This window comes from Octopus sinensis, linkage group LG13 (assembly GCF_006345805.1).
Source record: "Octopus sinensis linkage group LG13, ASM634580v1, whole genome shotgun sequence".
Lineage (NCBI taxonomy): Eukaryota > Metazoa > Mollusca > Cephalopoda > Octopoda > Octopodidae > Octopus > Octopus sinensis.
The window spans coordinates 55,186,749-55,249,133 of NC_043009.1; the positions used below are offsets into that span (position 1 = coordinate 55,186,749).

The 62,385-nt window shown below is 33.9% G+C and overlaps 1 protein-coding gene across 3 annotated transcripts; it reads right to left on the minus strand.

Moving 5' to 3' along the window:
• Nucleotides 1-7,187: 7,187 nt before the first annotated feature.
• On the minus strand, nucleotides 7,188-42,444 carry LOC115218667. Of its 3 annotated transcripts, none has more exons than XM_036508383.1 (4): nucleotides 18,246-18,480; nucleotides 16,378-16,518; nucleotides 13,457-13,542; nucleotides 7,188-7,598 (listed from the first exon to the last, which is right to left on the minus strand). In XM_036508383.1, exons 1-4 carry the CDS (start codon nucleotides 18,345-18,347, stop codon nucleotides 7,523-7,525), a joined length of 405 nt encoding a protein of 134 aa, XP_036364276.1. In that variant the 5' UTR covers nucleotides 18,348-18,480; the 3' UTR covers nucleotides 7,188-7,522. The 3 variants fall into 3 exon arrangements, 1 of the variants encoding a protein (XP_036364276.1); XR_005001702.1 differs by lacking the exons at nucleotides 7,188-7,598; nucleotides 13,457-13,542 and adding exons at nucleotides 29,600-30,097; nucleotides 42,127-42,444 and having other exon boundaries at nucleotides 16,381-16,518; nucleotides 18,246-19,214; XR_005001703.1 differs by lacking the exons at nucleotides 7,188-7,598; nucleotides 13,457-13,542 and adding exons at nucleotides 29,600-30,097; nucleotides 41,111-41,248 and having other exon boundaries at nucleotides 16,381-16,518; nucleotides 18,246-19,214.
• Nucleotides 42,445-62,385: the final 19,941 nt, after the last annotated feature.

A 62,385-nucleotide genomic window follows, 5' to 3' on the forward strand; every position in this document is an offset into this window, starting at 1 on the left:
GGAATGTATTTGAAAGAAGTGACTTTATGCCAAGTGTTGAAGGTTAACGTATGATAGAGGGACAAGCACAGGTGTCTTACTAATAGAGGCTACCCCACATTATGTGAGGGTGGGTGAGACTAACTGGAAGGGAGACAGTGCTAGAGCATACCCTCAATGTACAAAAAAGCTGAGTATAAGGGAGAATATAGACTGGATCAGGAATGAAGAAAATGGTGGGTAATTTCATAAGTGTGTGGGAGGATAGTGACAGTTGGTTAGCGATTGAGCTAGAGGTGGATGTAGTGAGTCATAAAAAAGGTTGGTGTGGTTTTATTATATTAGCAAAAGCTGAAATATATTAGTAGTGAAGAGAATATAGTTGACTAAAGCAATACTATTTATCATATGTCTGGTACTTACTGTATTGCTAACACAGGGAATAAAAGCAATGTTGCCACTCTACTGGGATTGAACAGAAGAAATATGGTGGGAGACTAAGTTTTGTAAGCATTAAGTATGGCAATATATTGCTTCTGCAATAATGATTTTTCATATTGAAGCACCATCCGATTGTGGCCGTTGCCAGCCTCGTCTGGCACTTGTGCCGGTGGGACGTAAAAAGCACCCACTACACTCACGGAGTGGTTGTCGTTAGGAAGGGCATCCAGCTGTAGAAACACTGCCAGTTCAGACTGGGCCTGGTGCAGCCTTCTGGCTTCCCAGACCCCAGTTGAACCGTCCAACCCATGCTAGCATGGAAAATGGACGTTAAACGATGATGATGACACAAAGGTTTTTTTTTTTATCTTAGAGGAAATGTGCCATGAAAATGCACTTGGTACACTGTGAAGTGATTGGTATTAGGCGGCGAGCTGGCAGAAACGTTAGCACGGCGAGCGAAATGCTTAGTGGTATTTTGTCTGCGTTACGTTGTGAGTTCAAATTCCGCCGAGGTCGACTTTGCCTTTCATCCTTTCGGGGGTCGATAAATTAAGTACCAGTCACACACTGGGGTCGATGGAATCGACTTAATATCTATGTCTGTCCTTGTTTGTCCTCTCTATGTTTAAGCCCCTGTGGGTAATAAAGAAATAGGTATTAGGAAGAGTATTTAGTCATAGAAGTTATACCAAAGAAGATATCGGTGTGTGACACTAACCATCAAACCATCCAACTCATGATAGCATAGAAACTGGGTGTGGTATGATGAGGAAATCAGAGGAAGCCTTATTGATGTGCTGTGTTCATTAGTCAGTAGTAAAAAGCTACCCGATAGAAGACAATGACTTGGGGAGAAATGGCAAGGACAGGTTTCAGATTGAAGTATGTTGATATAATGATACAAGTAATATATTCAAATATTTTAATCACAATTTAGATTTGCATGGAAAACAAAGTTAATACTTGTTTGAAGCCAGTAAATGAATATTCTTTAAGCTGAAGAGAGCAAAAATGACCATCACAATGTCTCCACATAAAATACAAGAGTAAGGGATATAATGAAATCTTTTGTGAATTTCACCAGCTTTTTCATAAATTCATAAGATGAAAAAACATATTCACATTATTGTGCTTCCAAGTACTTGGATCAAACTTACAAAATGTCCAGGAGGAAGCGATAGCTTTGAATAATGCTTAGTGGTTGTTGTTCAGTCCTGATCAAGAACACAATATGATCAAATGTGTTCCAGCCTTTCCAGACTACCTTGTCTTTCTGTATATTCCTGGGTATGTCCAATCTAACCTTTTAAGACAGTAGGTGTAATTTGAGGTACATCTGACTGTTATTTCTAGTAGATTGAGAGACCACATAGAGGCTCCCTCATTGGCTTTATTCTTATAAGACTGATAAAAATGTTTTTTTATTTTTTTATAGTTGTTCCAGATTGCTTTCTTTAAATTATTTCAAACATTCAGCTTATTTTATTTTAGACATCAAGAGTCAGTTTCTAAGCAAGATCATTCTTTCAATGATAAATGACAATTGCAATTAGATTTCTATTTGACTGAAAGAATATTTATACAAGTCTAATAACTTAATACATGCTTCATTACAACTGACAGGCATAAGTTACTTCTTGTGAATTGACTTTGTGATCTGTCTAGATTTATTGATGTAATATAGTCAATGTTTGGAGGTTTATAGAGAGTGTCACAATTTTCTTTCTGCTTCTCATTTGCAACTGCTTGAAACCTTAATCTATATTGAGTTTCTAAAATTACCAAACAATTTTTTTTTCTTTATGAGACAATTTCCTTTAATGTTATACAGAAGTAAATTGCTTTTTCCACATTGACAGGGAGAATAATACCAGTATCCTGAAAATGTTAACATGTGATAGCATTGAATTTCTATGGCTAAGTTTTATCTTCAGATTTCAGCAAGACTTGCCAATGTAAAAGGAAAAAAAAAATACAAGTATAATATACAGAGTTAATTTAGAGTAAAGTAACTTAGTATTAACATGGAAAACAAACACTGTTTCTAAGGTGGCTTAAATTAAACTAGTCATACAAGTTCTTCACTAATGACCAGGTGTTGCAAACTAATGTGAACACCACTTGTTAGCCTAAGTGAACCAGGCCTGTTTTCATTATATATTGGAAAGTTTACCATACAGTTTGATTTTTTTTTTAAACAGCTTTCCAGCCTTTTTCAGGTATTCCATTAACCTTCTGCTGAATTTTGCACTCAATATTTATTGATGTAACTTGTATTCATAGCTAGTTAGGATAATGAGCCAGACACTTACCACATTGTATAGATTTAAGCAACAACTTGTTCATAAAATCTGAATGTCTTATAGAGGAAGAGGAGGCGGATAATGATGATGATGATGATGATTATAGCTATTGTAATTATCAAGCACAAATGGTTTGGGTTATTTTTCTTTCTTTCACTTTCTCATAATGACATGGCTTTAGAGATGTCAATTCTACATGTTTTTAGACAAACATTGAAGCAGTTATATATATATTTATATACTGCATGAAATCAAAATTAGATTCTGCTTTGACAATAAACATTTTGCTTCAGTCATGAATTAAAAGAAAGACGACACCTTCAATAAACCAATGCGATAAATTTTCAAAATAACACAAAAGGGACATTACTGACATAAACAGTTTGAAAAGCATTTTTGACATGAAAAACAAATCCAAACTTGTTTTGGTACTTTTAGCCCTTTCCAGATAGAAACATTTGAGACAACTTCAGCTGTGCACTAGTTTATAAAAACAATATAGGCCAAACACACTAATAATTTTAGTTCAAATATCTTAAATTTATTCAGTTGTACTTCCCTAGCTATGTTGTGACAGCTTTTCTTTTAGACTTGCTTTACAAAAGATCAATACTGTTATTAGCTTTTACTGTATGCAGCAATTCACAACAAAAGGACAAATGTATAGTCATTGTACTCATGAAAGTAATAAAAGAGGAAAAAGGAAGTTCTTGTCCATTAAGCTCTACTATATGCGCTCTTTAAACACACACAGATTTTATATTTTACCGAGTATTCATAAAGATAAAAATAATGCAAAAGAAATTATAAAAGATATGATCATGTTGGCACTATATATATATATATATATATATATACACACACACACACACACAAACTGATAAAGGTTGAGAGACTTCTTGATTATGTATAACAAATTATAGTGTTGGTATCATTATAAATGCACTCAATGCCCTTTTTAATGATCAAGACATGAAGGTAAAAAACATGTACATCTGCAAAATAATAGACCAAACATTTCAAGAACAATGATGACAATGAGGATGGTGGGGGTGTAATGTGTGGATGGGCATACTTCAGAACATCCTGAACTCAATATGGATAGCATATGCAGCATCAGTACCATGTAAGCACGAAAAACATCCCAAAGGGCAATATGGGAGCCTGCAGCAGTCAGACTTGCCAGAAAGGAATGTCATAATGCTGAACGGCAATACTAACTGCATAAATCAGATACAAATAGGAAAAAGCACAATAAATCATCCAACCATCTCAAGCAGGTGACAAAAAGGGCAGTACTTGAATTTGAGCATCACATAGTAACCAACCCTGACAGTAAGGTGTTCTGGAAATATGTACATTCAAAGCAGAGACTTCACTCTCCGGTTGGTTCTCTTTACAATTTCCACAAAAGCCAGATTACTGACGACCCTAAAGAATGTGCAGAACTCATTGCTGAATGCTAAGCAAGTATTTTTGCTATCGTAAACCAAAACATACCATCTTCACCACCTTCGACACCAAATTCCATAACTACAGAACTTACACCTGCAATGCTGCGTTGTCACCTCTCCTGGTCTTGGTGTTACGTACCTGCTTCTCAAATGTGTTGGGTTGGGTACTTTCTTCTGAACCAGCTTTCACTCTTTCAGTTCTGTCTTAAAAACAGTGCTACTCCAGAGCAGTGGAAAACTGCCAGTGTCATTTCTCTGTTCAGAAAGGGTGGTCGCATGTCACCTGTCAACTATCGTCCAGTCGATTTTACTAGCTGCATTGCCAAACTGATGGAATCCTGTGTCAGAGATACACTCTGGAACTTCTGGAATTCTCACAGCCTTATCTGGCCCTCACAATTTGGATTTATACTTAACTCCAGCTGCTGTGATCAACTTATCAAGTTTCTTGGAGAAATCACCCGTGTCACTGATGGCGATTTATGGGTGGATGTTGTTTACCTTGACTTTGCTAAAGCTTAAAATTCTGTGCCACACAAAAGACTTACGGCAAATCTCTTTGCAATGGGTGTGAAAGATGATTTTTTTAACAAGTACTTCATTCTCAGCCAAAAAAAGGTAGTCACAGTTCTAGGACAGCATTCTTCATCCTATGTCATCTAATGTACTGCAGGAATCCGTTCTTGGTCCCCTTTTGTTTATTGTATACATTAATGATAGAGATGCCAACTTAAAGAATGCCACAGTGCTGAAATATACAGATAACATCAAGCTGTACCTCGAGATAAAAAAGGACAGATCCTGAACACTCTAGATCTTTTCTGCAATCAGAGCTGGATACAATGCAACAATGGACTGACAACTCAAACTGGCTGTGGACAAGTGTACCACCATGCATAACACTAATATCAAGAATTCTTCTTGTGAACATGACCTGGGCATGACTGTCATCAGCAATTTGTGCTGGACAAAGCACGTCTCTAAAATAGTCAAGAATGCAGAGGGGGTTTTGATATCATTCAGAAAGACCTTTGTCAGCCACTCTCCAGCTATCCATTTAAGGCTATCCATTTAAGCCACACTTAGAATTTGCATCACCAGTCTGGAACCCCTATCTTGCTCAGGACATTGACCTGGGAACTGTTCAGAGATGTGCAACCAAGCAAATACCCTCCATCAGGCATCTACCATACTCTGAATGCCTTGCTTCTCTGGGCATAGACACATTGAAGCTCTGATGTCTAGCAACTAACTTGGTAAACACCCAAAGAATTATTAACCATTGTTCCAGCAACCACCTTGAGCACCTTTTTCAGCTCCATATGTCTAACACATGTGGACATGCCTACAAAGTCAGAAAACAGCACAGTTCCCATGACTTTTTGGAAACATTTTTTCACACTCAGAGTTGCTGAAGCTTGGAACAAACTACCTGCATCAGTTCTTGGTTGCCAAGACATTGCATCCTTTAAAACCTCCAGGCTTCCTGAAATTCACCAACACTACACCTGATATCCCCACCTCCATATGCATGCACACATACCATGACTCATACACTGTTAACATTCCTGACTTTTGTACATAATTCTATGTACTATGCATGCACATTTGCTGAGTTGTTGTGCACCTGAGCACTATACACAATAATTTCATTATTTTTATTATTTTATATTTTCAGCATACAAAAAAAAATGATTGAAAATGCTTGAAACATACTTGTGGGAAAAGAGTTGAGAGTTCATTATTATACATGTGCATCAATTAGGATTTCAATGCTCTACCTTGCTAGCTTGCCTCATTTGTATAGAAGAGATTACAATATCTAGTCCATATTCACTAAATATTCATTAACTGCTCACTAAGAACTACATTATCTTCTCTAAATAAATAGCTGTAAGTGTGAGTTAGTGTGTGAGAATGTGCATGTATGTGATTAATGTACAGAATTTCCTTTATGAATGTTGAGTTGGAGAAAAAACTGGGACATCCATTAATCAACTTAATGTTGAAGTATGAATATATTTCTTTAAATATTGTGCTTAATTATAACAGAAAGGCAAAGCATTAAGGACAGAAGAAGATTAACTGAGCTTTTGGTTTCACTTCTATCTATCTTCAGAGTTCTAGACTTGAGATGATGCTTATTTTAGTGTATTAAGGAATATATGATTGGTTGCCAAACCCAATTCTTACATACTTATTTTCTAATCATCATCACCATCACAAACACATATAAATAAAGCTTAGTAACTGTTATTTAGGCTAGGTCTTCCTTGACTGAAGAGAGACTGATGAGCAAAAACACGCTGCCTTTCCTTCCAACAATATATCATGGGCTACATTATGTAAGGTGTACTTTTTATTTAAAGATAAAAGAGTATAATTAGGGGGGGAGATTTAGCTACTATTTCTAGAATGTCAAATGCCCTTGTTGGTTTTGTAAGTTCAGTAGGTTTTATTAACAGTCCTGTTTTTTCACATTTCTGATAGAAAACCCATGATGTATTTTAAACCAACACGGATATTTTGCATGTGTGTCACAACAAATATGATCTGTGGGTAAATTACAGGCCCTAAGTTCATTTATCACGTTTTACTATCCGTAACTAATTTCTTCACCCTTTTGTTTTTTCTAAGGTCCTTTAAAATCAAATTTAAAATGACTGAGTATTTCCTTTGGCTCCATCTTTTAAATATTCAAATTAACCCTTTAGCATCAGATTACTCTGTCAAATGTAATATTTATTTATTCCCATTGTTTGGAATGAATCATACATTATCTCATAGCCTTGAAATTTTAATCATGCGATTGTTTATTTTTAGAATGACATTGTAAGGTAGGCATGAGAGGCGAGATCTGGCTGGTTTGAACATAAAACAATTAAAATATTTGGGCCAGATATGGTTAGTTTAACTGCTAAAGAGTTGAACTATTCAATGTGCAATTGAAACATGTTCTTAATAACCAAGGTGAATTTTAAATAACAACAACACTGAACATTTGAATTTTTTGGAAATGTTTTAAATAGCATGAACTGAACTTTGCAATAAAAATTGAAAACTGAACCTTTATTGAATATAAATGGTTTCTGAAGTCAATCAGAAGAACAGAAATAGACTTTAAAAATGAATTCTCTCATTCAATATCATGAGAAGTGATATTTGGTGGAGAAAGGTTTATGGAATATTCTAAAAATATATCAACTTTGAGAAAGAAAAGGAATTAACATGAAAATTAATAACAATATCTTTGAAATTTGATATTAAAAGAAGGGAAAACTTAAAAGCCAAGCAGGATAACAATAATGAGAATTAAATAATGAAATAATTTACTGTAACAATTTAACAAAATAGTGGTTCATCTTGAAAAATATCAAGTTGAGAAGGATTATCTTCCATTTTTGATGCTATCAAAATCCTAGAGAAAACAAAAAAAAAAAGAATAGAATAGGAGTAATAAATTAGTGTGCATACATTAACGACAGAAGAATTAATGATTAACCTTTTTGTTAACTTCTTTCTGTTGAAATACAGTTAATTTGTTACAGTTAATTTTGAAAACAATAAAAGAATTAGTGAAGTAACTTTCATCATCATCATCATTTAACATCCTCTTTCCATGCTAGCATGGGTTGGACAATTTGACTGAGGTCTGGCGAACCAGATGGCTGCACCAGACTCCAATCTGATTTGGCAGAGTTTCTACAGCTGGATGCCCTTCCTAATGCCAACCACTCCGGGTGTAGTGGGTGCTTTTACATGCCACTAGCACAAGGGCCAGTCAGGCGGTACTGGCAACAGCCATGCTCAAATGGTGCTTTTTATGTGCCAGCTGCACAGGAGCCAGTCCAGCAGCACTGGCAATGACCTCACTCGAATCTTTTTTCATGTGCCACCAGCACAAGTGCCAGTAAGGCAACGCAGGTAACAATCACACTCGTTGTTATTAAAGCTGATGTCAAGAACTTAAATTAATATGAAATTTGGATTGAAAGTTTTATTTAGAATCTTAATTTTAGATCATTTTAAAATGAGAAGCATGTATCATAGAACTAGGCACAGTTTCAGGTAGATTAGCATAAAAAGGTTTAAACTTCTTGAAACAGCGCAATTCAAATTTATGTAACAAGTACTCCTGCTTGGATAGATGCAATATGAATATTAATATCCCTCCTCAGCATGATTTCACTTCATTATGAGTTAAAGCAGAGACAACATCTTCCTTGGTGCTGGAAATCATTTGAGGGGCAAAGCAAGAGTGTTTAGTGTAGCAGGTAATAATGCATCTATATTCAAAGTACTGACTGATCCAACAGATTGCTTACTTGCACTTTGTCAACTGCAGACATTTGCAAATAAGAGAGAGAGAGAGGGTGTGTGTGTGTGTGTGTGTGTGTGTGTGTGTGTGTATATATATATAAATAAATGAAAGAATGGAGTCGAACAACGATTTAACAAAATTGGCATGTAGCTTCAACCGTGTTTTCTGACATGAATTTGCTACCCGGGTATCGGTTAACCGAATTATCCATACTAGGATAATTCATTCAACTACTTAATTATTCTTATATATATATATATATATATATATATATAATATATATATATATATATATATATATATATATATACTAAATTTGTGGGAAAAAGGTTAAAACAAAATCAGGGTTGGGTAGTCATCTGAGGTAAAGTTGGAAATGCTGAAGCATTTATCTGCAACGAGAGAGTGTACATAGGTATGTGGAAATGCTTAAGTCTAAAAAACTGATCCAAAAGTGTTAACATTGTTTTGTTTTGTTTTTAATTCATTTTATAAAATAACTGATTTGACATGACATATAGTAACAATAATACAAAGATAAAAACATGTATAAAATGCAAATATTCCAGAATATATAAAATATTCAGTTTGCAGCTTCAATTATGAAATCATGGCTGTTCACTGATAAAGCTAACCTTTTCAAACTAATTAAACTAATATAATCCACATATTTACAGGCGTTTTTACTAGAATATGGAAAAATATCAAAAAAGCTAATTGTAAATTTACTTTTTGTTTTAGTACTATTTTTGCCACACATTCAACCTCCGCCCATCCCCCAATAAACTAGAGGAAAGAGAGAAACACCATTAAATATAATATTCTAGGTACTTGGAGACTACTTTCTTGTGAGGAATACAGATTGTAACATCAACATGCAAATCTAATTAACAGCAGAAAGGGTTTGAGCAATTTACTTGAAGTAGAATTCCAATTATCAATATGCCTGAGGCTGTTCTACTCTTTCTCGTTGTGCACCGGCAACGAAAATAGACATTCATACCCTGTCATTCATTCTGTCTTTTTATGTTGCATTCTTCCCAATTACAGAGATGTCTGCTAGAATTGTCCGTTAATTTGGTGGTTGATATCTGTAACATTTGGTTATTACATTAAACTTTGTATGAACCAAAGTATAATACTCAAATCTAGATAAGTTACTTGCACTTTGTCAACAGCATACATTTGCAAATTAGAGAGAGAGAGAGAGAGTGTGTGTGTGTAAATTATGTACTAAATTTGTGGGAAAAAAATTAGAACAAAATCAGGGTTAAGTAGTCATCTGAGATAAAGTTAGAAATTCTGAAACATTTATCTGCAATGAGAGGGTGTACATAGGTATATCACACAGACACACACACACACAATTCCCATCAGCATCATTTTACATCTGCTTTCCATGCTGGCATGGGTTGGATGGGCTATCATGGTCTGAGTCCTTTCTTATAGGGACCTACTACTCTCATAGTTTGATGCTCTTGAACATGGTTTTGATAGCTTGATGTCCTTCCTATCAGCAACCACTTTACAAAATGTACTCAGGGCATTTTCTCATGGCACCAACACCAAAGAGGCTTAAAAGTTCTTGGTAAGACAAGACTAAAAGGAACTCACAACCCTACACTTTCTGTGCCATCCACTTTACAGAGTTTATTGGATATATTTTTGTGGCAGCAGCACTGAGGGAGTTGTCAAGTCCTTGGTGAAACAGAAGTAATGAACACCTTTGCTTGGCCACCTCCAGTCAATCTAGAGAGTGTGCATGGGGGCTGGCTTTCCATCGTGGCATCAACTACAATGAGGGTACCTTGTACACTGTGAAGTATAATCAATAATCTATACACACACATTTGTGTGAGTGCACATGTGCATATATATACACCATTTCTTACTCTGATAAAATAGAACTGACAATGATATGTACAAAATAACTTGTAAACAGACAAAACAACAGAACCTGAAAGTGACTAACAATGACCAATGTCAAGAGGATCAAGATCAATCAAGATGTCTATAACAGGCCTAAATGTTAATGGGTTCAATAAGATAGGAAAAATAATAAACAAACCTTGAACACTTAGGAACTTGTCATTAACTAAATTTCAAACAGTTGCAGTGAAATAATATCAGGAATCAGGTTGCAGTAGTGCAGTAGTTTGGCACCTCACAAAATAAAAGTAATTTAACAATTTCTGTATGACTCTCCCACTATATATATATATATATATATATATATATATATATATATATATATATATATATCAAACCCAGGACATGTTCACATTATTTACAATTGACAGATATTTGTCCTCATCTTGTTTGCTGTCAAAATATCCATCAATTGTAAATAATGTACATAATTCCTCATCTCTTAAATATAGAACTGTACCAGGACTTATTGTTTGTAAGCCTAGTACTTATTCTATCAGTCTCTTTTGCCAAACTGCTAAATTATGGGGACATAAACACACCAGCATTGGTTGTCAAGTGATATGGTGGGAGACAAACACAGACACTTGCTCAAGGTGCCATGCAATGGGACTGAACCCGGAATCATGTGGTTGAGAAGATTGCTCTGGGCTCACATTAGGCAAGAAGTTGAAAGTTTTTTGGTCCATGACACTCCGTGGACCCTAAGTAAGGCATGTGTAAAATTTAAATGAAATCGATTGTGTAGTTTTTGAGTTTTAAGGATTTACAGACAGACAGACAGACATTCTCATCTTTATAGATATCTATACCAACATATATATATATATATACACAGCATGTCAAGGCTTGCCTCTCTGTCCATGCAAAGAATGGATCTAGTGGACTGTGCAGAAGAAACCTTCATGGTTCAATGGAAATGAAGGCAGCTACAGCAATGTAGAATGCAGAGAGCAAGGTGAGGCAAGTAAGACATCGTGATCATTCACTCATCCATCTCCATCCTCAGTCATCTTGACTTGGTCCTGCCACTGGATTGAAGATGGTCACGGACGAGGGATTGAGGTTGATGGTGCACAACTCTTCTTCACTTTAAATTCAGTCACTATGTATGTCATCAGTCATCCTTAAGAATGGCTAGCTGGCCCTTGTTGCTCCGACAGATGAACATATATAAAATACATTCATACAAATATGCAATCATATGTGCATTGCATTTTTATGTACATATATGTGTGTAAATGTGTATAGGGAAGCCTAACAGCAACTTCAGGTAAAGCAATGTGGCCTATTAGTACCTGTGTATGTCTATGCATACAACAAGGGTTAACATTATTTACAATGGACAGATACAACAAGGGTTAACATTACTACAATGGACCACAATGTTTCAGCTGATGTACTCTCCAGCCTTCATCAGGTGTTCTGGTGGAATTTCGAACCCAAACCTTTATTTGATTAATGGGGTACTCTGTTCTCATTCCTAAAGTTTTTTTTTATTTACTGGTGTTATTTTTTGTTGATATCATTTCTCAAGTCCCTGCCTGGGATTGAACTCAGGAAAAAAAATACCTTAGGAATGAGAACAGAGTACCCCATTAGTCAAATAAAGGGTTGGGTTCAAAATTCCACCAGGACACCTGATGACGGCTGGAGAGTACATCAGCTGAAACATGGCAACAAAAAACAAGGTAAGGACACCTATCCATCCATTGTAAATAATGTATATAATTTCTCATAGTAAAAATATAGAATAATAAAAACAAGGTTTAACATTTGAGTTTTCTACTATCTAATTCAATAAGAAACCAATTTGTCTCAAATTATGCCAAATTAACTTTCAGCATTATTTATGTATTCCCTGCCATCCAACAATATTAATAATGACAAAATCATACATGAACCTTCCCATGTTGAATATAATGACTTAACAGAGATGATTCTCCTCTACCCAAGTCTTTATGCAAACTGATGTGTTCACTACAAGATACCCAAGTGATTAACAAGTTATACTACAGGCAATTTTAAGCATTTCATTACACTAAATTGCAGTAAAATTATCCAAGTTCCCATCAGGGTTCGGGTATGTATGGTGTGTAATGTAGATATAATGGAAAACAGATGTTAATATGATTATGAGGGTGACGATAAAGTTTACCAATCCTATAAAGGCTTCACAGTTGTAGTAGCTTGACTTTGCTACTCAGAATCAAAAAACTATCATATTTGCCAGATATATGAATGTAAATCCATTTATTCTGGCTAGTTTCACCTAGAGTGTCTTATGTATCTTAGCCCTCACTGGGATGCTAGCATAATGTGTTACTGCTTTTGTTGCTGTGGTTGATATTTAATGAATTAAGGGGTTTAGTACCAGTGTCCTCAAAAGTAGATGTTGATGTGAAGTAAGCTCATCTAGGATCTTACACAGTAGAATGTCCAAGTGTGGTTTGAATACCATATTCACTAGTGTATAAGACACACTCTGACATAAAACAAACCCCCACTTTTTTTGTGGAAAACAAGTTTATTTTGCAGAAAAAATAAGTTGGATATATTTTATTATACACTTGTACACTTGTTACCCAAATTGTAATATGGTTATGAGAAAAAGCACATCTTACACACTGTCACATATGGTATATCAATATTTTCCATGTACATACATATGTATTTTTAGATGGATACCGAAAAGCTATACTCTTCTGAACACAAGCTAGAAGAACCAATAGCATATGTGTATAAAACTATGTTTATGGTTGATAGATTTTCATCTTGCACGGGAGAAGAATCCTTACCATTTGGATCACTAAGAATTTGCTGGCCCAGACATGTGTAAAGCATTAAGACAAAAGATTATTATTTATTGACTAAAGGTAATAAAGAAATGAAGATGCTAAATAGGATAATAATTCTTATATATACACACAAATGAGAGTAAGTGAGCTTGTATGCCATACAAGAATATTAACAATATACAAAGGAAATGTATAAATTGCGTTTTAAATGAATGCCTATTGTCTTACCTTGATTTATTTGATTTTCTTTTTTCAGGAGTCACTTCATCAAACATGCTTTCAAAAGGATAATCTTTAGGTACATTTTCAAACTTCTATTAATTAGATATATGAAAAAAGTGTGGAAAGGTATGTGATTGTTAAATCTATTGGAAATTTAAAAGTTTATATTAAGTTTGTATTCATAAATATAACCCACTGGACCAATTCTTTTATGTTCTCTTTCCTGTAACTGGAAGGTATACCCTTACAACTTCTCACCATCTTTTCTTCCTTTCCAATAAAGCCATGTATATCCTGTACAGCAAGACACTTGTTTCTATTCTTCTATCTATTAACCTCACATAAAGCCACCTCTCCCAATACTACCATCTCCACTCAGTTGAGGGATTTTGTCATGTGAATAATATTGTAAACTTACTAGTACAAGTGCCACATAAAAAGTACCCAGTACACTCTGTGAAGTAGTTGGGGCTAGAGGGCACATCTAACCATAGAAACCATACCAAAACAAACATTGGAGCTTGGCACAGTCCTCTAACTCATCAGTTTTCATCAAACCATTCAACCCATATAGCTACTTTAATAATGAAGAATGATGACAAAATGATGTTCTATCAGGCATGGGCTAGATGGTTTGACAGAAACCAGCAAGTTGGTGAATGCTGTCTTGTACTAATGTCTCAATTTTGGCATAGTTTCTATAGTTGGATGCCCTTCATAATGCCAATCACTTTGCAGAGTGTGTTTGGTAATCTTTTCATAATACCACCACCCTAGTGGTATTGCTTTGTAAGACTGAAGAGCTCTCAAATTAAAGAGAATCAGAAAAGGAATGGTGACTTAGGCGAAGTATGATAAGAAGAACAGATTTACTGTTGAAAAAGGTTGTTAGTGGAGAAACGAAGTGTTAGGGAAGGGAGTAATTGAAAACAAAAAGAGCAGTATCAAGAGTTAGTGAGAGTAAGTCAGAAAAAAATCAGGACAGTAGGGTGGGCTGTAAAAGGAGATTTAGAGCTAACCCATGATATATATGAATGAAGATAGATGGAATAGTGCTAGAAAAAGAAATAAAGATGATCATACTGAGAAGCCAAAGTTTATCCTCAAACTAACATATCCAAGTAGGCAGATAGGAGAGAGCCTAGTGGCATAAGGATCAGGAAGGGAGAATAAAAGTTGCAAGAATGTGGGAGGAGGAGAGAGAGATGATGGGAGAGGCAATAGTCAGAAATAAGGGTGAAAGCAGCCAGTCATGAGTGGGGGTACAATGGTAAGAATGTAGGATGAAGTACATGATATATGATTTTGGATATGCAGTGTTGATTCGAGAAGCAGATGAAAGTTAGCTGAAAAAAATCCCATTAATTATAGACTGGTTGTTTTATACAAGTAAATCTTAAGAGATGGTTTATGCATGAAAGATGCAAAAGATGGGATATAAAAGAGATGATGCTAGAATAAACAGGAAATATAAATGGTTTATTACTGACTAGATGATATATAGGATAGATACAGAGAAAAGACTTGAAACAGTGACGCAGAAATGGTTCTCAGCACCAAGGAATAGAGACACTTCTAGTAACCTATCTTGCCCTTAATTTGAGGTTGATCACTAGAATGCTTGGTACATTCTTCATAGAGGAAAAAATTAGTGTTCATGACCAGTTGCCTATATCAGTTACTACTTACTTAATGACAGTGAAGTCTATCTTATGTGTGTGATCCCCTGATTACTAGGTGATTAGACTGCCAGTAGATTTCTTGAGTAAATAGTTATGAAGCTAGAAATTGTCAGGCCATTTGCATCATAAAAGTCCAAGAGCTTTTATTCTTCTTTATTCCTGATACCATATCCATAGTCTTCATGTACATCAGGGCATTAATCAACAAGTCCATTAAGTCATCAGCCATGATAGCTAAGTCATTAACAAGGTAGTCTGCAAAAGGATTATCGGTTCTATCCTTGCTGGAGTGCACATGAAGAGATCACAGTTGCTGTTGTGTGACCTTTAAGTGAAGCTTAATTATTGTTTCATACACTGATTGCCTCAATTTCTTTATTGATTTCTCTGCAACAATTTACTCATTCCATTCACCCCAGTGCTATTACCTACTATAATGAACTTCTATCTGTATTTCTTGCTCACAAGGAGTCTGATTCAAGGCTCCTTTCCACCTTACCTCTTGTACACAGTATACGTTTCTCCACCTCCACCCTTGCAACTCTAAATCTCTCCACATCTACATTTCATCATTTTGGCAGCCTTCAAATTTTAAACTTGAAGAGAAAAGTTTCTGCTGGTAGGTGGATTATCAGTTATCTTTATTCTGCATCCAAAAGGAAGACAGTTTTTATGATCACACTGAATGTAATCGTTAGATGATGATTACTGGGTTCTCATACATGGCCAAATGTTTTTACCTGACCACTGTACAACCATGTGCAGCACAAACATTATATTAGTCCTGTATATGCAATTGACTTCCATTGTACTTTTGATTAAGAATTTGACAGGATATTTTTAAAGAGGTGAGCTAGATACCCTTTCTGTCACTAACCACTTTACTACATGAACTTGGTGTATTTTATTGTGTCACCAACACTAGAGTGGTCTCTTAGAACTGAAGCATTCTCCCACCCATCTACACTGTGTCAGCTTTCATTCCATTTTGTTGCTCCCCTAGATGGGTTGCCTTTGCAATAACTTAGATTCCATGTCTCCTTTGTGTGGTTATAACAATGCGCTTTTCATTACATTAGGTTTGTTCAAATTGCCTCATTTCCAAGACAAGTTACTTCCTTTATAGCCATGAAACCATTTCTTTCCACATCCTCATAAAAAGATACATAATTGCTACATAATAAGAGAATTATTGACAGAAGTTATTTCTCATACCAATTTATGCAAATATCATTAAAAACTTACTGGGTTACATTTGTAAATGGAATGAGATTTAGCATCACCACCAGCTGAAATTTTGTCATTAATATAGAGTATTGCTTTTGAATCCATTTTCTCATTCTCTTCTACATGTTCTTCATAACTGTCAGAATCTGGGTCAGAGAGCTGAAAAGTAAAATAGGTAAATATCAACAAATTTCCTGACTTTCATGACTTCAACTTTTTCTTTTTTATATGAAAATGAAATAGAATGGAGATATTACCCAGTAGAAGCCGATATATTGAATTAAAGAAAGACTGAATAATAATTTAGCAGTTATCTCACTTGTGTTTTCAATAAGATATTATTTTTAAAAAGGTGAAGTTCATAAAAATATGTTCTCACTAGAATTAGCTATTGATTAACAATATACCAGTTGGAATTCAGCAGAAGAAACTGTTCAGTTTTAAAAGAAATCCTTGGTGTTATTAAAATAAAATTAAAATTCTCTCTGAAATATGTCAGTCATATTTATTTCCGGTTAACATTAAATATGTGCAGATAATGACTATTCATTATTTAAATTATAAACATTTATATTTTCCCATACCAACAAATGCATAATATCATACATTTACAAAAATATTGCACTGAAGATATACTTCAATGATGAGGTCAGAATAAGATCAAAATATGTCCATAGTTGTCTAACATACTTTCTATTTGCCACTGACTAATTTTTTTTTTCTTATTTTTTGCATTTTTTCTGCATATTTTTTTCTAGTTAGTTTTTTTTTAATATTCTATGTTAACACTAATTTAATTATGAAAATGTTTAATAGTAACAGTCAAGTAAGTGGATATTGACTACATTGAAATTTAATCCAGAGTGGAGAAAACAAACACCTCTTTGTCCTTTCTCTTAGTTTCAGTGCTCACCGCGAACAAGTAAAAGTATAACATTTAGCTTAGCAACTACACTAAAGACGTATACTATGATTGAAATTTCAGCATAGAATTCAACATCTTATGACCAATAAATGTACAAATTGTTGTCAGGAAAAATGAAAAGTTAACTAAACTGGTCTTGATTATAGCTGCTATAAAAACAAACCATCATGATTGTATACAGGATTATATGAGACTAACATTTGAAATTCATCCTCTTTTGAAAGAGTCTTGCACATGAATTTCAATTGTTTCCATCTTACCAAAAACAGCTTTATATTCATAATAATAATGCAATTATATTTTCAAACAATGTTAAACCATTGGAGTTTAGACAACATCTTCAATATATTATAGTTTATGATTTCTTAAGTTCAGTCTGCTATCAATGCAATCACAGTAAATCTCTCTCACTGCTGAATTTTGAATAATACATCAGTTGTTTGTATTTTGGAATCCAGTAATTATATTCTCAAATTTTAGTAAAATAGGAATTGTACAGTAAAATTGTTAGATGTTTTGATAAAGTTACTATGCTAAATTGACATAAATTCCTTAAATACAGAGCTCTAACAATTAAGATAAACAGTTACTGTCTATATTATATTTAATTTTGTCTCCTTCACCCACAGAGATACCTTATCTACAGTCAATAATAGTTTACTAGCAAGCTGGCAGAATCATTAGCATGTCAGGCAAAATGCTTAGTGGAATTTCATCTGTCTTTACATTCTGAGTTCAAATTCCACTAAGGCCGACTTTGCGTTCATCCTTTCAAACCTCATACAATAACCCTCTCAACTAATATAGCATGGAATAGTTTTAATAATAATTTTTTAATGTTTCGAATTTAGGCATAAGGCCAGTAGTCTTGATTATATTAACCCCAGTTTATGAGTAATAATATATTTTGTTAGTAAAGCATATTAACAGGTAACTAAATATCACTGTCAACAATTCTTACCTCACTAATTCCAGATAATGGTGAAGAACACTCAGTGACCATACTGTCTGGACTATTACTGATCATTGATGTCATCAATGAAGGTGACACCGTTTTCTTCATTTTAGTAACACTCTTCTCGCTTGAATCTGAACATTTTGGGATTCTTTCTCATCTTGAGAGTTGTTCCAAAAATCCCATTCAATAGAAGATTCCAAATCATTATCTCCATAGTCATTAGAACTCAAAGATTCATCTGGACTAAATAAACACTTGAATTTTGAAGATGTTACATTGCTGGACCTTTCGCTATTTTTTATCGGGATATTTGCATTCCATTTCAGAATCTTCTCATTTGAATCTGATTTCTCTGACAATAACAACCTGTGATGATTTATGCCTTTTATTTTTTTACTTTTTGTTGCAAGACTTTTAGGTGTGCTGGAATCATTGTCATCACTTTTGCAGGCTACATTTTCTGTGAACACCGAATTCCCTCTTGATCCTTTTTTCTTGGGGGCTTGACAAACCTTTTGAATTATTAACTGACTCATACTTCTTTGCAGCTCAGGTGTTAAAGGTTTATTAGTTCTTTCTTCTGCAGATTTAGCCAGATTCTCACTTGCTGAGATTTTCAAATCACTTTTAGGACTTGTTTCATCTGACTGTGAAGAGCTCCAATCTTGTGCGTAATTGAAAACTTGGTGTGCTTGCTTCTGGTTAAAATAACTTTTATCAACAAGTCTTTTGCTTCTTCTTTTAGACTCAAGTACATTAGGAGTAGAAGATCTACAATCTCCATCACCCCCTTGTATTTTTCTGCAAGTTTCTTTCTTTTCCTTGATTGAGGTTTCCACAGTTTTTTCATGTGTTTTACTATTCCAGTTTGGCTCATTAACCACATCAGGTTTTAATTCACTCGCATTACATAAAGATGGCACAGGAGAAACATTAAACTTTACTTTAGTCTTTTGATCTTTTTCTGAACATCTGTAACAAAAAAAAAATTAATTTAATTTCTTTAATTATTATTATCAAAGTTTCCATATTGAATAACATATTTAGTAATTTCAGTAATTTATGCACACATTCAAGTTTAGAGTGAATATTTCCTAAGTAAAGCAGTTCCAATAAATTTTCGTGTTTCTAAAATCTACAAGCAGAGTCAATATTTTTTTTATTTAAGGTTCAGCTTAAAAATTAAAACTAAAATGTCACTTGAGAGAGATATCATAAACAGCTTCTAAAATCTTTCAGGAACTTTCATCATCAAAATACAATAATTCTTTATTTAATTCTAATCACTTTTAACAGATATAATAATAATAATAATAATAATAATAATGAAATTATTGTGTATAGTGTTCAGGTGTACTACAACTCATGAAAGGTGCATGTGTATTACATAGAATTATGTACAAAAGTCAGGAAAGTGAACAGTGTATGAGTCATGATATACATGTGTGCATGCGTATGGAGGAGTGGGATATCAGGGGTAGTGTTGGCGAATTTCAAGAAGCATGGAGGTTTTAAAGGATGCAATGTCTTGGCAACTAACAACTGATGCAGGTAGTTTGTTCCATGCTTCAGCAACTCTGAGTGTGAAAAAATGTTTCTAAAAGTCATGGGAGCTGTGCTGTTTTCTGACTTTATAGGCATGCCCATGTCTTAGACACATGGAATTCAAAAAGATGCTCAAGGTAGTTGTTGGCACGATGATTAATAATTTTGTGGGTGTTTACCAAGTTAGTTACCAGATGTTGGAGCTTCAATATATCTATTCCCAAGGAAGCAAGGTGTTCGGAGTATGGTAGATGCCTGCTGAAGGGTATTCACTTGGTTGCATGTCTCTGAACAGTTCCCAGGAGGTCAATGTCCTGAGCAAGATAGGGGTTCCAGACTGGTGATGCAAATTCCAAGTGTGGCCACACCATAGCCATATGTGTTGATACTCTTGGAAGAGTCATCTGTAACAACATTCATCTTACTTTTCCTGCATATCTCTTGAGGTTTATTAAGAGATCATTAGAATCTTCCTGAATTGAGAAATGTGTAACAGATTTCAAAACTCACTAAGCATTTTAGTGAGAAAGATATATATACACACATATGTATGAGATGGGATTCTTTCTGTTTCCATCTACCAAATCCCCTCACCAGGCTTTTGAATATTTTAATAATGTACATAATCAGACTGCTTCTACTGTAAGAGAGTACATCTTGTCTGATTTGAGTAAAATCTGGAAAATTGGGAGATCTGTGTTCATTGGTAAGTAAATGTTATGTGCTGTGATAAAATCTTTTATAATTCATAAAGGTGTTTTTCTCACTAAAATGCTTAGTGAGTTTTGAAATTGATATACAAAAATAGAGTGGACAGTGTAGAGAGTACAGTGTGTCCAGACTATCATACTGCACTCCATATGATTTATGTATACACAGGCATGATAAAACTGGGAAGACAGATCTGTGGACTATCAATCGTTATGTGGCTGACTAGTTGTGTGTCAAAAGACTGCTAAATCAGGACTGACCTAGAGCTGCACAACAACACACCAAAATAGTCCCAATATTGGTGGTCATATCAAGCTTTAATTTTATGCTGACCAGCAAACCTATGAATGAATAGCACAAATCACTCTGCTTATTATCATTGAGCCATAGTAGATCCTTCAGTCATGTATAGAAAACAGATAACAGGAAATCAAAACTGATGTAACAAGTCCTGATTATTACACTGCATCTCCACTCACCCAAACCATCACATGATGGAATGTACAATGTGAATGCAGCCTCTCAGAGATGCATTATCTATGGGCTGCTGCTTCTCAATGTTCAATTAGATGCCTGCATAATATGAATCTCCTGAAACAGAACTGGCGAAGAGTTACTAAACGATAACAGCAGCAATAAAGAAGGAAGCCAAATTTGATTTCATTACATTCAAAAAGATTTCTTTATAATAGACATTATATAAAATAGGGAAAAAAGCAGAGATATGTGCTATGTTTTTAAACAACAAAAACAGAAAATTATGAATAGAAACAAATATATAAAATAGAACTAATAAGGATAATCACAATTCTGATTTTTAATTTTACTATATTCTACCATTCTGAAGATAATATAATGGTGTTTCCTATGACTGACTCTAATCCAATTCAAAGATACACGCCTTACTTAGCTTGAAGGTTAAATTTAGAAAATAGCATGTTTTTTTAATGAACATTTTGCAGAAGTCAGACTCATATGCGTTATTCAACACATACTGGTTGATTTGAACATCAGATTATCGTTATTTAGAGAAACAAAGGCAGTGAGGTGCCAGAATCTTTTGAAGTGTTGGGAAAAAATGTCTTGTGGTCAAGTATTGGAGTCAATGGTATCAACTATCTCCCTCCTTTCAAAATTGCTGACCTTCTGCCTTAATTAGAAACTCTTATTTAGAGAAACATATGGGTATGTTATTCTTTTTTTTATTTAAAGAAGAATGCAACCAGATTCAAAGCTGACATTTTTTCAATGAAAGCCAAACTGAATAAATACTTTATATCAGCTTATTAACAATTTTTCATTGCTAAAAATTGGATCTTTGAATTCATCTATGTCACATTTATGCCAATAGAATCTATCGATTCACTCTCCCACTGATTCTAGTTTGACTAAAGTAAGGCTTCATAGGGTTAAAATAAGCTTTTATTCTTCTGGGAAAATACACCAAACAGTGAAGAGGATAAAAACTCAACCACATGAACGAAATTATTTATCTTGAATATTACCATCATCATTTAAAGTCTGCTTTCCACACACACACACACATTTTGATCAAACAGATTGTATTTTCCCCACATTTTAATTCTATGTGTATTAACCAAATTTAATATGATCAAAAACATTTTTTTTTTGTAATTATGAGGAAATTTACAAATCTATTTTGAAAGCTTTATTTGACATTTCTTACCAACCATTTAAATATTTCTCAATTTTTATACAGTAGTCACTTCTTATGAATTAACCTAAATTTAGGATTGCTGTCTCTGGACAAGGTATCTATAATACATTCAAAATACATGATTTAATAAAAACTATGTTACCCATCCATCAATTGTAAACTGCCAGTAACAGTAACAATAAAAAATACATTAAAATCTCAAGGCAATAATAATTAAAGTGACTTATTTTAGAAACCTGATAGCTACATAAACTAAATGTAACCCCTATTGAAGATTACAATAAATACAAAATTTTAAACCTGAAACAGAAAATTCCCACAAGCAACTGAATTGAAATTCAATTGTATTTCTGAATTAAAGAATAACAAAATTCTTCTGAAATTCCAAACTTAATTTACAATAAATAAATAAATAAATAAATAAATAAAAAAAGGCCAGAGTAGTTCAATGTAAAAAAAAAAATGATATTCAATGATAACAGAAATAGTTTCGTTCCTTCTGATGCAATTTATCAGGAAAATAAGCAAATGATAACAAACTTTATCATTACTGAATATGTTCAAATTGTTTGTTTTACATATTGATTTCTCTTCTAACAACTGTGTGTGTGTGTGTGTGTTTTTGCTTTCGCTTTTTTGTTTGCTTGTCTCGAAATAAGGATGCTTGTAGGATTTACTGAGAAAGAAAATTGATTAACGCCAGTTCTTTGATTCTGTGAAATTGAAAACCAAGATAAAAAGGAACAGAACAGGGAGCTACATCTATTCAATTTGATATCCTTCGAAAACAACATCAATATTAAGGATCTTCAGAAGACGTAAAATCTATAAAGCTTCAATTTGTTATACATGGTGAATTCCATAAAATAAGGTTTGCACTGATCAAATAAAGAAACTGGCATAGAAGGGAAAATATAAATCCTATTTTAATTAAGTATAGATTATTTATAAGAATCTGTGGACTACTTCACATACTACCTCTTCCTCTATTTCACCTTTAGACATTACATATTCAGCAAACTGAATTAAATTAACTTTCATTCAGACAATCATAAATGTTTTATTAATAGATGAATGATATTAAGAATACTATAGAGGAGACACAGTGTAATATAAGATTAACTGTAAAGTATTCACATTTAGTTGAAGATATAGAAGTCATTAAAAAAAGGAAATTTATTAATAATTTATTTTTTGCAAGCGTTTTCTAAACTCGCATTATAAAACACTTTCAGTGTATTGGTGCCCTGCTTTTAGCATATAAATCAATTTAGAGAAATATTCTTTCTGATACAGCCATCCTCACCTCCATTCAAAGGAGGATTTGAATTCAAAGCTGATAGCTAACAAAACACATTAAGTATACCTTGCCTACAATGGAAAAAAGTACTTCATGGTATCTGATCACAAGCTAAAGCAACTAAGCAATTTCAAGTGTCTTGGCCAGATTGAGAACTACTGATCCTTTGGTTTGACTAAAAAAAAAACAACATTCTTTTTACAGCATTGTAAAGTAACTTGAATAAAAATACAGAGAAAAACTTGCAGAAATGCTGGAAAAAAACAGAGGGAAAGAGATAAAAGCAGAATACATGATGAATCAGATGCTCATGTGAATACAAACGGAATAAAACAAGTTTTGCGTAAATCGGACCATGGGTTACCAAGATACGTGGTTTTTTCAAGTACCTTTATAAATAGCCAGCATATAATGGGGAAAATGCTTTGAAAGTAAGGTACCATAGAAATGTGAATACACATGGAATAACAGAAATTTTGCATAAATCTGACCACAAATTCCCGAGATACGCAGTTGAACTATTGGTGTCCCATTGGGTCACGGGTAATCTAGTAATACATAATATTGTAAACTAGATACTTTAATGTCTTAGTGTGTTCAGTATTATATTTTATGTTTGTCCTCTTAGCACACAAGCACATTCCCAAGTGGCTTCTACTAATAACAAAGCTCTGTCCTCTAGTTTTATTATAATAAGAAAAAACAATGTACCATCCACTTTAAGTGATGACCTAATATCATCTACCCATACAGAAACTAAAGCGTTATTCCAAACATTATGGAAAAGTGTGTTATCTGGCAGTCCTTGATAACTTAGAAACTCAAGGTCCTGAATTCCACCTACTGAGATAAAACAAGTAAAGAAAAAAAAACTTGACTGCATTTATCAAAAAAAAAAAAAAAAAAAATGAAAGCTGAGAAAATTGAACTGACACTCTTTCTAAGAAATTAATAAATAATACACTTCTTAGAAATTCACTCTTAGGTGGTGTTTCAATGGACTTTGTAACAGCATTTATGTAAAAAGTATAAACACCATTTTATGTAACTTTTACAGAAACTTACATTTACTTGGATCTGAAATATTATTTCTTTTAAATGAGCTTTCATTACAGATTCATTATAATCCCAAAGAAGACATCCATAAGTTGAAATGATTTCTTTCTCTTTTATATCATTATCTTTCAGACAATATATTTTACTTAAAATGCTGTCTAATAGCATAAATTTTCCTAAATGTGTGTTTAAAATACTGTAAATCATTGTCTACCAAGGGAATCAATGAGTCTTCTATTCACAAAAACAAACTGAAATTAGTGAAAGAAAGCAAAAAACCCTGATGAACTGTAAATATATCTTTAACATAGAATGATTTGAAAGGTCTACTTTCAAACAAATAAATCTGGGAGACTTATAGAGTATGAGAAAATTCAGCTGTGCACCAATAAGTAGAGGAATCCTATTAATTGATTTCAAATTTTGGCACAAGGCCAGTAATTTTGGGGAAAAGTGTAAGTTCAATTACATTGAACCCCAGTGTTCAAATGGTGCTTATTGACCCAGAAGGGATGAAAAGCAAAGCCAACCTCAGCAGAATTTAAACTCAAAACGTAAAGATGGACGAAACACCACTAAGCATTTTCCTCAACATACTGACAATTCTGCTAGCTCACCACCTTAAGAATCCTTTTTATTGTCATTATGTTAACACATTTCTAGAATTTTTTATCTCAGTATCACAAAAGTAACAAAACCTTCCCCTTCCTTTTGTACTCTTATCAAAAGAGTAAAACAGATACATACAGCCAAAACCATACAAATCCATAAATCTGATAGAAGCAAAGGAATTAATATCGGTTTCAAATTTTGGTAGAAAGCCAGCAGGTTTGGGGAAGGGGCTAAGTCAATTACATCGACCGTAGTGTTCAACTGGTACTTATTTTATCAACCCTGAAAGGATGAAAGTTGACCTTGGCAGAATTTGAGCTCAGAACGTAAAGATGTACAAAATGCCACTAAGCATTTTACCTGGTGTGACAAAGGAATTAATACTAAGTATTTAATAACACAGCAATGTGATTGGTTATGTATTAAAATTAGTGCCTTCTTTGTTTAACCCTTCAGTATTCAGATTACTCTGTTAAATGCAATGCTTATTTATTTATTTACATTGTTTTGAATTAACCCTTTTGTTACTGTATTTATTTTGAGATGCTCTGTGTTTCTTTCAATTACTTTAAATATAACTAAGAATTTAGTAAATTAACTTAGTTATCATTCAACCAGTGTTAGGAAAATAAATTGTGACTAAAGTTTGATGGAAGATTTTCATTCAAAACTTATGAAAACAAGACATTTGTAGCCAGAGCCAGTTTCAGCCAGGTTGGTAATGAAAGGGTTAAACATGTATTATCTTGTAGAATTGAGACCACTATGATGTGATTGTTTAATTTTGAAGTGACATTGTAGGGTTGGTGTGAGAGGCAATATCTGGCCACTTTTTACCTAAAACAAGTGGAATATTTAGGGTGGATATGGCCAATTTATATGCTACAGGGTTAAAACAAACTGGGGCTTTTTTTTTTTTTTTACATACTTTTGAGTGAGTCAAAAGATTGCGAAACACAGCCAGCAATGCTCTACAAAGTGAACAATGAAACAAGATAAACTATCATGAAATGCTAGAAGTCTTGGTGAAATGCATAAATGTATTAAGAGAGAGCAAATGCAGGAAAGTCCGACTTAAATGGCAGAATATTGACACAGCCAGCTGTATACTCAGAATTTTTAATTATCAATAATAATTAACAATGCTAACAAATAGTTTCAATGGTTACGTCAATTAAGACCAAATTGAAAAGATACTTCAGATTCTATTGATGCTATGATAAAAAAAATTAGATGCATCATTTATAAGGTTAATTAAAGCCTATGTTTTCGAAACTTTCTGCAATTAGCATGAATTCATAAAAGCTAACGAGATGAAACAAAATTGAAATGAATGAAAATGAATATTTATTTTTCTAGGAAGATGACCTGATTTTAAACATTGTATATTTTTATATTATTATTTGATAAGTTCTACTTATTTTATATTTTTTTCAAGTGTATTTCATTAACACTGAAGTGGTGAGGTTTTACTGTTTTAAACAGTATAACAGTCTTCATCAAAACACACACAGATACACAGTACAAATGTCACAACAACAATATACAACGTTCTGGTTACTGTCAAATCATGTAAAAGTTGATGCATGTCACTTAAGAAATTATTATATAAAGAACACAGTAAAGTGACAAATGACACTTCAGTATAGATTGCAGGGCAATCGATTGTTTTGACGTAATGGATTTCATCAACTACATACACCCATTAACCTGGAGCTGTCACAAATGTCACAGCTCAAGTTGCACATCTGCAAACTGACTTGTTGCACTTTTTACCTCCAGTCTGCTACTGTGAGACCACAACAGTCATCATGAAGAAAATTCCATGTTACACTAAACATGACCTCATAATACAAACATAACCTCAAAGTCAATTTGCAGACAAGTGATTCAAGGTGAGACAGCTTTAGATAAAGCTTACTCAGACCTGATGAGACATAAGCAGTTGAAATAGCCAACAGGCTATCGTTTTCCAGTTTTATATATACACTAGCAGTATCGCCCGGCGTTGCTCGGGTTTTAAGGGAAATAACTATAAAGCATTTTTAGAGAGTTATAGCCAAAAAATGGAAAAAAAAATGATGGTAAATTTTTTTTTTTAGTTAAAAAGGTCGAGTTGCGTCCCCTAGACAGTCTGTGGTTTGTGTTTCTGATTCTCGACCCCATGTCGAATTTATCGATTTTTTTCAGAACTGGGGGAACTTTTCAAAACTTTCGCTGCGTTAGTTTTGAATTATGACATTGGGCTATGTGTGTGTCAAGTTTTATCAGAATCGGTTGAAAGCCGTGGTCAGGGTGAGGGTACAACCTAACAGACACACAGAAACACACACAGACAAACTGCCGTTTATATATAGAGAGATATATTTCCTTTTAGCATTTAAACAGGGCATATCTGGCTCAAATATTCTACCTGTTTTATGGTGAAACTGGATAGATCCAGCTTTTCCCTCCTATTCTGCAATATAATTTTACAAACAAACAATCACATCATTGAAAGCTTGAAGCTAAGAGATAATGCATGATTAATTCAAAACAATCATCATCATCATCGTTTAACATCCGCTTTCCATGCTGGCATGGGTTGGATGGTTTGACTGAGGACTGGCAAGCCAGATGGCTGCACCAGGCTCCAATCTTGATCTGGCAGAGTTTCTACAGCTGGATGCCCTTCATAATACCAACCACTCCAAGAGTGTAGTGGTTGCTTTTACGTACCACCGGCAGGGGGGCCAGTCAAACGGTACTAGCAATGACCTTGCTCGAATGTTTTTTCACATGCCACCGGCACAAGTGCCAATAAGGCGACACTGGTAATGATCACACTCAAATGGTGCCTTTTACGTGCCATCGGCACGGAAGCCAGCTAGCCACTAAGTTTATATCAAGGCTACTGAAATTCTATCTAAATTATATAAATTCATAACAACAAAAAAAGAAAATATTTAAATTGGAGTAGTTATTTACAATTGTTTCGTAAACTTAAATCTGCTACTGATCACATTTTAATTATATACCCACAAGCTGTTTCCTTGTTAGAGGTGATATTTTTACTTTATATCAGTAGACAACATGTAGTTATATTGATGCACAAACAGTACACTACTCACTAGACCCCATTGTGATGCATTAGATTAAATCTTTCTTCTTCAACACCATTACTTTAATCTGCATTGATTGTGTGTTACTTCAACAGCAAACCAACTGAAATCCAAGAGAATATTAATCCCTGAAACAGAACGAAACCAAAAATCCTTCTAAAAAGATTAGATGACCAGCTCTTAAATATTTTATAGCATTCAGCTATGAATAAAAATAGATGTTATGCTATCATACAAAATAAAAGATTACAACATCAAAATAAAGTGTTGAGTACTATAGAATAGAGATAACCTCTTTGTTTGTTGGATTCATGACCCAGTTTCAGTTCTACCCTTGAGCCATTTACTTCATTTTACTTATGCTACAAATAGTTATAATAAAAGCTTGAATGTCACACAATTTTCATTTATAAATTTGAAGTACTGCGCCTATTGTAAAAACTTATAAGAAATTCAAAAAGAACTCCCACACAAAGTTTATATATAAAACTCAATCGCACAGTATATAAAATCTAGTGAGAAATTATACTATTCCAAATGCCAATATTTGTATCTAGTTTTTGATGATTCAGTTAAAAATTCAGTTCATGTGACTCAATAACTACAAAACCTCGATCGGTTAACATTCTTAATCTTTAGATAAATTATATATTTAACACCTACCATGTTCAATCTGCCATATTTACTGAAATTATCTTTGAACAAAATAAATTAAAATTTTACACAAACACAAGCACACACACATTAACCAAATACCCAACGAACACTGTGAAAGTGAACATGCTTTACTGGTAAGCTACCAGATGTATACCATTTTTGATTTACATACTTTTCTCTTTCTACAACTTTTTCAATGCACCAATTAATTCCTGGTGAACAAAATCTACATTTCAGTTTTGATTTATAGTTACAAACATTTATATTTATGTCATAAATTCTCTTGATAAAAGGATTCAACATCACAAATTACCATTTCCTCTGCTTTACAGAATCTGAGATTTCATACATATGTAAGACAATATTAGCATTGTTTATATATAGTTGTTCATATATATATATACAAAAAAATGCTACATTGCAGATTTATCTATCCAACGCCAGCAACTTCACCAATATCATTGAAACTGAAGGAGAATAATAAGAGAAAAACTTACAGTTCAAACCTGACAGGCTATTGTAAAATACTAATAATTGATTAACAAAAAAGCAAGATGTAATGTATTCTGAACCAATTGAAACCACAAATAAATTTGTATTTGTTTCATTCTGTAGGCTCCTATGCTACCTTAGACCAATGCTACTTTATAACAATAATTCAGATTGAAGTAATTAAATAAATGAAGAAATGAGTTACCTTTTCTTTAAGATTCCCTGCTGTACAAAAGGAGTTTCATCAACTACCACCGGAACAGAGTAGCTGAACTTCAATCTGGAAGCCATGTATGTCTTACTATTGCTTCTTTGAAATGATGATGAAGATGATTCTTCAGTTGGACTAGAACTTGTGAAAACCTTGTCTTCATTTTCATCAGATGGTCCAGACAAATCATCTTCGAAAAGATTCAACTCATTTAAATTATGGTGTTGACTGTTACTCTCAGGTTTTGTTGGCTTGCTTCTCTTTTGCTTGCAGAGCTTTTTCTTTGAGCTGCTTTTTGTCACAGATTGACAGAGCACAGCTTTGCTGTAATATTTCTTTTCAGAAAGACTTAAATCATTCCACTTTTCTCTTAGTTTCTGTTGTATCTGATCCAGCGTCAGAAAAGGATAAGCTGTTGTCAGTCGATTTTTATAATCATTACAAAATACAGTAAAACTGGCAACCTTTTTAACTTTACTCATAATGGCTTTTCTGAAACGAGATACACATAAACATACATACATTTATTAATGTATAAGAGTGTGTGGATACATACACAGTACAGCAAATTTTGAATATAAAATAGAATATAATTTATTTTATAAACTTAATAAAGACATCTTATTATTGTATTCAAGGAAGAGAGGGCAATGGCCATGGCCTGAATAGGCATTTGTTTGAGAACACACAAAAAAAACCTGAAACTAGTGAAGTAAAAAAATTTGATCTAAAGTATTGGAAGAGGGCACATGGTGAACTTCACTTGATTGCATATAGTATTTGGTGTAGAGTGTAGGGAGAGAAACACTGTATGGATATCAGAAAAAGGAAACCAGTTCTGAAGAGCATAAAGTATTATTGTACTCTGAATTCAGTTCAAAAAGTACTTAATCTTTTAATTCTTGCTGCACTTGTCATTGGATCACCCCTTCTAGGAATAAATATTACTAATAATGGTTTGTGTTCAAAGATAAAACCATAAACTTTTTTTGAATAAAAAATATGTGTTGATGGGTTTACTTCTCCAAATTAAGACCAGTTTCTTAAAATATTTTGGAATTCTAAGCTCCATTCGTTGAATTTTCATATGTTAGCTATGGACATTTTGCTTTTGATACAATATTTGACATCATTGTTCTATGGATTTTCAAGTTGCAGCATCAGATAACTTAGATCCAGACATTCCTATCTATTAAGTTGTTAAATCTACTTTTCATTTCTCTTTAACAATTTAGTATGATAGAAGGAACAGGTTAACAAGTTCAGGGACAGCTTTAATCATTGTAATTTTAAAAAGTCAAAAAATACTTTCAGCTATGAAATGCTGACTTCAATTTTGGCTAAAATTTCTTTTTGCCTTATTTGGCAGTCTCTAAGCTTTAGGATAGGATCTACAAAATGAATCTAATCCCGGAAATTTTATAGGTGAAGAAGAGAATTTGTTTATCCATAATCTTTATTGGTACATATCTAACATGTCTTCCAAATGTTTGAAATATTCAGTTGCAAAAAATTTGTAGCATCTTAAACTTTATAAGAGAAATCAGACATAATATATAAAAGAGACTGTACAGTTATGAGCATGTGATGAACACGAAAGATGAATGTTGAGTAAGGGAGGGTCAAGTGATCTAAGAGAAAGGAACCAACAAAAGAGGAAGACATGAGTAGAAGGGTTAAGACTGAACCTCATGAAGGAGATGACAAACAACCATAATGTGTGAAATACTGTGCTACAGAAGACCCACCAAACCCATGCAAGCATAAAAAAAATGGATGTAAAATTATGAATAACATGTATTTCCTGTAATCAGCTGCTAAGTAAATTTATGAACAGTTTCAGTGACATAAAGCTGTATGACCCACTGCTGAAATCATGACTTTACTTATTCATGAATTGATTAGAAATTCTTTTGTATTTTTACTGTTTTCCAGATAACTACAGATACTAGGTACTCTATCGTACAATTATAATGAATCCTTTAAGCAGGGAGTGATTAAGAGGGTTTTTTGATCCACCTCCACATTTTACAGACCCAAGACCCATGGATAATTTCCTTCCTTAGCTATCATTTTGCCAGATGTTCAATAATAGTTATCTGTAGTTTCTCCAGATGTTTTTTTTTTAGCAAGCTTTTATGTATTATCCATTCTTATTGCATATGATATGTATGTAGTTTATATAGCAACCTTGAATGATCCATCTAAGACCATACTAATATAGCGACTGGTTTTAAATTCATTCAGGAAGGGTTAGCAAGCAATAGTAAATTTGTGAAATATGATCATACTAGCAGCATAGCTCGGCGTTGCCCGGGTATGTAAGAGCCCCTAGTAGGCAACGACTAATCCCAATCTAGTCCTTTCCCTCTAGGGAACGAAGGCACATGTGTAGGTTGCAATGTCTTCTCTTCACTCCCAAATAACTATTAAACAGCTATCGATAATTCAACCCAACCAATTCCTACCAGGAAGAAATTACATTCGAGACTTTACCCCCAACACCGCCACTTCTGCTAATAGCTGCTGCAGCCACAAATTATTCAAATACTTTTTCAGAACTGGGGGAACTTTTCAAAATTTTCACTGCGTTAGTTTTGAATTATGACATTGGGCTATGTGTGTGTCAAGTTTCATCAGAATCGGTTGAAAGCCGTGGTCAGGGTGAGGGTACAACCTGACAGACACACAGACAGACAAACTGCCGTTTATATATAGAGAGATTACAGAGGGTTAGTCCATGGTAGTACAAGGGTTCAGTCAAATTATTAAAAAGACCACCAGAATATCCATATCACCATGGAGCAATATCCTAGATTCAATACCATACAACAAAACAAAAATACAGGTGTTTGATGGGGATTTTGATGTGTAATGAGACAGCTTGTTAAACACACCAATTACAGAAACCAAAGACTGAGAATATTAATTCAAGTTCTATTTTTGTTGTCAAATGATGCAGTGCTTCTGTCTTCAACCAATTTTCTCAATATCTATATTTTTATTTCATGCTCATTTTGTTTATCATTAATCTTGCATTGCTGCCAAATTTTGTATACTGTCTCTGATACCTTTGTTTAGTATTAGATATATTATGGTTGACACCTGAATAACCATACTGAACTATAAAAATATAATTGGCTTCTTACAAGTACATGTGTCAGTTGTTTCATGGTCATGGGGCTCAGAAATCAAACTATCATGGAGAGAGAGAGAGAGAGAGAGAGAGAGAGAGAGAGAGAGATTTAAAGTTATGTAAACAATGATTTTTCCCCTTCACTTTTAATATAATAGGTATGGACAGTATGCTAATAGCTATTAGTGTCAGTAGCTTTCTTTCTGGGAGATGAAGTTTACTGCTGCAAGAATCAAGAATTCTGGCTAAATTACCATTGAGAAAAACAACTGAAAAATTTGATAATAGCATTAGAAAATCCTAGAGTGCATTGCTGGGGTTTTATTTTGGACCTTGGATTTAACATTACAAACTTAATGGCTGAGGAAAACAGAAGACAGAATGGCAGAGAAAATTTCATCAGAATGTGATTTGATTGAATTGAGGGAGAAATTGGAGGTAAAACAGATAGTCAATTTAAAAAAAACTTGGCAGCCAGATGGCGCTACAAACAGCTATTTGGATTGAGTAGGGGAAGGATGCAAGATTGTTGGAAGAAATGCAGTTAGCCACTAACTTGAACACATAGTTACAAAGGAGAGAACTTATTTTGCATGGAGTGAATAAATGTGTACTTTGAATTCCAGATCTTTCTGTTTTCAACCAAGTTGAATTAGGATTAGGTTTTTTTTTCTTTTATATTAAATCATTATAAAGTGAAGTACTTGCACTTGGAAGACTTATCAATATGTAGAGTATACATCAGTATGAGGTATAAGTTCATATGTAGGCAGATGCATTTTCTCACATCATAAGTATGCAAGATTGCATTTGTATGCCTTTCACCTAATCAACAAATCTTCCACTTTAACCCTTTTGACACCAGTCCATCTGAAACTGCCTCAGGCTTTATAGTACAAATGTCTTGTTTTCAAAAGTTCTAATTAAAATCTTCCACCAAGTTACAGTTTATGTTCCTAACATGAGCTTAATAATAGCTAAGTTATTTTACTCAATTCTTTATTATATTTAAAATTAACTCCAAGAAACTGAGCATCTCCACAGAAATATGGTTACAAAAAGGTTAATACCTTTTGGACACTAATCCTCCTGATACACTGTAAGATCCCTCTATTTGACACTTTTACTAATGCTATAATAGAAACTGCTCATCTGACCCTTAATCCTTTGTTCTGCGTCTTCACAAAATTATTTGTTGCAGCCACTTCATTTATTCACATACCTTCTACATTTCATGCGTTCCTTTCTGTAAACCTCTTAAAATGTTATGTTCACTGCATTAATGTTATTCAGAACCATTCGAAGGTCTAAGAGAATGCTTCTTGAAATGCAAGCAATTTATAAAGGATAAGAAAAAAAAATGGGACAGGTTGGCTGTATGGTTAAGAAGCTCACTTTGCAATCATGTGGTTCCAGGTTCAATCCTACTACACAGCATTGTGCGTAATTGTCTTCTGCAATAGCTCCAGGCACATCAAACGTTTGTGGGTGAACTTGGTAAACCAAAACTATGTGGAGGCCCATTATATATATATATATATATTATATTAAATTAGAGATAAAACCACTATTAGGCAAATCAAACAGTTTATGTTCCTAACACTAGCTTAATCATAGCTAAGTTATTTTACTCAATTCTTTGTTAAATTTAAAATTAACTCCAAGAAACTGAGCATCTCCACAGAAATATGGTAACAAAAGAGTTAATACCTTTTGGACACTAATCCTCCTGATACACTGTAAGATCCCTCTATTTGCCACTTTTACTAATGCTATAATAGAAACTGCTCATCTGACCTTTATAATAATAATATTACTCCCTAATATTATTATTATATATATATATATATATATATATTAGTGTTTGTGCCCTCCCCACATGCTGGACATTTGGTGTTGATTTATGTTCCCCTAGCTCAGCATTCCAACAAAACAGACTGATATAAATCCAAAACTAAAAAAATAAAGGAGCTTTTCTGTTTAAAATCTCCACAGGTGCAGCCAAAGTTTAGTGAAAATTTTAAAATTTGATGTATTGATGTAATTTTCCACACAGAATTTCAGGGGCGAATTCAATTTTGTCAGAAATATTTTTTTTAAGTTACCGAGGTTTAAAGTTTGATCATTTTTACTTGGTCAGAAAAGATTTGGAAGCTGTCATTTTGTGCGTGACAGCACATGTTGTCAACTACAAACAAATGAAATATTGGCAGAACTCCGCTTTACACACGTCATATAACCCCCTCAAATTTTTTTTATTTTTTAGAATTTTCAGGAAATTTTTTTGAATTTGTTTTTTGTACATGGAAATTCAAATAATAATGCAAAAACCAAAGAAAAAGTTTTGGTGCAGAAGTTAAGGCCTATTTAACTGTTATTTTTAGCACATCTCATGACCAACCCATACTGCATGCATTTTAAGTATTTAATAAACAACAAAAAGAACATGTGAGTAAGCAGCTTGGTAAAAAATTGGCTTGTTATTATGGAAGCAGATACCTATGTCTGTGACTTTCAATTGATTATTTGCAAAAGCTATTAATTATTTATTGATTTATGGCAAAAATGAATTTCATGTCAATAGTTACTTTACAAAATTATACCAATACACCAAATATGAAATCAATGGAACAAGAACTGAAGAAATTGAAAAGTGGCAGCCAAACACAGAAGATCCAAAATAAGTTTTGGGGATGCTTTGTTCAACTAAACACTTCAAGACAATGCTCCAGCATGACCACAATCCAATGATTGAAACAAGTAATAAGAGAAAAATAATAGAAATAAAATGTCAAATCAACAGGAAAAATAAACTATGGCAAAGTATCTGGTGGTTGCTGAAAAGTAATTATTTTTCAGTGTTCATATATTTAAGCCTTATCTAGAATGACAAAATACTTTACCCACACATTTTGTTATGTTATATAAAATCTGTGACACTGTTTTAAAAATAAATATTAAGTAATTTTGAAGCAAAAACAATTCCCTCAAGGAAATTTAATGTTTGAATACTTCAATATATAGTATGTTGTATCTTGACTGTCGGTGTTTAAAAGAGGCTGAAAATCTCAGACATCTACAGTTTTCCTTGGGAAGGCTTAAACCAAAAGTATTAGTGGAATACAGAGAAAAAGAGTTGGGAAGTTTATAACGCAAGCAAAGTAAACTAGCTACATCTGGGAATCTAAACCAGGTCATGGACTTTGTTTGGCAGCTATTTAATTTCTTCAACACTAAAAGTATTATTCTATATTTTTGAGATGAGTGATTACGTACAGCCTTCATCAGGTGTTCTGGTGGAATTTCGAACCCAACCCTTTAACTAATGGGATACACTGTTCTCATTCCTTAGGTATGTTGCTGATATTATTTTTCTGTTGATATTAGTTTTCAAGTCCCTGCCCGGGACGGAGTTTAGAATCCAAAGGTTAGTAGCCCACGCTCTTATCCACTACACTATATGCCTGTGGGCAATTACAGAGTGAATTTTAGGGCTTATAAACCTAGTATTTTATCTTTTCTTAATACTGGTTCCCCTATTACATTCATATCTCCACTAGGTCTGCTTAGGAGGTTATTGCATCCTAGCATATGTGCAGCCTCTTTTAATTTTCATATTTTCCAGTGGTGTTCTCAGTCAATTATTTTAACTTCATCTTACAGGGAGAAGTGGTCTCTGTTTTACCATACATGACTGTTTATACCCGATTTTTCAACATATCCTTGTGTCAAAGCTTTACGATGTTCCTCTACCCTTACTTTAAGGGGACAGCATGTTCTGCCTTTGTATAAACCTACCACAACTACATGGGATAGAGTACACACAGTTTTTGGTCATATTCTCTTCTTTGGGTGGTTTTGCTCAACAGAAAAATAAAATCAGCAACATATCTTAGGAAGGAGAACAGTGTACCCCATTAATCAAATAAAGGGTTGGGTTCGATATTCCATCAGAACACCTGAAGGCTGGAGGGTACATCAACCAAAATGTTGTGATAACAAACAAACAAGGCGAGAACACCTATCCATCTATTGTAAATTATGTACTAAAAGTATTATTTGCCACAAATACATGTTCTAGTGAAACAACACCTGATGTTGTCGAGTTAGATATAAACGGTACCATAAAGGGACAAGACAAAGTCTTCTCTTTCTTTCATATATATATATAATTTATATATTTGGAGCAGTAATAAGGAAGTGAGATGACAAATGAATAAACAATTATTTTATAAACTTCATTAGCTTACAACGGCATAGTTTCGGTTGTAGTAGCACAGATTTCCGTCGATTTCCGTAAAAAACTTTTATTTTTTTACATAAGTAATGAGAGCGAAAGAGACTAAGAGGAAGCGATTTTACGACGAGAAGGTTTCTCTTTGAAGTCGGCCTGTGTGTGTTTGATGGGGTGTGGGAGACAGACAGTATGTTGTGTAAGTGAAGTGCTTCTGTTAGTGTGCGAAGAGACAGACATACATATACACATACACCGAGTAAAAAATTACGATGAATCGGCCAAACATACATACATACACACACACACATACATAGATACATACACACACACATACATACATACATACACACATACATACATACACACACACACACATAGATACATACACACACACACATACATGCAGACATACATATACACATACACCGAGTAAAAAATTACACTGAATCGACCATACATACATACACACATACATACATACACACACACACATACACAGATACATACACACACACACATACATGCAGACATACATATACACATACACCGAGTAAAAAATTACGATGAATCGGCCATACATACATACATACACACACACATACTTACACACACACACATACATAGATACATACACACACACACATACATGCATACATACATATACACATACACCGAGTAAAAAATTAGTTATCTCTCTCTTTCACACATTACTCTCTCTGTCTCTTCGCACACACTAACAGAAGCACTTCACTTACACAACATACTGTCTCCCACACCCCATCAAACACACACACACACACATGTACATCAATGCTTCCCCTAGACGGTAACTTCAAAGACAAACTTCCCTCGTCATAAAATTGCTTCCTCTTAGTCTCTTTCGCTCTCATTACTTATGTAAAAAAATAAAAGTTTTTTACGGAAATCGACGGAAATCTGAGCTACGACATGCGAAACTTCGCCGCTTACAACTGTTTCAACTATAAGATGCAGTGGACTCGTAGTTGAGTGCCTGAGTACCACCTTATAGCTCCAATGAAGCTTTAAGGCGTTACTCCATTACATCTTATAGCAGAAACATCTGTAAGCTAATGAAGTCATAAAATAATTGCTTATCTCTTTATCATCTCACTTTCTTATACAATTTATAAATATTATCATTTTTACATATACAAGAATAGGAGTGACAGTGACTTCAAAGTCAGTCACCACCAATCTTGTAAACGTATGATAAATATATACTCTACAAAAAGTATTGAGTAATCATTCAGTTTAACGTTGAATTTTCTTTATGGAAACTCGATGTAAAAGCAAAGAACAAATATTAAAATTCACACACACTAAAAGTTTGTATCAATCTAGTCTCCAACATGAGTAGAATAATGCGGTTGGGATACGTAACTCATAGAGGTACTGCATCTAGAACACAAGCGATGGGAACAAGGAAATAATCCCATTAGAATAACGTAAAAGAAATAACTATATATATATATAAGGGTGGAGGTAAAGAATACGTACACCACCCGTTTTCGGCGTGACAAAATCCCTAACCCTAAATACCGAGTGTACATATTCTTTAATTTCGCCTATTTAAAGCATTTCATCCATAATTGTTAGTACGATAAAATATATCATAGATTAAATATCTTTATTCACTCCCGGACTTATCTTGCGCCCAATAATAACTTCTTTTTGAACTTGTTACCTACAGGTGTGTGTGAGTGAGAGAAACAGACAGGACGAGGGAGGGAGAGAGAGAATGAGAGAAACAGACAGACAGACAGACAGGAGGAGGAGGGAGGGGAGGGAGAGAGAAACAGACAGACAGACAGGAGGAGGGAGGGAGAGAGAGTGAGAGAAACAGACAGACAGACAGGACGAGGGAGGGAGAGAGAGAATGAGAGAAACAGACAGACAGACAGGAGGAGGGAGGGAGAGAGAGAGAATGAGATAAAAAGACAGACAGGAGGAGGGAGGGAGAGAGAGAATGAGAGAAACAGAGAGACAGGAGGAGGGAGGGAGAGAGAGTGAGAGAGACAGACAGACAGGACGAGGGAGGGAGAGAGAGAATGAGAGAAACAGACAGATAGACAGGAGGAGGGAGACAGACAGCCAGACAGGACGAGGGAGGGAGAGAGAGAATGAGAGAAACAGACAGATAGACAGGAGGAGGGAGGGAGAGAGAGAGAGGCGTTAATTTGCAGAAATTTGTTCTGTTGAAGAACGCCCGATGGAACCATTTAACCATATTTCTGTTGAAATACAGTTTTTGCTTCAACTAATTTCGAAAATTAAGAAGAGTTTAGTAAAATAACTTTGTCATAATTAAGCTGGTTCGATTTCCATTAATGAATTATTTATACCTTTTCTTCCAAATTTTTTTTATGTATTTTAAAGATTTCGTTTAGGCATAGCGATACTACTAATATGATGTTAGGATTCAATAGACACAAACTTCAGAATTAAGTACTATGAAATTAATGGAATGGCAAGGGAACAAGAATTATGTAATAAACTTCGTTTATGTAATTATTTTGACTACATGTGTACTTTAAAGACGAGAGCCGAAGTGTAAAAGCAAGAAGCTTCCGAGAGAGACCTGAGGAATGTCATCACAACTTCAAGACATTTTACGTCAAGTAACCTGAAATGCCTTGAAACTGCAATTAAACGCCGCTTAACAGACTCTGGGAAATGCATGCACGCCACAACACCATTTCGCTCCTTTTCTAAACACAAGGCCTTCTACTTAGTCAAAAACAAATCAACACTATTATATAATAATAATAATAATAATTGTGTACAGTGCTCAGGTGCACTACAAAAAAAAAACTTTACAAGAGCCCCAGGGCAAGATTGAACCTTAGGCCAAAGGGTATATGTGTTGCTGTGTCCACATCTTTACCCACAAGACCATTGAGACAATTATTTATCTACGGGTAAGTATAGTGGAACACAAATATTCCAAAGTGAAGTATACCCCACAACTCCTGGAGAAAGGCATAAATCTCACACCATCCCACAAAGGTGAAGCTTCCTTCTTGAGGGAAAATGAACACACTTCACTAAAAGTTACTGGACGAGACCATAAGGCGTTATTGTATTGAACTCGGTACCTGACTGTTGAGTTTAAATTCCAGTGAGGGAACAACTTAATTCATCTCCTTTGAGGAATGACAAGTTAATTGCAGGCTGATAATTAATAAATTAATTAGCTAGATTCGATTCAACTAACTTCCATCCTCCCTACAGCAATAAGAATTGGTATTCTAGCAATTAGATGGGTTTCTCAAGATAAATGTTACAGTTATGAAATATAAAATCTAAACACTCAAGAATTAAAATGCGTAGCTGTAAACTTTATAATAGAGTTCCTATTAATTTTACAGAGACACAAAAGAGAAATATATACAAGTGTAAAACATTTGAATAATTGCATTTGTTTAATTCAAACAATGCAATAAAATTAACAAAACTATATAAATGCTTTGAGCTTCATTTTGTCAGAAAAAAAATGAGAAAAGATGATATATAAAAACTGAAAAATGTGTATCATCAATTTGAACACAGAAATGTATGTAATCACATACGAACCTATATTCACACATATTGTGTATATACAGATATGTATGTGTGTGTATAGATAAATACACACACACACACATACATACATAGACTTCACACACATATTTACACAGACAAGAAGAATAAAAAATCTCAAATATGTGAAACACAAATCGGAGGAAAAAAAGGGAGGATATTTTTTGGTCTCCAAAATTGGGACCCTATTGAAGGATATCTACATATACATACACTTCAGAATTAAGTATATAAAATTAATAGAATGGCAAGGGAACAAGAATTATGTAATAAACTTAGTTTGTGTAATTATTTTGACTACATGTGTACTTTAAAGACGAGAGCCGAAGTGTAAAAGCAAGAAGCTTCCGAGAGAGAGACGTGAGGAATGCCATCACAACTCCAAGACATTTTACACACACACACATATATATATAAACATATACATCGACATACATTTCTGTGTGTGTATAATAGAGACACAAACATATATACACATACGTGTATATGGATGAATATACACATACATGAGGAATTACTCCCCTCTTTTTACCTGTGGTGTTCATTGAAGCGTTAAATGGTGACAGAAAGAATGGTCTTTAAAGTAATGATGCCAGCTGGGAGATATAGATTCGATTTGAAGCAATTTTTTTTTAATCATTTGCGTTATCCCTCGTTTCATCATATTTTATATATTTAGTTACCACAGGAAATCTATGTATTTAAGAAAATTATAATAGCTTCCAAATAAATTCAATAATTGAAATGATAGCCCCCCCCCCCTCCTTCCTGCCATTTATTATACAAGACCATTTCTTTGAAACTTTAGTTATCTTTAAGACATAACTAAATAAAAAAAAAGGCGTTCCTTTAGTTTACACTCGGAAATTTAGTGCTCCAAAAACCTGTAGTTTCTTCTCATTTGTATGTTTTAAGCATCGTAAATTACCATTCTGAAAAAAAAATGAGTTGGGGGTGGGGTATTACTCCCCAGCCCAGCTTACCCCAAACTTCCACCCCTGCCTCGATTCATGTCACATATATTTTTGAAGAAGAATAAAAAAAATCTCAAATATGCGAAACACAAATCGGAGGAAAAAAAGGAGAGGATATTTTTTGGTCCTCCAAAATTGGGACCCTTTTGAAGGATAGAAAATCGAAATCTACGATATTTCAGATACAAATCTGAAGAAATTATGGTTTTGTTCGCACTGTATAATTTCCGACTATATATAAAAAGAAAATGCAGTCGGAAATTATACAGTGCGAACAAAAACATAATTTCTTCAGATATATATAGATATATATTTCGTTTATTTTAAGAAATTGATAAACTTGAATAATTTTTTCATATTCTTGAAATAATTTCTTGAATACTTGGTGAAGTATTCTTTAAAATGTATAAGGAATATAACAATTCAAAAAGAAAATAAATTATGACGAAAAGCAAGACTGTGTGCTTATAAGCTATAACTTTAAAAAAGATTTTCTCAACAATTTTCAATCGAATATTCAAAATAAAAAAAACAAATTGAACCTAAAACAATTGATGTTTTATATATTACAAACCTTACAGCAATACCGCAAGAATCACGAGTTTTGTAATCTTATCCAAGTCCTTCAGGTGGGAGAGAAAAAAAAACTGTATCACCGACAAAACTTTCAATTCCAATCAATTCTTGTATTTTGGTACATTATTATTCGTATTAGCTGGGTTTTTTTTTATTAAGTGAATTAAGAATTTTTTCTGTTTTTGAAGCACAAGTTTTTAGTTCCTTACTTCCAAGCGAAATGAGGTTTTTAAATATAAACACATGTAAGAGGATATAAAAATATAAAATCTATAACATGTCACCATCAATGGTGTGTCTAATAATGTCTATTTCACTGTCCTGTTTAATAATGTTTATTTCACTATCCTTTCTATAATACTGCGTCTCTTATGAAATATTCTAGACAAGAAACAGAACAACAAAAGCCACCAACATTTTGAAGTCAGTCACTCATCTTTCTTTAAAGTCTAAACAACAAATTCCAGTTCACCTCTGTTCCTGTTTTCTTGGGACATTAAGGAATAGTTTGCGGAAGATTTTGTTGCTATTTCTGACCTATTAACCATTTCTGATAAATTACACAAGACAAAAATGCTTATTACAAAGCAAAATATGTTTAGTTTTTAAATAACTTCTTTGCTAGTCGCAAATACTATCCTGGGACCCACATCAGACATAGCAAGCTCCATCTCTGCTGTGGTCACCACAACTTACATATATCTAACAGAAAAGATTGAACGATAAGGGATACATAACATGCCCAGTATGACAAACATTGAATCGCAATAAATCAATGCATGTCGGAGACAATTGTTTGATACTCAAATGAAGACGAAGACAAGGTAAATCCGCAGCACTAGATATGCTATGTGAATTATATTCAGACATTTGGCATGACCAGGTTCAGCACAACGGCTAAAAACCCAAGTTTGCCGCCCTTCTTTGATGTTTCACATCAAAATATAGTTCACAGAAATTGGAGGGAAATAAGGGAATTTTCATAATTGTGAAATCATGAGGAAAGTCCTGTTGTTAAAAATAAAGCTCTTATGGATCCTGTTAATGGTCAGGGTCTAAATTCAACTAAATGAAATGGATTTCGAGTCATAAATAATAATAATATTTATTAAAAGAAGTGAAATAAACTTTGTTTTATTGAACGGTAAGTGAAATAAACTTTGACGGATAGTAAACTTTACATCTTGCTTTGGAAATTTTGTTAAAATTTAACAACATATGCATTAATTCATTTAAGCTTTGATGGATTTATCATTTATCTTACTCCTCGGTCTCTTTAATTGCTGTTGCTTATTGAAATGTGTATTTAAGTTTATCAATCTTTTTGACATCAATATCTAATTAAATCACCAGCCAATTTTGGGACTAAGTACAGCCTTCCCCACAGAGATGTGGTAGCTAAAGATTTAAACAGTATCGTAGGCAGATGGTGCACATTAAGACTAGCATATTCTGATAAAGGGTTTTCGATGCAAAAGGGATTTCTCTATTGCATTACAATGTTGATAATTGAACTTCTGACAACCTGATCGATTATTAATATCTTTTATTGACAATATACCAGACAAGGTATTGGTCCCTTGATTCCTGTTCTTGGGCGAATGAGAGGACTTGATGCTTAGTTTTGAGAGATTTGGCGTACGAAATCTCTTGGAAAGAGGTTCCCGAGCAGAGAAGAATTGAACTAAAAAAACATCGTTGGTTCAGATTTAATTTACGCTTCAGGATTTAATAAGATAGTTTGTTACACAATGACTCAGCCTCAACGAATTAGTGTTGCCAGCGCACACAGTGCGAAATTGTGGTGAGGTTCTCATTTAAGAACACCCAAGAACTGTAAAAAAAAAATGTCTGCTACAAGAATGGCAAGGGAACATGAATTATGCAACAAGAACATTCGGAAGGCTGCACTGAAGACTATATCCTGTTTATAGTGAACTAGCAGTATCGCCCGGCGTTGCTCGGGTTTGTAAGGGAAATAACTATAAAGCATTTTTAGAGAGTTATAGCCAAAAAATGGAAAAAAAATGATGGTAAATTTTTATTTTAGTTAAAAAGGTCGAGTTGCGTCCCCTAGACAGTCTGTGGTTTGTGTTTCTGATTGTCGACCCCATGTCGAATTTATCGATTTTTTTCAGAACTGGGGGAACTTTTCAAAATTTTCGCTGCGTTAGTTTTGAATTATAACATTGGGCTATGTGTGTGTCAAGTTTCATCAGAATCGGTTGAAAGCTGTGGTCAGGGTGAGGGTACAAGCAAACAGACACACAGAAACACGCACAGACAAACTGCCGTTTATATATAGAGAGAAGAGATAAATACTGGCTCTTCCCCGCGCTTGAACTGGAAATGCTCAAATATGAGCTGGAAATTGAAGTCAATTGTGAAATAAAAAATTATAATAAATAAGGGGTGATAAATTATCTGATTTTTACTTGTTGGCAGAGCGATCACCGAAGGCATGTGGCTTATGTGAAGTGATTGTACAATGAAGGGACTAAAATGGGGAAATCTATATATATAAAAGTGAAGTTGTGTGTCTGTCTCCTACGATTTAGATTCCTAACTACTCCCACATTTTGCGGTGCAGTGTAACCAAAACCGGGTATCTTATAGTCGTGATTCATATCGAGCCCTTCTGGGTATTAGCGCGCGTCTACGATGAGTCTACGATTTAAAAAAAATTACCATCATTTTTTCCATTTTAATGCATTTTTTCGCTATTATATAAGGGAAGTAACTCTCTAAAAATGTCTACGATGAATCAACGATTTAAAAAAAAAATTACCATCATTTTTTTTCCATTTTTAATGCATTTTTTTGCTATTTTTTGGCTATAACTCTCTAAAAATGCTTATATAGTTATTTCCCTTACAAACCCGAGCAACGCCGGGCGATGCTGCTAGTGTATAATAAAAAAAAAAAGCGAAATTCCTTTTTGAATTTAAAGCAAATAGATTTGGTAAGTGCAAAACTGTATTAGCACCTTAAATCTAATGTTTCAACTGCTGTTTACCACAGGTTCACCCCCACACCATCAAATTTTATCTATAACAAAAGATATGACCATCTTTTCTTTCCATTTTTCGAGTCTGGTATGTCTTGGACAACATTATGTCTTTCTTTTTAAGACAGCACGGTGTTATTTGAGAGAGATTCAGCTACTATTTCTACCATGTTGAGCGATTACATAAAGACTCGCCTAAGTGTGATTTACATACACCAGTGTTTTTCTATCTTGACTACGTATCAATCCTTCTGTCTGGAGACAGGTAGACTTTCGTAGTCTTAGATTAATAACTTCAATGACATCCAGGATGCTGTATAATAAAAATATTAAACTGACCCGTTACTTCTTGTAACCATCTTTCATACATTGTACATGTAAGATGGATGATGGACAAAATGAAATAATCTGCACTAAATATATAAGAAAAAAGAAAATAAATATTCGCTGTTTAGTAAACTGAAATCAAATAAGTTATACAGAGCAATAATGCCCAATGCATTTAGTGAATACTGTGAACGTTCTGTTCTTGTGTTTGACGGCAGGTAAATCTCTCTATTTATATAAAGCTGAAGTTGTCTGTGTATGGCAGGTTTGGTGGCCTTCAAATAACACTATCTCCTCCGAGACCAAAATTGGTGCAAGTTGACCAAAATTGAGAACATGATAGAAGAAGGCTTGCTCTTCATTCTGTAGTAGATAAAATTCAAATCGGACCAAGTTAAGACCAAAATTATTTACGTCAAAAAGGTGCTTTTTTTCTATGAAAATCCCTACTTTTTACGATCTTTTGACTGCTGTGTTGCCCTTTTTCCGGTGTATTTCAACCAGAAAAATGTTCATTTAAGGAGAATAAGCTACATAATGCAAAATGTTTACTTTTCAAAAATCCCAATTCTAAAGGGTCGAAAAGAAAACAAGCCCAAGCAATGCTGGGCTATATTGCTAGTTTCTGTTGAATACGTTTTCAATAGAATGAAGTGCCATGTCTCTTCTAATGTAATTGTGTGCTATGGATCGTTGGGATCAACTGTGTGTGTGTCACGAGTGTTTAGTTTTCACCCCACAAAAATCAACGCCTTGTTAAATGAATCAGCGATGAATGAACAGAACATTATGGAGAAAAATAGGTTTCGTTCTGCGACCCCCAAGTTGCGTTTCTAACTTGCCCAAACAACATTTCCAAACAGTTTTTAAACATGATATTGTTTCATAGTTCGAGAAATATTTAGGGTAGTATTAAATAAGATATGATTAGTAAATAATAACAGATAAAACGGGGGAAAATATTTTTTGTTCATTGGTGGCATGTTGATGTGTACGTGTACGTAAGTCCGCATGAAAAAAAAATACACACACCCGCTGCACGGTGATCCCGAGTCATAGTAATTAGTGCATTCTGTATGGCTGAGTATTGTGGATGGTCGGAGGGCGCGCTTGCGGGCCAAGCAGAATCTTTAACTGATCGCTGATCCATGTTATTACAGATCAATTCGTGATAGGCGTGCATGGTTCACAGTTGAGTGTAAAGTGTTATCCTTGATTCGTGCAGAATGAATCAGTGATAAACGAGGATATGTGTGTGTGTATATATGTATACACACACACACACACACACACATATATATATATATATATATATATATATATACAAGCATACCTCGACTTACGTCGGTAATTGACTCTAATACCTGCAGCTTAACTCGCTTTCACGTGATGTTGCACTTTGCTATTGGATTTTTAGGTGTTTTAAAATTTTTCATGCTTTTAAATATGTTCGCTGAGACGGATAAATCGAGTGAAGTTGAGATTTAGTTTTACCATTTACTTCTTAAACAATAATAAAAATAAACGAAGTGAAGTCGAAAAAGACGTAACTCGAAACAACGTAAGTTGAGATATGCACACAAATATATATATATATATATATATATATATATTGTCCACCATCTTATACCTACAAATTTAGAAGGAAAAACTCCTTGACAGGTACTTAAGTTTATCGTTCCCAGAGGAGGGATGGAAAGTAAAATTGATCTGGGTCGGGTGTGAACTCGGAATGTAAAGCTTCATGACTAAATAGCGCTCGCAGATTTTCTAATGTTCTTAATGCTTCTACCATTCGATTCAATCAATAAATATATCAAGCTTGGAGAATGTGTATTGTATTTTCTTCAACACTGTGTTCTACTTCTTTGTTTATGCTGTAACTTTATTACATCTTTTTCTATTCATATTTTCAGAATTCTATCAATTGTGGTGGTATTGGCCTAAATACAAAGATTTTTTTTTTATTATCCGTAACTAACCTAATTTCATGCTCTATTTTTCAGGCTATTCTTACAAAACATTACGTTAATTTTTATTTTTCTCTTTTAGTGTATCAATGTTTTTACTGACTATATTCACATTCCTCGCTTACTTTAAGGACAAAAGCACGTAAATTTGAGCAATTTAAATCTTGTGAAAATATGAGGAAAAGTCGGAAGTCTATTAAGAAAAAAAAATCTGAAAATACGATTAAGAAAGCTGCTATTTGAGGACTTTTTGATAACCAAAAATGTAAAAGTAAATCCTTTTCGTTGAGTCAACAGAGGTTTCTTGTGGTTGATAGGATTGCTAGAAATAGCAACTAAATCTCATCTTTAAAAAGAAATGACAATGAATAAATGTAGTCCTAGATACACTGGAAAAATATACAGATAGGTGAGACGATCACTGCTAGAATGCGTTTGATCGTAGGTTCACAGGATGAAGACTGATCTGGGGTATGACGTCAGCTGCAAGTTAACTTCAGATCAAGCCTGATCGATCAGACCTATAATGGAATCGCTAGGGTGATGGGTTAAAGCGCCATCCCCTTCCAAAAAGGTAAGAGAATAGAATAATTAGTAACTAGCGAGACTCGTGAATATTTCACAAAATTAACGGTAGACATACTGGGTTATTTCTGAAAATTTTATCTCAAAAACCTGAAAGCATAGCCTGTGTTTTGTCTGTATGGAAAGATAGTCGCTCATCTGCTACTCATTGAAAAGTGAAAGAAAGTGGAATACGATGATTACTTAATGCACTTTATATATACACTTTATATACTTTATGCACAATCTTATAGACTTAATACACTGCACTCACCCAATAAATATTCACTCTTATTTTTCTACTTTACCCATAAACAACAAGAAATATCCCATACATATGATACAACCTTTAGTTAAATTGCTTTTATCCATCACGTAAATACGAATAAATATTTCACAGAATTGCACTTATGCATATAGGTGATAGCTGATATAAAAAAAAACTTGGTTCAATTTAAAACAAATACACTTTTCACTATTCAATCACCACCTCAATCTCTCCCTCCCCTCTCTCTCTCTCTCTCTCTCTCTCTCTTTCTCCCCTCTCTCTGCCTTTCTTTAACCTCACCTCTGTGAAAATTATATTTTTTATCTCTCCTCCTCTACCTTCAACTAACTTTTTTAACCATGTAATAAATATTACGTTCCCCCTACCACACATCATGGACGCTTCTCTCTCCCTCTTTCTGTCTCACTCTTCGCCTTATCCTCAATTTCTCTCCTTTTTTCTCCTCGCTTTCCTTTCAACTAATCACGTGAAAGCGTTACAATTACATTCCTTCTACCTCATGTCATGGATGCTTCTCTCTCCCTCTTTTTCTTAATCACATGAAAACATTACTACAGACTAAGTAAAACAATGACAAGCAGAATTATTATAAGACTAACTGGCCCCGTGCCATCAAAAATGACGGCTAACTGTAGTATTTTATATATAAATAAGGACAAAAGATAGAATATCGATGGTAATTCTAATTAATACACTTGTCAATGTTATCTAGTGGTTGTCTTTTGAGATGTGATATTGATCATTGTTTTTTACTGAAAGAACACTGGTTCACACATACAAACATTCACATACTTTCCTTGTACATGTACACACATACTCACACAGGGTTGAAACGCTGTTTGATTTTTCTTTTCAGCATTGAACGTTCACCATTTCACTTCCATTGCATACACACGTGCACCCACACACAGAGTTGAAACACTGTTCGATTCTTTTTTCACCATAGAATTTTCATCATCCCACTACCAAGTTTGCCATCATCCCTTCCTTCTTCATTCATCTATCACCCTTTCCTTTCTCATTCATGTATTGTGACAGAGAAAAACATGAGTATTATTATAGTAGATGTTTAAAAATGCTAAGGTGGCAGTTCATATTTTCTTACGTCTGGTGAATGACAGTGATGGGGAAGCACTATTATTGCTTTAATCTACTGCATAATATTCAAAGAAAACAAGTTTGTTTACTGAAGGATTAGTAAATAAACTATTGCACTCATAAGGCAAGTGTAATAGTTGATCAGTGGACTTTAAGATTAGCTATAATTACTAATCTTGTGATGAAGGAAAAGAGCAAGGGATTGCATGATGCTTTCCTTCTCAGAAAGAAATTTTTGGGCATAACTTTACAAGTGTGACCTGCCATTTTTGTTTCTTCATTACTTTCAGGAAAATGGATATTCTAATGAAATTTTATACAAATACCTTTCAGGTGGTGTAGATTTTGATTATATTGGGATGTAATGTTAAAAAACAAAAACAAATTCATAGCTGCGCATTGTCACCATCATTCGACATCTGCTTTTCCATGCTTGCATGGGTCAGACAGACTTTGTTGAGGTGAAATTTCTACAGCCAGATGCCCTTCCTGTCCTCAATCCTCACATGCTTCCAAGCAAGGTCGTATTTCTCATGGTCAGATATATTTAGCACACAAGCCTGATGCTCATTTACAACTATCACATGATGTCAAAACAAGGGTACATACAAACACATACATATGTATGTGTGTTTATATATATATATAGAGAGAGAGAGGTTATGAGAGCTAATGGTGTTAATAAGACCCAAATGTATCAGATAATGCTGAATAAGTGCTGATATGGACCATGATAGAGTATAGGGTATATTTGTATTTTTGAGATGATGTATGTGGTTGGTGAGTGTTGTAGATTTACTATGTTTATCGTACCTAAAAGAATGGAGGTGAGCAGCTTATCATTGCTTAAAATTTTTGGTTGATCCTATATATATGGTTGTAGAGTTGTATTTGTAAATTACATTATATCTTCACAGCCTTGGTTTTTTTATCCCATTCTGAAAAAAAAAATTTATATAGGTGCTATAGGCGAAGGAGTGGCTGTGTGGTAAGTAGCTTGTTTACCAACCACATGGTTCCGGGTTCAGTCCCACTGCGTGGCACCTCGGGCAAGTGTCTTCCACTATAGCCTCGGGCCAACCAAAACCTTGTGAGTAGATTTGGTAGACGGAAACTGAAAGAAGCCTGTCGTATATATGTATATATATATATATATATATATATATATATATATATGTGTGTGTTTGTTCCCCTAGCATTGCTTGACAACCGATGCTGGTGTGTTTATGTCCCCGTGACTTAGCGGTTCGGCAAAAAGTGACCGATAGAATAAGTACTGAGCTTACAAAAAGAATAAGTCCTGGGGTCGAGTTGCTCGACTAAAGGCGGTGCTCCAGCATGGCTGCAGTCAAATGACTGAAACAAGTAAAAGAGTAAAATAAAAGAGAGAGAGTATATATATATATATATGACAAGCTTCTTTCAGGTTCTACCTACCAAACCCACTAGCCTACTCACAAAATTTTTTTTTATTTTTTGTCAGCTTGGACATATAATGGAAGTATTTTGGTAGATGGAAGTATTTTCAGAATGACATTGTAGGGTATGTATGAGAGGCCAGATCTGGCCAATTTGAACAGAACACAGAATATTTTGGCCAGGTTTAGCCAGTTTAAATGCTGAAGGGTTAATTAATTCTCTGATTATTTTTCTATATCACAAAGAACAATAGAGAAAGTAAATCTGATAGCAGTTGTAAAATTTGCTTCATTAATTGAGAATAAGTAAAAGAATTCCAGCCAATTCCATTTGGTTTGATGCTAAATGGATTTGAATTATACAGTTTTATAATTACAACTGTTTTTCTCTCTTAGAACAATATTTTGTAATTAATATTTTATTATGCGTACGTTACAAATTTTAATCAACATTATCCCAAACCTTTCAGGCATAAAATAATACAGAAAACAGTTGCAGAGAAATTGGTTTTTTTTTTTTGCTTTTTGTTTCTTTTTTTTTTTTTCATGCTTGTGGTTACAGTTGATATCTTTTCATATTGATTTACATTTGAACACGTAAATTTAAAAGAATGAACTTTAGCAAATGTTCCAACCATTTTCACAATGTTGCTAACTGTAATTTATATTAGTCTCACCACCACAACCACCAGTTAAAAAAAAAAAAGCTTCACAGCACCTTCTATGATTAAATGCATTCCAACAATAACCATGTTGTTACTGTATGGTTAAGGAGCTTGCTTCCCAACCATGTGGTATCAGGTTCAGTCCCACCACATGGCTCCCTGGATAAGTGTTTTCTACTATAGCCCCAGGCTAACCAAAGCTTTGTGAGTGAATTTGGCTGACGGTAACTGAAAGAAGCCTCTGTGTGTGTGTGTGTGTATCCTTATCGTGATATCATGTGAATTGTTGTAAACAAGCATCACCATCATACAAGTGGTGTTATTCATTTCAAGTGTCCCATAGCAAAACATGGCTGGCAAACGGAGAAATATTGTCTTGCCTAGAAAGAGGTGGAGATTAGCAACAGGAAGGGCATCCAGTGTAGAAAATCTGCCTCAACAAACTCTGTATGACCCACGCAAGCATGGGAAAGTGATTGTTTAATGATGATAGTTGTGGTGTTAGTATATGTAAGTGTAGGCATAGCCATGTGGTAAGAAGCTTGTTTCCCCAAACACTTGGTTCCAGGTTCAGTTCCACTGCAAGTGCCTCCTTCTATAGCCTTGTGCTGACCAAAGCCTTGTCAGTGGATTTGATAGATGGAATCTGAAAGAAGCCCATCGTGTGTGTGTGTGTCCATGTCCCACTAATGCTTGATAAGCTGTATATGTCCTGTAACTTAGTGGTTCAGCAAAAACGGCTGATAGAATAAGTACCAGGCTTTTGAAAAAAGTAAGTACTGGAGTTGATTCATTTAACTAAAAATTCTTCAATGCAGTGCCCAGCATGGCCACAGTTTAATGACTGACACAAATAATATATAAAAGGACATTATCCAATATGTCTTCTCTTCTCTCTTCTTTTTCTTTTTTTTTTTTTTGAGAGAGAGAGAGAGAGACTAAGATATGATCTGAGGGAGATTTGGCAGATATTTCTAGGACATAGTCTTCCTTGATTCATCTTGGTTTTATGAAGCACTGACAAAAGCTATTAATTACATATCTGACTGTCTCTTCCTTTCTATTTTTTTCAACATTACAAATTAATGACAAGAGTTAAATAAAGATTAAATGAAAGCTATTTCTGTTGTATTTTATATACAGAAACAGAATATCTTAGCAACATTTGCTGTTTTTCCAACTTAACGTGCTGCAACATGTTTTGTTGTTTTGCTAAAAGTTTAAACACAATGCGTCTGCTTGTTCAGAATTGTTATTTAATTCCTGTTGAACTCTGATCTAGTGACCTGTCAGCAAATGTGGTCAGACATGGCTATTCCATCTATCTTTTTTTCTTCACATAGCATATCTAGGACTACATTATCCAATTTCTCTTTTCTTTTATGGCATAGTAGGTTGTGATTTTTTGTGAGAAATTTGGCTGCTATTTCTTGCAAATCATACAGCCACATAAGCTAAGGTCAAGGAAACTGCCTGAAAAAAAAAGACACTTTAAACCTTTAGCAGTTAAACTGACCATATCTGGGCCCAAAATATTCTACTTGCTCTATATTAAAACTTGCCAGATCTGACCTCTTGCTTCTACCAAACAATGTCCTTCAAAACATAACAATCATATCATTGAAATCTTAAAAGCCCGGTATAATGCGTGATTAATTCAAAACCATGTGAATAAATAAGCATTACATTTGACAGAATAATCTGAATGTTAAAGTGTTAAGACTCTCAGACCAAGAAGAATTTACTATTTCTCTCAGTTCAAATGTTCCTCAATACGTTCTTGTACTTGTAAAGGTTCTCCACTCTGGATTTAAAGATTCCTCTGTTGGCTTGCTGTATGTGTTTGTATGGTCTAACTACGACCATGCTGGGACACTTCCGCGAAGGATTTTTAGTTGAATGAAGTGACCCTTATTACTTAACCTGGTACTTTTGCATTGTTTTAGTCTCTTCAAAATGACGCCACCCTGCTGGCTGGGCAAACTGGCTAACATTCCCCCACCGATTGAAAGGGGACAATACAAAGACAGACAGGACAGCACAGTGGGGACAAAAACATAAAGCGAATCATCATCATCATCGTTTAACGTCCGTTCTCCATGCTAGCGTGGGTTGGACAGTTCGACCGGGGATCTGGGAAGCCAGAAGGCTGCACCAGGCTCCGGTCTTATCTGGCAATGTTTCTACAGCTGGATGCCCTTCCTAACGCCAACTACTCCATGAGTGTAGTGGGTGCTTTTTACGTGCCACCTGTACTGGTGCCAGGCGAGGCTGGCATCAGCCACGGTTGGATTGGTGCATTTTACGTGCCACCTGCACGGAAGCCAGTCGAGGCGGCACTGGCTTCGGCCACGATTCGGATGGTGCTTTTTGAAAAATGAAAATATGTACAATGAAATTGATGAAGATGAAATGGTTGCATGCACCCCACTCACATGCAGTACCATTTAAACATTCTTACTGTCCATTTTATAATCCATGTTTTTAGTCTCTTTGCATCTTAAGTTTTACTTTTTTTTTTCTTTTTTTTTTCAGAAACATAAGTTACTCCTTTTTAAAAATTCCTTTTATATACAGCCTTAATCCGTTTAGTTCAACCACTGATGGTAGTTCGCCTTTCTCGCCACACAAATAACATCTGGGAGGCCTGCCCTCCACCACTACTCTCAGTCTCGCATCTTCTGGTAGAATGATTTCTTCTGGGATCTTGATGCTATCACTATCAGTTATCTGAAGTAACATCTCATTCCCCTATCCCCACCAGTCCACCTTTCTCGTTCTTGTCACTCTTAGTATCCTGGCATCTTCTTCCATATTGTGTTATCTCGCTGCAACCAGCCATGTCTCCTCTAATTCTGGTGGTATTTTTCCTACCCTCATTCAGACAACTCTTCTGCCACAGTAAGTTGGTAGGAAAACCTGCTCTTCCGATTTTATGGCATCAGTGGAGTGTAATATGGCTTTGAAATCGCTATCGAAAAATGCACCCCCACTGTGCCATATTTTCTTTCTCTTGTTATAAATGTCATCTTTCTTTTAATTACTTATAAACTCTTCTCAGTTTCTTCAATTGGTGCTATTTCAATTTTCTTCAATGATACTTTCAAAGTTTTATAAATTATGGTCTGTCACTTTACACCATATATTACATCTATTACATCGAGTGGAGGCATCAATTTTAGATTGCGGCCTTCTTTTTCTAAAAGGTTGCTGCATTCCTTCAACCTTACCGGCTCGATTTTTTTCACTTCTCATACTTCCAAATCCTGGACTTCAACACCTTTTCCAGTTGCAGTCGCATAACTGTGGCTCTTGGATGGTGGTTCAGCTTGCATAGCACTTCTTGTTGGTTCTCCCATAAATGGGAAGAAAAATAACAGTTCAAAAAATACTCGTGAGAGCAAACAGCAATTTGAACCAGGAAACAAACATGGTACACCCACAAGGGGAGACCTCCAACAACAAAATATCACACTTCTTCAAACAAAATTATAATGTTAAGTTAAATAGGTAAACAGTTTTTCATGCTGCAATGTAAGGTCAGGGTGAAGTCCATTGTCAAAATGGGGGAAGCTAGGTGTTATTAGACAAAACTGGGAAACCATAACAAATTGGCTAGACTTTGGCAAACCTTTATAAGCAGAGATAACTGTACCCCTCCCCTCAGTTTTTGTGACAGTCTTTTCTCTGAGACAAAGTTGTTCAATTGGATTCTGGAAGCTTTGATTCCCTGTTTAGTTTATGTACATTGTGCTTTGTGTTAGGCACTTAGGAACTTATTTTATGCTCCAGGAATTTGCCAGAACTTTTGTCAGATTTAAAATAATTTCCGGGTCACATCTGGGTGAGTGAAGAAAAAAATCTCTCAAGTTATGCTATGTCATAATATTTATGTAAATTTTGAACCCTGCATTTATGGCAGGTTGTGTAGTAATTTTGCTAGCTATTTTCTGTTAAGTTAAATGTTAAAATTTGTGTAAATAGCTAAAGGGTGTATGAATTTAATTTTTCCATGTAGCCAATTTTTGTATTAGACAACTAACTGTAAATTTGGTCTAATGGTTACTCAACATGCTTGTATGAAGCAATTTTGTGTGAATTTAAAGCAAACTAGATTTTTGTTTGACTATTCAATTTTTACTATAATTATTGATGTTGTCTGACAGCCATTTTGTTATGAACTCTTAGTTTAACTGGTTGCTTTGATTTATTTATATTTAGGTCCAAGGTTCGAAATCCAGTTTGAAATCCAAGGTTCAAAACCCGAATTTGTACTAAAATAGAAATCCAGATTTTATGAAATCTAAATTTTCGGAATCCATATTTTTTGTGTGAAGCCAATTTTGGTGAAACCAAAATTTGTGAATCCACAGTTATGGATCCAAGTTTGTGAAATCAAGTTGGTGAAGCCGGGATTCTAAGTCCGAATTTCTGAACTGTTTATATATGTTACCTTTGTAAATATTTTGACTGCACATCTAGTGTGCTATTGGTTTATTTTTGTTCATATATATTTGTTTTGTATGTGGGCTGTTTTTTTTTTATGCTGAGAATTGTTAATAATATTTTACAAAAGACTTTGTGGTTTGTTGTTGTTTTGGGTCCACCCTATCCTTGTTGATTTTGTAAATTCAGGTTATGGCCACCAGGTCGTAACAATATATATATATATAGTTAATATGTACATTTCAATCTTGTATTGGTTTGCAAGATTCTTGTTGTGAACTTGTGTGTTGAAACAGATATTGTTATACCTTGGGTGATTGTAATACTGAATTTGTAGTCTCCAAACATGCCATGGACTACTACATTCAAAGTGTTCTTGAAAGAGAAACTAATTAACATCCTCACAATAGCACAACTTCACAGAAGGCTGCTGTTGTCCAGGTGATATGTGAAATTAATAAGGATCATTTAGTGCAGGTATGTCAACGATTCCAATCCTCTATTTAAACAATCATAGCAACTAAAGTGGGATGCATAAAGTAATCTTATATGAGTGGGTGCTGAAAGATCCTGCCTTTAAGGGTATTGTGAAAGGTCTGGTTGGAGGCCCAAACTTCCAAGTTCTTTTACAGGGCTTAGAAAAACTGAAGGACTGCTGCAATAAGTGTGTGAATCTGTGGAGAGAATATCTTGAATAAAATCACATTTAACTGATTCTCCTGTATTTTCTTTTACCCAAAGCCAGGAACTTCCCAGCACCCCCTTGTGATAAAGCTTATCAAGAACATGATTTTATTAAAATACATTTGGCTTATTTTTGTTAGAATGGGGTTGTTTTATTAAATTACCAAATATCTCTCACATTCTGTATATATGTATGAACAAATGATGGAGACCTCTACATGATTAAAGCAGCAGCAACATCTTTTTAAGAAGCTGCTAATTTATCAATGTTTTCAAACGAATTAAACAAGTCTATTTTCTTTCTTGCTTACATAGTTAAAGCTTCTAATCTCAAGGGTTGAAAGCTGTCAGGTCTCCTTGATGTAGCACCATCACAGCCACCCAACATATCACAAACATGTTCAATTCTTGTCTTCTTTTATCCAAGGGTTTTTTTTTAAACCAAAATATTATGAACTATTATTTATTGTATCATTTGCTTTTTGGTATGTATAATTTTTTGTGAGGTAAGAAGCTTGCTTCCCAGCCACATGGTTCAAGGTTCAGTCCCATTGTGAGGCACCTTGGGCTAGTGTTTTCTACTATAGCCTTGGGCCAACCAAAGCCTTGTGAGTGAATTTGGTAGATGGAAACTGAAAGAAGCCTGTCATATATACATATATATGTGTGTGTTTGTCTTTGTGTCTGTTTGTCCCCCACTGCCACTTGATAACTGGTGCTGGTGTGTTTATGTCCCCGTAATTTAGCAGCTTGGCAAAAAGAGACCAATAGAATAAGTATCTGGCTTTAAAACATAAGTACTTGGGTTGATACATTCGACCAAAAATTCTTCAATGCGGTGCCTCAACTGACTGAAACAAGTAAAAGATAAAATCTATATCACATTTTTATGTGTTTCTCCATGCTGTCGTGGGCCAGACAAGAATTATTGCAACAGATTTTTCTATGCATTACATGTATGTGTATATGCAACTGAAGTGGCGTTAAATTAAAATGGCTATCTGTATATCATACATAAAGCATATATGATGTTGACAAGCAAGTTTCTAGGGTTTTCATCCCAGATAAAATCTCTTATAGATGTGCTTTGTCAAAAATACTCTATATTGTAGGGAGAAGACAATCATCCCAGCAGCAACAAGCAAGAATGTCAGATGCATTTCACCATTCTTGACTGTTGTCAATAATGTGTAATTGCAGCCACATGTCTCAACAGAATTTGTTGCTTCCAGTGATAATGTGAACAGCTGCCAGACTGACTAAAAATATCTGGTATACGCAAGTGTAGCAACATTAAATTAAAATAGCCATCTGTGTATCATACATATAATATGTATATATGTATATATACATACATACTATTGACAGATATTGATAGATATTTTCAGCCAAGATAAAATCTCTTATGGACATTGCTCCCTTCACCCATTCTAGCCTGTCTATCATCACTCTCTCTCTCTCTCATTCCCCTCCTGCTTTACATAATCTCGAGTAACCATACATGTCTTTGAGCAATGATTCACGCTTACTCTTCAAGTACACAAAGCAACTCTGCTAGTGCTCATCATCATCATCATTGTTCGACCGTGGTCGAGACAATGGAATTTACCATGCTACGCCAGACTTCACGGTCCATCATGGCATTACGGAGGTCCTGTTGCTGGATGCCTGTATCCCTGGAGATTACATCAGGGTAGGAGAGTGTACGCCCTCTGGTATTGCGAGTAGATGGCTTCCAGAGAAGAGTAGAAATTACCTCTTTTTCAGCTCTACAACAATGTCCAGCAAACTGGACTCTCTTACCCTTCACAAGAGATGACACAGGTGGTAGTTTCCTATATATTTGCATTTTGGTTGGATGGCGTTTCCACGAGAGATTTTGCTAGTGCTGCTGCCACCATAAAACATACTCAGTACACTCTGTACAGAGGTTGGTGATAGGAAGAGCATCCAACCGTATAAAACGAGCCAAAACTGAAAATAGCGGCAGTCTATGAGAGCAGTGGCTCCCAGTAAGAACTGACTTGGACTGTGACAACACATCTAACCCATGTCTGCTTGGAAAGTGGGTGTAAAAATGATAATTTGACTGGTGTTTTATTTTACCAACCCCAAAAAGATAAACAATAAAGCTAACCATGGTCAGATTTAAACACAAACACAAAGAATCAAAAGAAATGTTGTCTGACATACTAACAATTCTGCCAGCTCACTGCCCTGTGTGAAGTATTAGTTGAATGAAAATATACAGGTGTGATTATTAACCCTTTAGCATTCGCATTATTCTGCCAAAATTAATCCTTTTTTATCCACATTGTTTTGAACTAATCATGCATTACCTTGTAGCTATGAAAATATGATGAGGTAGCTGTTATTTTTAAAACGATATTGTAGGGTTAGTGTGAGAGACCAGATCTGGCCAGTTTGAACATAAAACAGGCAGAATACTTCTGGCCGGATATGACCGGTTTAAATGCTAAAGGGTTAAAGACCTATAAATGACAATGACAAAATATTTAACTACATTCACAATTTTTGAAGATGAAATAAAATATGAATTGCTTTATTTTATTTTATTTTATTGATATATCATTTTCAAAATGTATATTCAGTTTGATAAATTTATCAGACGTTTTTTTTAAAAAAATGTACAAAAACAACAACAGCAGTATGTTTCTTTTGTGTGGGGTCATTTGGTTTTTAAATAAAATAGAACACAAGCTGTACAAAAATACTGGTAGATACATTAACAAGACTACAATGCCATAATTACCTATGTATTTGATGATTTATACTTCAAAAGACATAATGATAATTTATTTTTAATTAAACAACCTAATGGTATGAAAGATTATATATGTAATGATACTAACATAAGCACAAGGCCATCAAATGTGTGTGAGTGGGTATATATATGTATATATGTGTGTATATATATGTATATACATATGTATATATATACATGTATATACATATATATATACATATGTATACATCTACATGTATATATATATACATATGTATACATCTACATGTATATATATATACATATATATATGTATATACATATATATGTGTATATATATATATATATACATATATGTATATATACGTATATATGTATATATATATATATATATACATATATGTATATATACGTATATATGTATATACATATGTATATATATATACATATATGTATATATACGTATATATGTATATACATATGTATATATATATACATGTATATACATATGTATATATATATACATGTATATACATATGTATATATATACACATACATATATACACATACATATATATACACATATACATGTATATACATATCTATATATATATACACATACATATATACACATATATATACACATACATGTATATACATATCTATATATATATACACATATACATGTATATACATATCTATATATATATACATATATATACATATATATATGTATATATATATAGATATGTATATACATGTATATGTGTATATACATATATAGATATGTATATATATGTGTATATGTATGTATATATGTGTATATATATATATAGATATGTATATATGTGTATGTATATATAGATATGTATATATGTGTATGTATATAGATATGTATATATGTGTATGTATATATAGATATGTATATACATGTATATATATACGTACACATGTATATACATATATGTGTATATATATATATACATATACGTGTGTGTATATATATATATATATATGCTAGACCACTGAAATCTAGAAGTTTTTTACATTCTTTCTGTGTTTATTTTCTCTTATTCCTTTCTGTTGAAGATCATAGGCTCGAAATGTAAAAGACTTTTTTCATTTTTCCTGTGTGTCAAACTAATACACTTGCTTGTTGTTTGTACACCTGTTTTCATCTTTTGTTTTTCTATATATTTCAACTATATGTACAAATATACATATATATATATATATATATATATATTATATATATATATACACACACACACACACTTCACACACACATATGTATATACACATATATGTGCATACACATACACAGACACACGCACATATATACACACATATATATATACACATATATATATACATACATATACACACACACATACATATATATGTCATATTGAAGTTATTTTTAATAGGGTAGAAATTAGACATAAACCAAATAAAGGGTTTTGTTTCTCCACTTGACATTCTCACAAATTACACATTAATGTTAATTGACTTTTTTAACAAACTAATCTAAATTCTTATCCTATTAGCAGAACTCACTTTTATTTTATATTTAAGACATCGTGAAAGAAAATGCATCACATCTGAATGTATTTATAAAATGCTGAACTGGCAGGAGTTCACAAGGAAAATAAACATGTAAGCAAGCACTCCATGTCCTCTCACCAGCACTATATTATCAGTCTAGTTAAACAATTAATGACCTTAATTCTCAAACTGTAAATAGATATTATACAGCAGTATATTTTATCACTCTCAGTTTTGAATTAACATAGTTAACTCTCAACGACCTCAATTCTACTTGTAAACAGATAGCTATAGAGAGGTATGGTTTATCATATCTAGTTGTGAATTAACATACTTAACTCTTAATGATCTCAATTCTCTTTTCTAAATTTACATATAGAGAGGTATAGCTCATCACAGAGCCATTAAAATTCACAAATGTTTTATCTTGAAAATCTGAAGTCAAATTCCACTGTGTGCACATCTACTTAAACCAATCATTAGATGCAAAGGAAGTTTTTAATATTTAAATGACCTAATATGATTATGCAATATTACGTTCTTTTTACTAATTCAAAAGTTGTGAAATTAAACAATTTCCTTAAGTTATCTGAAAAGTTAAATTTTTAAAAATTGTCCTATTTATATATATATATATATATTTCCTTTTTTTTACAAAAAACTGTATTTCCTTTGTTTTAATTTCATAGTAAATAAATATATAACAATAGTAACAACAAAAGATGTTTTTATATTCAATGCCTTACTCTTAGCTTTAGATATTTCCATGAAAATTATAGTTAAGTGAGTGATGATTGTTTTAACATAAGTTTACAATCAGCTTTGACAATAACATTACTTGAAACATTACAAGCCTGAAGGTATCTTAAGTCAATACAACCTGAATGTCAGAACCATTGACCGAAACTAACCAAAATTGTTTCCAAGCACCAATTTAACATATTTTTTTAATGAAGCAGAAATTAGCTTTATGAGACTAATGCTGCTAAGATGTGAATGAAGAACTGCACTAGCCAAGTGGTGAAAGGTGTTGATATCTCAGCTAAGGGGTCTCAACTTCACATCACAACACTAAACAATGCACTGTATTGTTTTAATTCTAATTCTGAGGCCATGTTCTGAACGTAACTCAGTCCCATTTACAGGGCTACATCTACAGAGTAGGTAAGAACAGAGAGAGGGACTAGATAAAATAAATGGACATAGTGGTAAAACACTGAATTAACTGGTTTGGTTGGGTCTAGAACACATAGATAATAAAATCCTCATGTCACACAAAAACATGTGTCCAAGAGCTCCAATATTCTCACAGAGACCAGAGCATTGGTTGTGTGGCATTAAACAGAAAAGAGACAAACCTCCTCCTGGCTAGGATGCCAGTCTCATTTTGGAAGTAACGTTCCCAGACGATCTGGTACCTATTCGGGACAAATGTATAAGTTGAGATATTAAGTGTCTAGTCTAGCAAGAGAAAAAAGTTACACGCAAAATACCTTTG

Bases quoted from the DNA above. Each gene is read 5' to 3' on its own strand.
- LOC115218667 (XM_036508383.1), bottom strand. From the start codon at position 18,347: ATGAAGAAAACGGTGTCACCTTCATTGATGACATCAATGATCAGTAAT. The intron at 16,519-18,245 runs GTAAGAATTGTT...TTTACTTTTCAG, and splicing joins CATTATCTGGAATTAGTGAG to CTCTCTGACCCAGATTCTGA. The intron at 13,543-16,377 runs GTAAGTTTTTAA...TCTAATTAATAG, and splicing joins CCATTTACAAATGTAACCCA to AAGTTTGAAAATGTACCTAA.